A 68926-nucleotide genomic window follows, 5' to 3' on the forward strand; every position below is an offset into this window, starting at 1 on the left:
AGGGCACCATACAGACTTTATTAAAGAGTTTGGTGATTTTACATCTGAGTTAGTTCTGGCTGCAGATAAAGTTTTAATAGTTGGTGATTTTAATATCCATGTCGATAATGAAAAAGATGTATTGGGATCAGCATTTATAGACATTCTGAACTCTATTGGTGTTAGACAACACGTTTCAGGACCTACTCATTGTCGAAATCATACTCTAGATTTAATACTGTCACATGGAATTGATGTTGATAGTGTTGAAATTATTCAGCCAAGTGATGATATCTCAGATCATTATTTAGTTCTGTGTAAACTTCATATAGCCAAAATTGTAAATTCTACTTCTTGTTACAAGTATCGAAGAACCATCACTTCTACCACAAAAGACTGCTTTTTAAGTTATCTTCCAGATGTATCCGAATTCCTTAGCATATCCAAAACCTCAGAACAACTTGATGATGTAACAGAAACTATGGACTCTCTCTTTTCTAGCACTTTAAATACAGTTGCTCCTTTACGCTTAAGAAAGGTTAAGGAAAACAGTTTGACACCATGGTATAATGAGCATACTCGCACCCTAAAGAGAGCAGCCCGAAAAATGGAGCGCAGCTGGAGGAAAACAAAACTAGAGGTATTTCGTATTGCTTGGCGGGAAAGTAGCATATCCTACCGAAAAGCATTAAAAACTGCTAGATCTGATTACTTTTCTTCTCTTTTAGAAGAAAACAAACATAACCCCAGGTATTTATTCAATACAGTGGCTAAATTAACGAAAAATAAAGCCTCAACAAGTGTTGACATTTCCCAACACCACAGCAGTAATGACTTTATGAACTACTTTACTTCTAAAATCGATACTATTAGAGATAAAATTGCAGCCATTCAGCCGTCAGCTACAGTTTCGCATCAGACAGTGCACTATAGACCCCCTGAGGAACAGTTCCACTCATTCTCTACTATAGGAGAGGAAGAATTGTATAAACTTGTTAAATCATCTAAACTTACAACATGTATGTTAGACCCTATACCATCTAAGCTCTTAAAAGAGGTGCTTCCAGAAGTCATAGGTCCTCTTCTGACTATTATTAATTCCTCATTGTTATTAGGACATGTCCCCAAAACCTTCAAACTGGCTGTTATTAAGCCTCTCATAAAAAAGCCACAACTTGACCCCAGAGAACTAGTTAATTATAGACCAATCTCGAATCTACTTGTAATAACCTAGAACACTGTCTAAGACTTGATGGTTGCTCTGTCAATTCTTCGTCATCAGTTAGGAACCTAGGTGTGCTACTTGATCGCAATCTTTCCTTAGAAAGCCACGTTTCTAGCATTTGTAAAACTGCATTTTTCCATCTCAAAAATATATCTAAATTACGGCCTATGCTCTCAATGTCAAATGCAGAAATGTTAATCCATGCATTTATGACTTCAAGGTTAGACTACTGTAATGCTTTATTGGGTGGTTGTTCTGCACGCTTGGTAAACAAACTACAGCTAGTCCAAAATGCAGTAGAACCAGGAAGTATGACCATATTAGCCCGGTCCTGTCCACACTGCACTGGCTCCCTATCAAACATCGTATAGATTTTAAAATATTGCTTATTACTTATAAAGCCCTGAATGGTTTAGCACCTCAGTATTTGAATGAGCTCCTTTTACATTATACTCCGTTACGTCCGCTACGTTCTCAAAACTCAGGCAATTTGATAATACCTAGAATATCAAAATCAACTGCGGGCGGCAGATCCTTTTCCTATTTGGCGCCTAAACTCTGGAATAACCTACCTAACATTGTTCGGGAGGCAGACACACTCTTGCAGTTTAAATCTAGATTAAAGACCCATCTCTTTAACCTGGCATACACATAACATACTAATATGCTTTTAATATCCAAATCCGTTAAAGGATTTTTAGGCTGCATTAATTAGGTAAACTGGAACCGGAACACTTCACATAACACCGTACTTTCTACATCATTAGAAGAATGGCATCTACGCTAATATTTGTCTGTTTCTCTCTTGTTCCGAGGTCACCGTGGCCACCAGATCCAGTCTGTGTCCAGATCAGAGGGTCACTGCAGTCACCCGGATCCAGTACGTATCCAGACCAGATGGTGGATCAGCACCTAGAAAGGACCTCTACTGCCCTGAAAGACAGCGGAGACCAGGACAACTAGAGCCCCAGATACAGATCCCCTGTAAAGACCTTGTCTCAGAGGAGCACCAGGACAAGACCACAGGAAACAGATGATTCTTCTGCACAATCTGACTTTGCTGCAGCCTGGAATTGAACTACTGGTTTTCGTCTGGTCAGAGGAGAACTGGCCCCCCAACTGAGCCTGGTTTCTCCCAAGGTTTTTTTCTCCATTCTGTCACCGATGGAGTTTCGGTTCCTTGCCGCTGTCGCCTCTGGCTTGCTTAGTTGGGGTCACTTCATCTACAGCGATATCGTTGACTTGATTGCAAATTAAAACAGACACTATTTCAACTGAACAGAGATGACATCAATGAATTCAATGATGAACTGCCTTTAACTATCATTTTGCATTATTGAGACACTGTTTTCCAAATGAATGTTGTTCAGTGCTTTGGCGCAATGTATTTTGTTTAAAGCACTATATAAATAAAGGTGATTGATTGATTGATTGATTGATCAAAATATTGCCAAAATGGATGCATCTTCTCATTTTTTTTTTTTTTTTTTGGCCTTGAGTGAAAAAATGGACAAAGGAGACTTATGCACTCTCTGCTGTCTAGTACTGGACAATTGCTGCAGGAGTCTGTGGACGTCCGTAAATCTGTAGTTGATTTTTATGAGAAGCTCTTCAAGAGTGAGTTCCAAGAGAGACCAGAGGTGGTGCAGTCCTTCTGTGAGGGCTTACCAAAGGTTTCCGAAGAGGCCAACATGGAGTTAGATGCACCGATCTCTGCTGATGAATTATATTCTGCGTTGCAGAGTCTAGAAAGCGGTAAATCTCCAGGCATTGATGGCCTTCCCGATTGGTGAAGATTTGTTGCTTGTTCTCAGAGACAGTTTAAGAAAAGGACATTTGCTGTTGAGTTGCAGGAGAGCAATCTTCACTCTTCTCCTCGTAAAAGGGGATTTACAAGAGATAAAGAACTGGAGGCCGGTTGCTCTGCTTTGCACTGATTACAAACTTTTTGTACTCCTTGGCCATAGAGACTCTCCTGCACAAATTAAGAAAATCTCTTGTAGGTGTAAATACTGACACCCTTGTAGAAAATATTAAAGGTTTTGGCATATTGTCCCCTGTCAAAATTTACTGGGGGAAAAGTGAAGCTGTAACGATTAGTAACAATTAATTCTTTGGTCAATTTTTGTATAGCTTTTATTTGCATGATTGTTAAAGTTACATTTGGCGGTATGGCTCTGTTCTAAGTTACCCATACTTTTCATGAGCTCCATGAAAGCTAGTCAGGTAACAGCAGCAGCTTCTGGGGACAATCTCCCATTTAAAACTGGGAGAGCAGCAAACAAAATTCCCCCCAAACAGACCATACCAGGCTAATCGAAGAGCCAGCAGAGGATCAAAATGAGCGTTTTTAAAGAAGCCAAATCTTATTGAGTAAAGATAAAGCCAACAGATTAACGTGAAGCAAGCAGATGAAGGAAGCTGAGCTAACGAAGCCGTAATTAAATAAGCCCATTAGTTAGTGAAGCAATATTTATTTCACTATAGATCATAAGCATCACTCATAGCTTTTTGAGCATCAAGGATGGCTCGAGTATCTGGCCGGAGGTACCGTTCATAAGCTGCCGAAGACCATCTTCCCATAGATTTAAGGGTAGAAACAGGAGTTGAAGAAGCTGCAGTTGTAGCAGTCCCTATGCGCATTGAATGAGCCGAATAATATTCGGGGGGGGGGGGGGTATACCAGGGCCAGAGCCTGGTTTGCATCCCGTCTCCGCTTGCTTTGTCAATACTCCCCCAGTATTGACAAAGCAAGTGGAGACGGGGTGCAAACCAGGCTCTGGCCATAGGATTTCCCTCCTCCGTTATAAATAATGGGTCCTCCAGACGAGCTTGTGGACGGCTCCTCAGATAAGCCAACATAGACGACAGAGGACAAAAAGCAGAGTTAGTTTCTGAAATGTACACAACAGAACCTTCTCTGTTCCAGTCAGTTTTTTAGTGCTTTAGCAATATGGTGAAGTGGTGAGAAAAAATTGAAACGTCTGATATTGTTAGGTCATGTGACGGATTGAAGGAATTTGTGCGTGTTGAAAACTCGCCACCTCTAAGAAAGCCATAGAAAGCCATAAGCAAAACAGATTCTAACATTATATCTGATTAAGTCGCAAAGCATCCCCCTCTCAGACGTGATATTAACTTTTTCAGAAGCAGAAGTGTGAGAAGGAGACGTTGATCATTGCCTTTAGGTTTCTCTTTCTTAAGTCCATTGAGCAGGAGCGAATTGATGGATTTTCGAGCAAGCTGAGAGTCGATGGATCCAGGCAACGCAGGTGGAATTGGATGCCGGCGATCATACTTTTGATGGACGAAGGCTGCATTTTTTGGGACTCAAAACAGTGGACTATAAATGCACTAACAAATGATACATTGACAGGCAATACATTTACAGAGAAAGTGGCACAGAAAGAACTAAAATGAGAACAAGCAGTGTCGTACATTTTTAATGTTGAAATTGCTAGACCACTGCGCATGTACTTGGCTGCTGAATGTAAATAAGATTGAAAGGTCAGGTCTAATCTATTACGGTTTGGCTGAAAGGAGGGCAGACCAAGCTGGCTGACGCTGAACCTGGACACAGGAGGTGGAATTTCTGAAATTCAAATCGAGAAAGAGAGTAAGCAATTTGATTATTTAAGCCTGGAATGTGAGCAGCTCTAAAAATGAAGTTATCCATGACAGATAACCAAGTAAGGCGCCTGACGAATCGGTTAATAAACGGAACTGATGAGCGACCTTTGTCAATAATATTAACTGTTGCCTCGTTGTCACAAAAAAACTAAATTTGTTTTCTAGACCATTGTTTGCTCCACATAATACCAGCTATCACTATGGGATATAATTCCAACAGAACGGTGGACATGTTATTATCAGGCACAGATAGCAGCTCCTTTGGCCATTTACTAGCAAACCACTGACCATTAAAACCCCCCCCAAAACCAACAGAAGGCGCAGCGTCTGTATACAAATTAAGGGCTGCAGAAGACTCCATATCATCATAGTGAAAAAAGGAAATGCCATTCCAATTTTCAAGGAGCAAAGACCAGAACTTGAGATGTGATCTGCAGCCTGGATCTAAGTTAACTATGTCTTTAAGATCTTTAACGGATTTGGAAAGATCGAGGACATGTTATTATCAGGCACAGATAGCAGCTCCTTTGGCCATTTACTAGCAAACCACTGACCATTAAACCCCCCCCCCCCAAAACCAACAGAAGGCGCAGCGTCTGTATACAAATTAAGGGCTGCAGAAGACTCCATATCATCATAGTGAAAAAAGGAAATGCCATTCCAATTTTCAAGGAGCAAAGACCAGAACTTGAGATGTGATCTGCAGCCTGGATCTAAGTTAACTATGTCTTTAAGATCTTTAACGGATTTGGAAAGATCGAGGAGTCTAGCAATAAAAGACCTGCCTTGGGGAATTATACGCATCGTGAAATTAAGATGGCCTAGTAGAGAGAGCAAATCTCGTTTTGAAAAAGATATGGACATTTGAGCATTTCTCATGATTTCTCTGATGCGATTTAATTTCTCAAGGGGCAACGAAGCTTGCATTAGATTGGAATCTAATGTAATGCCTAAAAACTCGATAACTTGAAGAGGACCTAAAGTTTTTTCCTCAGAAAGGGGGACACCTAAATCAGCGAAAGTGTGTTTTAAATCCGAGATGCATCTTTCTGGCTTTGCATTTTTATAATCCACTAGCAGAAAATCGTCTAAAAGATGGAGCACATATGGTAATTTGTAGTTATTAAGGAGAATCCAACATAGCGCCACTGATAGTGTATCAAATATTTTTGGACTACTGCGACAGCCGAAAGTGAGCCTGACTGAAAAGTATAATTTTTCCCTCCATTTGATGCCAAATAAATGCCACTGCGATGGATGTAAAGGCATAACTTTAACTTTGCAAGCCATGCACCCCTACCTGCAATTTTAATGAACATAATTGCATCGTCAATAGTTTTTCCAACAATGTATCGACAATTTCAGGTCCTTTACAGCAGAAAGCAAATTATTACAGGAAAAAGAAAAATTAGGCAACCATATCAGTCCTGCAAAAAAAACCTTGAATAAGTCCAGTTATTAAATACTTGACCAAGCAGCGGTTAGGATGATTTCTCAATGCCTGTCAGAGTTTTGGAACATTGACTGGGGTTGATGGCTTTATTTCTTTTTCTCCTTTTTCATAAAGTGAGTTCGTCTTGGGCATACATATTTTGGGTGGCCATCCCCACAGTAACTACAAGCATGAACATATTTACAATTATAGAATTTGCAAACATTTTCATAAAAATTATAGCACAACGGAGTAGCAAACGGTGTTACCTTAGAGTCAACAGTTTGAAAGCCAGACTTAGAAGGTTGAGGAGACACAGATTTTGGGCATAGATTGAGAGTGTGAGAATGAGAGCCACAGATCGAGCAGGAGAGAGCTTGATGACCAGTGAAATGTCTGCTTATGAGGGTCAAGTCGACAACTGATCAGTCCAATCTCTGATTGAAACATTGAATAAACATAGCAGCTTTTGAAGAGAATGACTTATGATAGTCATAAAAGAGAGTTCCTCCATAAGTCAAAGGCAAGTCAGAAATGATTGCTAAATAGGTGTCCAGCTTGGCTCTACGAGACAGAAAGTTTTCGCATATAACATCTCTGAAAACACCAAATGCCACGTTAAACTCAGCTAGTGTTAACATTTTAGAAAGCCGGGGATCACTTTTTTTAAGCATAACAGATACATCGCCGCAGTCAACGACACGTTTCTCACTCATTTCGGAGCACAGCAATATTTTCACAAGATTAACATCATTACCTTCAACGGTTTGGCTTCTCAACTGAGGAGAAATCGCAGCAGCCGGCGGAAAGAATGGAGAGCCTGTAGACACTGGAACTGCACTTCCCATCGTTCTTTGGGGTAAAGTCCCGGAATTGATGACGTCATCGTCCTGCACCATGGACAGCCGCGCTGAAGCCGTAGCCGATGAGGAGTTCTCAGAAGACGGGTGAGAGGAGAGAGGATTTGCCGAGGACTTTGATGTTGAACCGGACTCCAAAGCCTGAATTCTGGAGTTCATGTCGGAGAGCGAAAACTGAATGCTGGACAATGCGGACAATACTGGGTCATTGCTTTGAACTGAAGAAGAGTTGACTGCTCGGTTGGTGACCGCTGAACCACTTACCCGCTTGGGTGCAACATCAGTCGGAGTGGAAGCTGGGTCAATATTCTTTCTCTTCTGCGCCTGTTTCCTGCCGGAGAAAGGAGGAGGAGGAAATCTGCTGCTGGGACGTAAACTTTTTCACAAAGCAAAGCAAACAGTTCTTTATGCGTAGCTCCGGTCGGTGCCGGGATATCGTGTCTATACAAGGTTTCCAGTAACTTCGGCAGTGGCCAGTCAATGATGCTGAGAGAACTATATGATTTACTCGCCAGAAAAGAGCTTCGACGGATAGAAGCGTTGCTTTCGTCTTGAATGACTTCTGCTTGACTTATTTGTTGCTGGGATTCTTTGATGGATTCAATTTGCCATTGGTCTTCATCATTTGCGCCGGTGGTAGACATGGTCAGCAGTTGGGTGAGTACAGCAAAATATAATAATAATAATAATAATAATAATAATAATAATAATACATTTTATTTATATTGCGCTTTTCTTATACCCAAAGCGCTACAGTGCTAAGTACAGTACAAAAATAAATACATTAAAAATACATAAAAAAAAAGAAAAAGAAAACAACAACAAGTATAATAGAATATACATCGAGTGTCACCAATTAGGACACAGACATCTTAAAAAGATGGGTTTTTAACTGTTTCTTGAAACTTGTTAGTGTTGGTGCATTCCTAATAGTTGAAGGAAGTGCATTCCACAATCTGGGGGCGGACACAGAGAAGGCTCTTTCACCCATCGTTTTCAGTCTACAAGAAGGCTGTTTAAGTAGAAGAGAGTTGGCAGAACGGAGAGATCGAGAGGGCATATATAATCTAATTAAATCACATATATATGATGGTGCAATTCCATGTAAAGCTTTATACGTTAAGATAAGAGTTTTAAAATCAATACGGTCATGGACCGGGAGCCAATGCAGGTTCCTAAGCACCCCAGAGATATGCTGACGAAAAGGAGTATGTGTAAGAACACGAGCAGCTGAATTCTGTATATGTTGGAGGCGCTTAATAGATTTTGCTGGTAGTCCAAGATAAAGGGCATTACAATAATCAAGCCTAGAGGTCACAAGTGCATGGACAAGCCTTTCTGCATCAGGCAATGAAAGAAAGGACCTGATCCTAGCAATATTCCTTAGATGGAAAAATGCAGATTTTGAAATGCTCTTGATATGTGCTTCAAGTGTCAAGTGAGAATCAAAAATTACTCCAAGGTTGCGTACTTGTGGTGATGCAGACAGTAGATTGTTTTCAATCTCCAAATTAAAATTTTTACCATTACAGGTAGCTGCAGGGGTACCAACTAAAAGAACCTCGGACTTTGTACCATTTAATTTAAGAAAATTTTGGTACATCCATAATTTAATTTCCTGGAGACAGTCAGAAAGGGTTTCTGATACACCTGTGATAGTTTTTGTGCTAATATAAATCTGTGTATCATCAGCATAGAAGTGGTACCCGAGACCATACTTTCTGATAATCTGCCCCAAAGGAAGCATGTAAATATTAAAAAGTATCGGGCCAAGGACAGACCCCTGAGGAACACCATGACACACCTGTCCAACGTTAGATTTATTATTTTCTAAAATAACAAACTGGGTACGATCAGTCAAGTAAGATTTAAACCACTCCAACACTGTTCCAGAAATACCAAGCCAGGTCTCGAGTCTCTCAAGCAGTATAGAGTGACACACCGTGTCGAAGGCTGCACTCAAATCTAAGAGCACCAAGATAGTAAGGGCACCAGAGTTAGCTGTTTGCAAACAAAAGCTGCGCTTTGCAAGCAATGCAGTGGAAGCAGCCAAGCAGCAGACTGAAAATGCACTTAAATAGGGTGCCCTGTTTGAACGGACCAATTGAGTGCTTTAGCGATCAGATGAGCTGTTAGATCTGGGTATCAGCTGACAGCAGAGCTTGACTACGTGGCCTGCCTGAACTGACGCTGAAACGCTACATTAATGAATTAAGCAGAAAACTTTTTACCTGCCAGGTTAATTTGGAAGAAGGGTGGTTTTAAATACCTTGGTCTTTATCTTGTAGATGATGCTTTTCTGTGTAAAAATTGGGACAATGTTTTAGAAAAAGTTGAAGCACGCCTCAAAAAATGGAAATGGATCTTGCCACACATGTCTTTTGGGGGTCGAACACTAGTGATCAACAGTTTAGTGTCATCAATGTTGTGGCACCGATTATCATGTGTAGACCCTGCACAACTGCTGGCTAAGATACAGGCAGTGTTGGTGGACTTTTTCTGGGACCGGCTGCACTGGGTCCCACAGAGTGTACTGTTTGTGCCAAAAGAGGAAGGAGGGCAGGGGCTCATTCATCTCGCCAGTAGGGCAATGTGGGAATCATGCATGTGCAGTATTATCAGCTCCTCGGTTCTCGAATCGGACGCGTCCAAAATAAAAGGTTTTAGGTTCAGTGTACTGATGATCCAAAAACCAATGCAACCAGTTCTTGACTCGAGAACGAGAACCGCTCTAACCGGCACGTTGCAGTTCAGTATCATCAGCTGCTCTAATCATGTTCATGTTCTGTTTACTACAAACTCAATTTGTGAATGTCATCATTAACTATAAATACAGTACAGATATTTCATAAATCATCCCTTATTCCTATTAAACATAGAGTCTTTAGAGTCTTAATTAGAATGAGAACTGCTCCAGCAGTGGGCGTGTTCGTTCGTTATCTGGCTCGGCTCGGTGTTCATCTTCAATTCGGTCTTCACAGCAGTTCAGTCAGTGTACTGTTTGAATTTACTCAGGGATATTGCTTTATTCTGACTCAGAGGGAGTGTCAGTCATGTTAAAAAAGTTAACAGCTTAAGTAATTTGTGGATTAATGCTTATTGGAGACGCGAACCATTTCAAACGATTCAGTTCGATTTGGTGAACTGGTTCAACCGGTTCACTAAGAAGAACCAGTTAAATTGAACGATTCATTTGCGAATCACTAATGGCAAGCTGTGAGACCCTGTCATGGCTGTTGAAAGAGCCAGTGGTGAATGGCACTCATTTCAACGTAAAACACATAACAGGACCCTTTGTGATGCAGTTAACGGCTGGGATTGTTACACTGAGACATGTAGTTGATCTGTGCGGACCTAATTTGATCAGCATTGCAGGTCTATCTTCTCATGTTGAAGTTAGATCGATCAGGATCATAAATCAAATCCTCAGCACTTGGAAGTGTGAACTCAAAAAGACTGAATTATCCTTGCTAAAAGACTACTGTAATGGACAATGTCAACTAGCTGTTGATGATTATTTTCCAGCATTGACTCTATTTCCTGATTTTAAAGCGTGTACTGGTCAACTATTAGAGTCAAGTCAAGTCAAGTCACCTTTATTTATATAGCGCTTTAAACAAAATACATTGCGTCAAATCAACTTTCATTAGGAAAACAGTGTGTCACTAATGCAAAATGATAGTTAAAGGCAGTTCATCATTGAATTCAGTGATGTCATCTCTGTTCAGTTTAAATAGTGTCTGTGCATTTATTTGTAATCAAGTCAACGATATCGCTGTAGATGAAGTGACCCCAACTAAGCAAGCCAGAGGTGACAGCGGCAAGGAACCGAAACTCCATCGCTGACAGAATGGAGAAAAAAACCTTGGGAGAAACCAGGCTCAGTTGGGGGGTCAGTTCTCCTCTGACCAGACGAAACCAGTAGTTCAATTCCAGGCTGCAGCAAAGTCAGATTGTGCAGAAGAATCATCTGTTTCCTGTGGTCTTGTCCTGGTGCTCCTCTGAGACAAGGTCTTTACAGGGGATCTGTATCTGGGGCTCTAGTTGTCCTGGTCTCCGCTGTCTTTCAGGGATGTAGAGGTCCTTTCTAGGTGCTGATCCACCATCTGGTCTGGATATGTACTGGATCCGGGTGACTGCAGTGACCCTCTGATCTTGATACAGACTGGATCTGGTGGCCACGGTGACCTCAGAACAAGAGAGAAACAGACAAATATTAGCGTAGATGCCATTCTTCTAATGATGTAGCAAGTACATAGGGTGTTATGTGAAGTGTTTCCGGTTCCGGTTTACCTAATTAAAGGCACAATATGTAATTTTTCTTCTTTAAAAATAGCAGAAATCACTATATGTTATATATATTTTTTAGTTGTGTACTTACATTATATCGACAGTTTCCACGAACTTTCAAATCCGGAGAAAATTATAGTTTAATTAGAAGACACGGCACATTTCTTTATTACCGTTTTGTCGCCCGTCTATGGCATCATATAACCTTTGACCTCTCTAGTTTCTCTAACTTCCTGCGGAACACGGCGGAACCTCCAAATACAAAGGTGAACACAGAGCCAACAGAAGCAAAGAACAGACGAAGAAGAAAAAGTAATAGCTAGCCTTGATCGAGATTATTATATTTTATATCTATATTGTTTATATTATTATTTATACCTCAATCAATCACTTACGTTAGTTATGGATCATGATTATGCTTTGCCTGCACGTTCTGTGAAGCGCAAACGAACGGGTGAAGTAAATGACCGAGAAGGTTTTGGGACAAGAGAATAAATAGGACAAAGGTAAATATTGGAGTTGCGTTTCCAAGATGGAGAGAGCTTCGTGACAAGCTGAATCTACAAAGAGATGGCAAACTCGCTTGCATTCTAATAAACAGGTATGCATCCATTCAGCTAACTATTGTGAAACGATGATGTCTTGTGTAAAACACAGATGGACTAGCTCTCATGTGTAGTATAATTTAAATCCACATTTGTTCTATATCTAGCTGGATAAAGTAGCTTCAAATGCAGTTCACTATCTTGTTTGATATCATAGTATAAACGTAATTATAATTATTAACGAAAGGCGACCGTGTTTTAACATATATTACTACTAGCTAGATGGAATATTGATTTGATAGGGGTCTCATAATTCATATATCTCTCAGTTCGAAAAGACGTGATTGTCAAAATACTAAGTTAGAATGAGTGAGGAATGTGGGGAGCGACAGAGCGCGTGTTCCAATGAACATCGTATTGCTGGTTCACTCGTTTACTCTGTATTATGGGTTTGGGATGGTAAACTAAATTTCAATTTATTTCCTTCTTAAACAGTTATGAAAAGGGAGGCCCATCTACATCAACTCCTTCAAAGAGACATGGAATGCCAATTCAAACTCTCTCAACCATTGCACCATCCAGTGAGTCATCATCACATAGGTAAGGTATACACAAGTTTTATATAATATTAATTCTCCAATTACCTACGTATGATAAGTACACCAAACGAATAACTGTTTTTTTTTTTTTTTTTTTTTTTTTTTACAGAGAACACTGCTTTCTGGAGTCTGATATTGAAGTCCTTTCCATGGCTGAACTAGAAAAACAGGCACTAGATGACAGGTGATTTTAAACTCATATTATAAGTAATAAACTGTTATTTGTTGAAATTAACAATGGGCAACTAAATAAAGTCCTTTCACTTAGAATAATTTATTATATTTAAACCAGCTATGCACAAATGACACAAAGTGCTGTTGTGGTGCAGACTTGGTTTACAACAATTCCACCACATTTTAAAACACTGTTTTAATTCTTTATTTTAATTTTCTATAAGTTTTTCTAAGATGAGTATTCATGATGAGTCCACCGTTAGCATAACAGAAGACGCTAACGATCTTCAAAACACAGTGTAAGTATTATTCTATTCCATAGTTTTATACTTTCCCTGTTTTATACCCATGATGTGAGCTCTCAAGATCTGAAACTGAATCCTCCCAAAAAAGTAACACCCCCTTTGTGTAATATTCTGTGTAATCTTGTCTGTGGAATAAAAACAATTGAGATGATGGAAAAGCTTCCGTTGATCGGCCTGGAAGAGACTGTACATCTTTCAACAGAAAATGAAGTACCGCCACAACAAGAAGATTCAGTCACGTCTTGTACTAGCTTCCAGGTTTTATGTGAGGATGATTTAATTGGAAAACGAGCATCGATAGTGTATGAATCCAACTTGAAACAGCTGGTTACATATCTAAAGCTGCCTATTTTGAAATGCAATTTCACAAACAAAGTGACAAATCAGGCTTGCCAGGCTTCAGCACCATTTGAAGTAAATCTGACTTCAAGAGGCACAGGAACAATCATTGAATGGGTGAGTCAAAAAGTATCTTTATACCACAAGATCATATAAATGTAAACTATTCACTTACTTTTCATTTAGTTTTTGTTTCATAAGAAACATCCATCTTGTGGTGGGAATGTGAAATTTTGCACACATTACCATGTTCCACTTAGTCACTTATATATTTATTTTTGTACATATTGTATTTTAATTTCTCCCACACACCATGTGCTATTAGACGTGTGTGTCTGTTTGTGTGTGTGTGTGTGTACACACACACACACTCCTTCAGTAACTGCCTTCCAGTTTTAATAAGCATATTGTTGATCATGCAATGTTGTCCCTGACAAACACATTTATGTTTTTTTTTTTTTTTTTTTGATATATACAATAACACATCTATACAAATGAAAAACTACGGTGGGGACAAATGTTGACCAATCTAAATAGATTTTTGGTATCTTACAGATATGTTCCAATGGTCACCAAATATGGAGGTGGAACTCACAGCCCACACTAAAATATGGGATTCAGGCAGGAGACTTTATGATGGCTACAAACATACTCCTGTCTGGGAATAACTACTATAAAGTCTCCCACTTGTTCAATTATATGAATATGGGCTTTGTTGGGAAGGACTTTTTCTTTAACATTCAAGACACCTAATGCCTAGGAGCAATCAAGGAATTTTGGGAAGGGAAGAGATCTACAGCGATCCAACGGCTGCAGGATAAGGACATTGTTGTGCTAGGTAAGTCCCCTGGCTTCTTCAAATAATGGAAATTCAAAACTTAAATTCTGTGTGCAGAATCCTCGCATCATAATGTAGTTTATTTGGTAATTTTTTTTATTTATTTATTTTTTAGATTTTTAAAAATTACAAGGTTTCTTATCCATTTTTATCTTGCTTTTCTTTCATCTTTTATTGTACTTTTCAAGTTTGTCATTTCAGTTCTTGTTTTGAAATCATTGTTGTGTTTGACTTTTACAGCAGATGGAAGAATGGATAGTCCAGGACACTGTGCACAGTATTGCACCTACACCACGATGGAGAACGAATCAAAGGAAATCATATCTGTTGTGACTGTTGACAAAAGGCAGACCCAGCGAAACTCTGTCTAAATGGAAAGAGAGGCTTTTGTAAAAACCATGGACAAGCTTCTAACTGAAATAAAGCTCACAGAAATATGTACGGATGCTCACACTCAGATTTCTTCTCTTATGAGTAAGTTGGTATTATTTACAGTACAACTGTAAAATCCTTTTTTATGTTAAGTAGATGTGTATGATTTATCTGTTGCATGTATTAACTTCTAAATGTCTCGTTTTTCTTTTGTTTAAAAGATCCTAACTCTGGTCACTCAAGGGATATGTGGCATGTAGCGAAGAATCTGGCCAAGAAGATCACTACAGTGGGTTTTCCTATTTTTGAAGTTTCAGATGTATGGACATTTAAACATATTTCTCAATCGTATTCTAAATATGTTGTTTTTGCATTGTAAGGCAGGACAGCTGTCAGGACAAAAGATACTACTGAAGTGGACAAAAGACATTGTTAACCACTTCTGGTACTGTTGTAAGACGGCAGAGACGGATGGGCATTTCCGGGTAAGTAATACCACCGAATTCGTATTATGAAATCTTGTAAATAACTACATTGTAAATCTTGTAAATAACTACATTACTTGGTTTTGTATATTGTTTTTTTGTTGTAAATGATGCATCTGGGACAACATGTTACCACTAGCAGCCGCTTGAGGGCGCTAGAGGTAATTGATTACCGGATATAAGCCCCGATCATACACGAGCAAGTCAGATTCTTTGGTAGAGGGAAACCTCATGGTTGAGCTCATGGCTGGCTACCTTCTTTCTCACAAGTCCTGTTTGAGAACTGTTTAAGTTTACGCTCAAACGTGAGTATATGCTGACTTTCAAATGTGTGATTGCTGACTTCCAAATGTGATATATGGTTTATTTGAAATTCCAAAGGCTGATGTGCACTATTTGTTTTCTTTTATAGAAGGACTTTTTTTTTGGACCTTAGTGGACTCTTTGGACATTTGATACCTTTATTGTTCCATGCTGCACGTGTTCTCCTCATTTGAGCACTATTTACCACACGATCTTCTATAAGCAACCTTGGTTTGTTACTACAGATCTACAGTGCTGCTTATCTCCATTCCATTCTCACTGGTCTCACTGGATTATAACATTGCATCGTCCTCAAATAACAGTTTGGATCTTAATCATCTCATCAGCATCATCATCTGATTCATCTAACATTGAACTAACAAGTTTCATTTATTATTGACTTTCCTTAAATGCTCATAAAAATGCTCAGTTATTCATGTTGATTATCTATCGTGCACTTGGGAATAAAACCAAAAAGAGAAACGTATTTGTTTGGTGAAGTGGTTTTATTATTAGTACCAGTCGAATTCTGTTGGACCCCTCAGATTGTATCATCTTACATTAAGGGAGGTGTTACAGAATGGCGCCCAAACAGGGACCCGCTTAAGCCCGCTATTTGATAGATACTTTTAGCGAATTGTACTTAGATTCTGAGGAAGAAAAGGAAGGTAGAGTTGAGCCATCAGACTATAGAGTGAAACAAGATGATTTACCCTTACCCTTACCTCCTCCGCCTCATGATTTTCAAGAAGAGGAGTTACAATTCGGCAGTGATGAAAAAGTGCAACGAATGAGTTGTATTGAAGAGCACCTTGTGGATCTGGAACACAGAATCAGTGACTTTGTTACCTCAGAGGCTTTGAGTATGAAACTAAAAGCTTATGAAGACAGAATGAATTATCATCTTCAAAGAGAGATAGATCGAGTTCACCAACAGTGCTATGCCAAAATTGATGATCTACCAAAGAGCATGGTGGATTGTTTGAAACGACATGATAAACAGCTGGAGAAGCAGTTCAAGGATATCCAACCGGTCACATCAACTCCTGTTTATTTCAGCACAGATGCATCTCACAGAAAATCCCACGCACCTTCTAAGATTACCTCAATAACACAAGACGCGATGAGGCAAGTAACACATCATTCTTCAGCATCTCATCCGCCTTCTGTTAAAATGGATTTACCTACCTTTAGTAATTTGATTTCAGAAGACCCCATTGAATTTACAGATCGCTTTGAAGAATATAATGAATTGAGACCCATGTCCCACGAAGAGGTGTTGGCAGCATTATCCGTGAGTCTTAAGGGAACCGCTAAGAGCTGGTGGAGAGCGGAGAAACAGTATATTCGAGATTGGAATTCATTCAAAGAAAAATTCCTGTTCTCATTTTTGAATGAAGACCACAAGGAAGTTGCTGCACAGAAATTGGCAAATTACCGACAGAGGGTCAACGAATCGGTGAGAGACTTTGCTTTCAACTATAGAGCGATGGCACTAAAAATTAACCCTTTGTTGCTTGAAGCCGAATTAGTGCAGGCAACATTAAGAAGCTGCAATCCGCGGTTGGCGTCACTGTTGAGAGGAACGGTGAAAACCATTGATGAGCTGGTTCGTCTCGGTACCCAAATAGAGAGGGACTGGACTGAGAATAAGAGAAGGTGGAATCAAGAGAAAAGTGAGGAACAGAAGAAGAGCTCTACTGGTGAGAAAAGTCAGTCTAATCGCGTGATGCTGATTGATCCTGCTGTTGGCTCTCAGTGTGATAATGTACTGCAAGCACCCTTGATTTTAAATCACTCATTCTTCAATGCTGTCATTGATACGGGAAGCACTTTTTCTTTGATGCAGCAGAAAGTATGGCAGAGACTAAAGAGAAAGGATGAGCTCTTGACCAGAAGTGATCCGAAATTCATGCTTGCTAATGGCCAGAGTCAAAAAACCCAAGGTAAAATACTCTGGGAATGTGAGATGTACGGATCAAAACATGAGGTCACATTCTATGTGATGAAGGATGAGGATTTGGCAGTACCTATCATCTTAGGTTTGAATTTCCTTAAAGAAGTCAAGGTCACCATCGATTTTAATACTTCATGTATATCTCTGCCTGATACTAACTCTAGTCATCCCATGAGTTTTAATAAGACGATCAAGCACCCTGCTGTACGATTTTATGCTGCCCAAGGAGAAGTTGAGTTGATGTGCAATGAGAAGTTGAAGTTAATCGACCAAGTCGTGGAAAACTCTCATGCTGCATTCGAGGTAAAGAGTCAATTGAAAGCTCTCCTGTATGATTGGCCTTCGGTATGCACCACAAATCTAGGACGTACAAGCCTGATCAAGCATGAGATTAAAACTATTGACGAACTTCCTATAAGAAAGAGACCGTACAGAGTCTCGAAAGTCAAGAATGATTTTATTGAAGCGCAAATTAAGGAGTTACTTCAATTAAAAATCATCAAACCTTCTACGTCTCCATGGGCCTCCCCGGTGGTAGTCGTAGATAAAAAAGATAAGGGATCTAGGTTATGCATTGATTACCGAGGTCTGAATGCTAAAACACACCTTGATGCATACCCCATGCCTCAAATCACAGACATTCTGGATTCTCTCCAAGGAGCCAAAGTGTTTACCACGTTAGATTTAAAAAGTGGTTACTGGCAAGTCGAAATGGATCCTGCAAGTGTACAAAAGACTGCTTTCGTCACAGCTTCAGGTCTATATGAATTTCTATGTCTTCCTTTTGGCCTGAAAAATGCCGCTGCGTCATTCCAACGACTTATGGAACAAGTCTTAAGGGAGCATAAGAACATATGTTGCATGGTCTATATCAACGACATCATTATATACTCTCCAGACATCCAGTCTCACATGCACCATCTCAAGCAAGTGATCCAGAGTTTACACACCGCCAGTCTCACTCTTAACCTCACAAAATGTAAGTTCATTTGTCCTTCACTGGACTACCTGGGACACACCATCACTATAGACGGAGTTAAGATGAATGCAGACAAAGTGGATGCGATCAAGACATTTCCTACACCTAAGAACTTAAAGGAGGTTCAGCGATTTCTGGGTCTTGCAGCTTGGTACCATCGTTTTATCCCTGATTTTTCTAGTAAAACGGCACCCTTGCATGCACTGAAGAAGAAAGAGGCAAAGTGGAATTGGACTGAAGAGTCCCAACGTTCATTTGAGCTGATTAAAGATGAACTTACTAAGGCACCGGTTTTAAACACACCTAACTTTGAATCTTCTTTTAAAGTACAGACTGACGCAAGCGATGTGGGTCTAGGAGCCGTGTTAACGCAGGAGGTGGATGGCCAGGAGAAAGTAATTGCCTACGCGTCACGATTGCTCAGAGGTGCTGAGAAAACGTATTCAACATCGGAAAAAGAGTGTCTTGCAGTAGTGTCTGTAGAGAAGTGGCACCATTACCTGGAGGGTAGAGCTTTCGAAGTGATCACAGATCATGCTTCCCTAGTCTGGCTATTCCAGCATCCAAAACCAACATCTAGCCTGGAAAGATGGACTATAAGGCTACAGGGGTATCATTTTACTGTAAGGTACAGAAGAGGTCAATGTAATGTAGTGCCTGACGTATTGTCCAGGAGGTATGCAGTGGAGTCACCAGCGGTGGTGTTACATACACCAGCTAAGTGCAGTTTTAATCCCGTCACGTGTGATCTACCAGTGGATTTGTCACAAATTGCAACAGAACAAAAACTAGACCCAGAGTGCCAAGAGTTGATGGTTAAAGCAGAGAACCAGAAATCCACTGATTTGAAGAGAACGCACTATGTTTTCAAGAACGCAGTTTTATTTAGGAGTGTACCAGACTCCAAAGAAGGCCAGAGATTCCAAGTTGTCATCCCGGCAAAGTTGAAGGAAGCAATTTTAACTTATGCACATGACAATCCTCTGAGTGGACACTTGGGCAAATTTAAGATACTGATGAGACTTTTAGAGTTCGCCTATTGGCCTTCAATTCGCACAGATGTATGGCAGCACTGCCGGAATTGTCAGAAATGTCAGCAACATAAGCCGACCAACATAAAACCAGCTGGAGCCCTACAAAGTGTTCCCCTAGTCGAGCCCGGTTATATGCTGGGAATGGACATCATGGGACCATTTCCCCGAAGCACCCGACAGAACGAATATCTGCTGGTTAGAGTGGACTACTTCTCAAAATGGGTAGAAGTATTTCCCATGAGAGCTGCCAAATCTGCTACCATTGTGCGAATATTAAGAGAGGAAATTTTCACAAGATGGGGAACACCAGCTTTTATTGTGTCTGACAGAGGTACGCAATTCACTTCCAACATTCTTGACCAAGTATGTAAGCAATGGCACGTAACACAAAAACTCACCACGGCATATCATCCTCAGTCCAATCTCACGGAAAGAGTCAACCGGAACCTAAAAACGATGATTGCCACATATGTTGAACAAAACCACCGTACCTGGGATCAGTGGATTTATGAGTTCAGATTCGTTCTAAATACTGCATGGCACGAAAGCACAGATTATTCCCCTGCAGAGGTAGCTTTAGGCCGACAACTGAAAGGTCCTCTGCAGAGAGCCTTACAGATTCCTCCAGACCCTGATCAACCGTCATATAGTACCCTTGAACGCCAAAAAAGTTTGTATGAGTCAGTAAGGGAGAATGTTGAGAAAGCTCAAACTAAACAAAGAAGGTATTATGACTTGAGAAGAAGGACTCAGAACTTTGATGAGGGAGATTTAGTTTGGGTAAAAACTCATCCCCTTTCTCGAGCAGATGATGCCTTTATGGCAAAAATTTCTCCTAAATGGAAGGGCCCAGCCAGAGTGGAAAAAAAGCTAGGACCTGTTAATTACAAGGTGGCTATGTTGTCTGATCCGACTCAGATAGATACTTACCATACTCAGAATTTAAAAAATTTCCATGGGAAATTTTAAGGTCACGGGAGGGGTATGTAATGGTGTAGAACGTTACTTGGTTTTGTATATTGTTTTTTTGTTGTAAATGATGCATCTGGGACAACATGTTACCACTAGCAGCCGCTTGAGGGCGCTAGAGGTAATTGATTACCGGATATAAGCCCCGATCATAGACGAGCAAGTCAGATTTTTTGGTAGAGGGAAACCTCATGGTTGAGCTCATGGCTGGCTACCTTCTTTCTCACAAGTCCTGTTTGAGAACTGTTTAAGTTTACGCTCAAACGTGAGTATATGCTGACTTTCAAATGTGTGATTGCTGACTTCCAAATGTGATATATGGTTTATTTGAAATTCCAAAGGCTGATGTGCACTATTTGTTTTCTTTTATAGAAGGACTTTTTTTTTTGGACCTTAGTGGACTCTTTGGACATTTGATACCTTTATTGTTCCATGCTGCACGTGTTCTCCTCATTTGAGCACTATTTACCACATGATATTCTATAAGCAACCTTGGTTTGTTACTACAGATCTACAGTGCTGCTTATCTCCATTCCATTCTCACTGGTCTCACTGGATTATAACATTGCATCGTCCTCAAATAACAGTTTGGATCTTAATCATCTCATCAGCATCATCATCTGATTCATCTAACATTGAACTAACATGATAAGTTTCATTTATTATTGACTTTCCTTAAATGCTCATAAAAATGCTCAGTTATTCATGTTGATTATCTATCGTGCACTTGGGAATAAAACCAAAAAGAGAAACGTATTTGTTTGGTGAAGTGGTTTTATTATTAGTACCAGTCGAATTCTGTTGGACCCCTCAGATTGTATCATCTTACATTAAGGGAGGTGTTACAACATATATGTTTATATTTAGTACAGTATTGTTAACTGTCTTGAGGAAGCCTTGAGAAACAAGCATTTCATCATGTGGTTAGACTGACCATAAACAAACCCGAAATTGATAACGAAAAAGCCTCAAGAATCGTAATCCAAAGCACTATGCGCACACACATGGGAAGTCTAACAAAAATGTAATTTGTATTGAAACACTTTATACATACAGACTCCGAAGTCATCCTATCCAGATAACATAAATATTGGACCCAGAACCGTTCGGGTCCCGGGTCGGACCTCTGGTTTCGAGTACGGTTGGATCCATGAAGACCTACAGTATGTGGTATAATTCTTAGGGAATTATTTCCACAGATCTACCTGTCAGCTGGAGTCCTTTCACAACCACATCCTGATGTATGCAAGTAAGCGATTCAGTCTCTCGCCGTTGGTTTATGAGGCAAGGACTCAGCCCTTGACTGCAACCACCATATAAACAGACCACCACAGCTTAACAAAGATGGCAAAATGATGTAAGATTAACATTAATTTCTCAATGCACACTCTTCAGAAAAGCATATTGGTTTACAGTTAATAAATTATGTATACCACTTTTTTTTAACTTTGTAATGAATTAATAATTTTAGACCAACAGGTTGTTTTTCCATACTATTATATTTTTTTAATATTAATGTACTAAAAATATATATATATATATATATATATATATATATATATATATATATATATATATATATAAAGACTTGTATTTTAAATAAATCTTTATATATATATATATATATATATATATATATATATATATATATATATATATATATATATATATATATATAAAGACTTGTATTTTAAATAAATCTTTTATAGCTTCCATCGACAATACCAAAAGAAATCCGGGAGATGAACTGTCTACACCTTGAAAGTTGCAAAGGACTACAGCTACATCCCTGATTTTCAGGCTGCCATTTTGAGGAAACGACTGCATTCTGTGAGGGGGTTGCCAAGGCAGAGGATTCTACGTCCTGATGACCCTAGAACACTCTGCCTCCTTCCAAATGTTCCTCCTCCATCCATAGACACCATTATTGAGTCCCACGTCAGTAGAGGCCTAGGTATGACCACCTGAAAGTTTAAACTGTAAATACTTTTTCCATAAACAATTTTCCATAAACAAAAAGACTATTGTTCTGTATTTTGCAACTGATGTGAAGTTATACTGTATTCCTGTATATCTATATGCAATGTTTTTTCTCTTATAGGGACCGGCACTACACAGCAAGAGACAACGGAGTAGCAATGAATCCTTGTTCATCTGAACCCAAGGCCTTGTCAAATGAGCAATCTGGAATATATTTTTTGAGAGGAGACCTATATAGCAAAGCTGTTTATGAAAATTATCAACACATGAGAGGTGTAAATAAATAGGATGCAAGTTTAATGTTCAACTCCAGAACAATTTTTATTTTTACTTCAAAAATATATTCTTTGGAAATCTAAATGTCTTATGTCTGCTCCTCTTGCTATTACTTATGTGCAGTATGCTATTAAGAAGGCAGTAAGGAACAATATCACAATTTACATTTTGTATACAGTGTATATATCAGGCATGGCTCGTGGATTTAATTTGGGAAGCAGAGCAAATATTACTGACTGGCTTCCACCAACCTATTGTGCAAAATGTGTTATATGTGCTCAGCTTCATCAATTAAGATTCCCAACTCATGCCTGAGAGATAGATATAGAAAAATATATAGAAAGAGAGAAACTAAGTAAAAATAAAAATCAACATGAAACACAAGTGACAACAGCAGTGAGGTGGCTTTAAAAACCACAGTAGTTATAACACTGTTTCTATGAAACCAGTGTATCTGCCAAATGGGTCTGGGTATTTATCCCGTATTCTGTACACACAACAGCTGGGGATGACAACACGGTTTCCCGCACCAAGGGAACCATAATGCCACAAGACAAAATTCCTGTAAGTGGCACAGCGGTATTCCCAGTTGTCATCCCCAGGAAGCTGTGTGTCATGGAGAGCATAAATGTCGTTCCTGAGCCGCCGTGCTAAGCGCAGTACATGCTCATCTAAAATATACAATGACATGTGGGGAATCTACTGATGCAGGTGGCCTCCATCATCCCACAACATTTATTCTCCAAGTCAGTTCCCATTTCCCTGCATCTTGAACAGCTGCACCATCCAGGCACACATTGTAATGGTATTTCTGTTCCCTGAGCAGCTGGCTGGAGCACATCAAAGATGAGGCCAGGTTCTCTGTCCATGACTCTGACTAGGAGTCTACGAGCGTCATCTGGATCCATGTTCCAGATCTGCTCCTGAAAATAACAATGTTAAGAATTTAACAAATGTATTCCTAATTCTGAAATGATTTCTTCCAGTAACCATCACACTACAAATTATCCAAACTGTTTCTATCCTTCACACGGTCTTGTCTCTCACTTTGTATTTTTTGATAAAGGAAGTTTAATCTTATCCTGACACTTGCAGTATTCCCTAAGATACCTGGATCTGTGACCTTCTTTCCTCTTGCAGCCTCTCCACCCTCACTCTGTCCTCTTCAGAGATTCCAAGTGCTGCTCTAGTCCCTCTTCCTCTAGCTGCCTGTCTACCCCTGGTTGCACTGCTGGGTCCTGCAGTTCTTCCTGCTCTTGTCGCGCCTCTCCTTCCACCTGCCATCCTTCCTCTTGCTGCTTTGTTCCCAACAGCAGCTCCACTCACTTCTGCTTTACCGCTGATTTCGACTGCTACACTTGTTTCTGCTCCACTGCTTGCTGCTGTTCTGCATGCTCTGGCCATTCCCCTTCCTCTACCCACTGCTCTTCCTCTTCCACTCACTCCAGCTGATCTGCTTGCCCTTCCTGTCCCTTTCCTACTTCCTCTTGCAGTCACTCTTCCAAATAACGAGTCCTTCTCTTCATGCCGGGGACTCCATGTCTCATCACTAATTGCTAATGATGCTATTGAGGCATCCGGTGAGGAGCCATCTGTCTCTTCCTGTAATAATTCACATGTCAACAGAAACACAAACATCTTGAGATACTGAAAAGATATTAAAGACATTTATAATGTGATTTATGTTTTAAAATACACGCTGTTCTTTTTGTTACCACAATAATATTAAGCAACACAACATTAAAAATAACAATAAATGTTTTGTGAGCTGCAAATTAGCATATTAGAATGATTTGTGAAGGTGACACTGAAGAGTAATGATGCTGAAAATTCAGCTTTGACATCCTAGTAATGAATGACATTTTAAAATAAATCGTTTTAAAATAAGTCATTTTAAATTGAAATAATATTAAAAATATATATTACTGTTTTACTGTAATGTAAATGCAGCCTTGGTGAGCATAAGCAACTTCTTTCTAAAACATTTTTTAAAAAATCCTACCAACACAAACTTTTAAACAGTAGTGTATCTATTTGAGGTGCATTTTCATCTCAAAATGTATTTTTGAGCATTTGGTTCAAATACAAATTTCAAAATGATGTGCTCTTTAACAGATGAACATTATACATTTTCACTCCAAGCACACATAATTTCACCTGATTCAGCGTATCAAACAGCTAATTATTCGAATTTGGTGTGATAAAACAGGGTTGGAGTGCAAAAAGTCCGGACAGTATTTCACCAGGACCAGGGTAGGAGACGCCTGAATACATTAACGTTAGTAGACTCATCTTACATTAGCTAACGTTACTGATAACTTAGCAAGTTAACGTTTTATTAGCTAACGTTACTTTGCGGCAATTTCATTAGAATGGCATTTCATGAAGTGAATAGCCATAACTAAACGTAACAAGAATAGAAATATAATACAAATACATTACCTCGTCAGTGAACATGTTTTCCGCTGGAGATGCTAGATGGCTGGTTGTCATAAACAGTAACAACAACTCCCATGAGCCCACGCTCTTTCCTGACGTCATCAAAGTACGTCTTTTGTTATTATTTTGATTGAGTGACCCCTGGTGGCCAAAAATTCCATACTGCACGTTTAATGCAGCCTAAAAATCCTTTAACGGATTTGGATATTAAAAGCATATTAGTATGTTATGTGTAAGCCAGGTTAAAGAGATGGGTCTTTAATCTAGATTTAAACTGCAAGAGTGTGTCTGCCTCCCGAACAATGTTAGGTAGGTTATTCCAGAGTTTAGGCGCCAAGTAGGAAAAGGATCTGCCGCCCGCAGTTGATTTTGATATTCTAGGTATTATTAAATTGCCTGAGTTTTGAGAACGTAGCGGACGTAGAGGAATATAATGTAAAAGGAGCTCATTCAAATACTGAGGTGCTAAACCATTCAGGGCTTTATAAGTAAGCAATATTTTTAAATCTATACGAGTTCAGAGAAACTCTCTCAAATGAATTTGATGATATGGGAGGAAAACTATGTATAAAATGTTTGTAAACATTGTAAATAAAGGCAAATTGAGGAATCGTGCTGACACTCCTTGGAGAGCTCATCTGGGGCTTGACAATGAGGTTAGACCAGTATGGAGAGTGATTTATAAACCACCATTGACCAAAAGAGTAGGGGACCTACAGTGGAGAATCTTACACAGAAAAATCACTCACTGCTCTTGACTTCATTACTTTGTAGTTTTAACAAGAATTTATGCACAGTCAAACCAAAAATTATCCAAACTCCAGATATAATTTTTGATATACATATTTTACTAGTAGGTACAGGACACTAATACATTTATGTAAGTGAGTATAAGCAAACTGTGACATATTATACCCAAAGAATCTTCATACAGTGAACTGCTAGTGAAATAGAGAGATATAAATGTTTTATCTATATATATATATATATATATATATATATGTAACGGGGCGTGTTTTAGAACTACAAATCCCATTAGCCTCAGTTCTATAAAAGGAAGAAAGGAGATTTGTTCGCTCACTTCCGCCTTTGTTCCGTTGAAGATTTATGAATGAAAGTCGCGGCAGATCTAAGTCGCAGCTTGTCTGTGTTGCATGGTGGCAATCGACCAAATGTGTAAGGATCGTTTGTGCAGTCATACATCAAATATTGGAACATTGTTGAGTGCTGAACATATGATGCATCATTTCATAAACCAAAATAACGGATGGTAGAGGGATGCACGATTACCGTTTATTTTTAGGGTGAATTATTAAGATTGTTTGTGTTCTTTTTTTTGGTTGGATGTTGGACCGGAGTGGGCTAAGGGAGAACTGAGGTCACACTAAAGACAAAAAAAGGGATGAAGTAGAACATTGTTATTTTACAGTGTTGCCTTATTTGTCCTATTTGCATTACCCACTGTTAATACTATTGTTTGTTGTGTTTCTTTGTTGTAGATTTCTTTTGACCTGACGGTGGCTGCGGGGTTGCCTTCACTGGTGGATAGCAGTGGTGTGGTGGTTTGGTCACTTTATTTTTTCTTCCCTTTAGGCTTGCAGTATGATTGCCGTGAGCTTGATTGCAGTGGGAGCACGGTTGCCATTTCTGTTTTCTTTTCACAATCTAGGTAACCTGTGACCATCTGTAGGTCTTGTTTCTTTATTTTTGATTGTTTTTGTTTACATTTTTCCTTTGTGGGTAATTGCATTGAAGGTCTGCTATATCTGTTTAACATGTTAATGTTTGTTTTCTTTGTAATTATATTTTCTTTTGAATAAAATGTTTGTTTATTGAAACTTCACTACTGCCTTCTGCCTGCTCATTTCCCTCGTTTGGGTCATGATGTCACAGTTGGCGTAGTCGGCAGGGTCTATTTCGTGGCGAAGGTGGTTGTGAAGTTTGTTGTATATTGATTGTTTGTTTTTTTTGTGTGTGTGACTAAATAAACGGTAGTCGTGCATGAAGGCGATCATCAGATTTTGCATCGTGGGACCTCGTCACCTTTCTCTGAACTGTTTTATAAAATCTGTCAACAGATATGGAACAAGAACTACTAGACTTGCGGGAGCAGATTCGTCTCCTGCAGGCACAAAATGAGCAGCTGACAAAAGAGCATCCCCTGTCCAGTAGTACCACTTCTAACCAACCAAACCCTTCTATGACTAATGCCAATTCTTCATCTCCAGTATCTTTTAGCAGGGTACTTTATGTCCCTCGGGAGAGAAAGTGTCCACGCTTTTATGGAAATATTGACTCTGCATTAAGTGTTGAGGACTGGACTGAGGAGGCTAAGGTGTGTATTGAGGGGAGGGGTTGGCCTGATAAAGAAAAGGTGGTGTTTTTGCTTGACCATCTGGGGGATGAAGCTAGAATGGAGATAAAACTCCGTCCGCCAGCTACTAGGGAAACTCCAGAATCTGTTTTTGATATTTTACAAGACTTGTATGGGGGTAAACAGACATTTGTCCAATTACAACAAAGGTTTTATGAACGAAAACAGAAAGAAGGTGAATCATTGACTGAATTTTCCCATGCTTTAATGTCTTTAATGGACTTGATTCTTGCTGTTAATCCAGGCAGTGTTCCAAGTTCTGACAGGGTGCTTCGAGATCAGTTTGTGGAACACGTTTGAGATGTAATGCTAAAATGCGAACTAAAACGATTAGTACGGGAGAAGCCATCTTCTACTCTACTGGATGTTCGAAGTGAAGCTCTTAGGTGGGTGGAAGAGGGCAATAGAGAAGTAGCTTCTTCATATGTTCAGCCATGGTGTAATGTTACTCAAGGCAGGGTAGTTGAGCCTGAACCTAAGGTTAGATTCCAGGAATCTTCAGAGCTAAAAGAAGTTAAAGAAATGTTAAAGCAGCAACAAGTACAAATAAACAAGCTTACTCAGCGTCTTGAAAGCTTTATGTCTCAAAAGAATGAGTCCTCTGTCACGTCAACTAGGCAAAATAGTTCACGACGATGCCTTCGTTGTAATCGAGTTGGGCATATAGCTAGATATTGTCGACAACCCTGGCCTATAGATGCAAACTCTAGATCACCTCAAGTGACTGTGAATGAGACGTTGGTGGAGGAGCTTGAAATACCATATGTGGGATATTTTGAAACCGATGTGACTGTGTTGGGGCAAATTCTTCTAGGACAAGGTATTTTGGTTGTGAAGGACCCTGTTGATATTCTGTCCCATCAGAGGAAAGAGCTGACTCCTGGCCTTTTAGGCATGAATGTGATTGGACAGTGTTATAATGACTTGTTTGAAAAACATGGCCCAGCACTATTTTCAGTTTCACAGGTCAGGCAGGCAGAATTAGGCTGGAAGGATGCCCTGTCACAGTGCCATCGAGCAGATGATGCCCCCTCTCCTGGATTGATGGGTTATGTAAAGGTGCAGTCCTGCCATCCTGTTCAGATTCCAGCCGGGACCATGAGGTTAGTGCCTGCATTGTGCCCTAAGAGTATAAAAAGTTGTACTTCTGTTTTTTTAGAACCTCTGGGTCCCGATGATGGGGGTCTGCCTGCTGGGGTGTTAATTTCACCTGCTTTGTTGCAGTGTATTCAAGGAATAGTCCAAATACCAGTGGTTAATGTTAGCACAGAACCCCTATATTTACCATCAAGAATTAGATTGGGTAGTCTGGTTAGTGCTGAGGTAGTGATACAATCAGATCAAGATATTTTTTTTAAGGAAGATTTATCTTGTGACTCTAATACCATGATCGTTCAGTGTCAAACTATTACAACAGCCTCCAACATTGACATTGAAGGTTTAGAATTGCAGGGACTTTCAGAGACGTTAGGAGACTTTTAATAAAATATTTGGATGTTTTTGCTAAGAATGATAGTGACCTGGGGTGTACAACCTTAATTGATCATTAAATCCTGTTAGTAGATAATGCACCTGTACGGCAGCGACATCGTAGAATTCCTCCCAGTCAGTTTGAGGAAGTAAAGACACATATTAGACAGTTGTTGGACAGCCAAGTCATTAGGGAGAGTTGCAGCCCTTATGCATCGCCTATTGTATTGGTGAAGAAAAAGGATGGCTCCCTGAGGATGTGTGTTGATTATCGCCAGCTCAATTCTAGAACTCGCAAGGATGCCTATCCCTTACCAAGGATAGAGGAGTCACTTGATGCCTTGATGGGAGCAAAGTGGTTTTCAACATTGGACCTGGCTAGTGGATATAACCAGGTACCGGTTGCTGAAGCGGATCGTTTTAAAACTGCCTTTTGCACCCCGTTTGGGCTCTTTGAATTCAATAGGATGCTGTTTGGGCTGTGCAATGCCCCAAGTACGTTTCAAAGATTAATGGAGCGGATTTTTGGGGATCAGAGTTTCCAGTCCTTATTGCTCTATTTGGATGATGTTATTGTTTTCTCAGCTACTGTCAAACAACATCTTCATCGACTGGAGCTGGTGTTGGATCGGCTGAGACAACAGAATTTGAAGATAAAACTCAGTAAATGCTGCTTCTTCCGACCAGAGGTACGTTATTTGGGGCATGTGGTATCTTCCGCAGGAGTCAGTACAGACCCAGAGAAGATATCTACTGTAGCTAAGTGGGCTCGTCCGCAAACTCTTCAAGAACTTTGATCCTTTCTTGGATTTTCTAGTTACTATCGGCGGTTTGTTAAAAAATTTTCTTGTATTGCTGGACCCTTGAATACTTTAGTTGCAGAAGTGATCAGGGGACAAAAGAGCCGATGACCAAGGATTGATCTGGGCACTAAATGGACTGAATTATGTGAAAATGCATTTCAGATTCTTAAAACTGCTTTGACCAATTCTCCAGTCCTTGCTTATGCAGATTTCAGTAAGCCCTTTATCTTGGACATCGATGCAAGCCACCAAGGTTTGGGAGCTGTTCTATCTCAAGAACATGGAGGTAAATATCGACCAGTTGCTTTTGCCAGTCGTGGTCTGCGACCATCCGAACGCAATATGCAGAATTACAGCTCAATGAAGTTGGAATTTTTGGCTCTAAAGTGGGCTGTCTCTGAAAAGTTTAGAGAGTATTTGCTTGGTCAGAAGTGCCTGGTGTATACAGACAACAATCCACTCAGTCATTTGCAGACCGCAAAATTGGGGGCATTGGCACAACGATGGGCGAACCAGCTTGCTGACTTTGATTTGGAGATTAAGTATAAACCTGGACGTTCCAATGTTAACGCTGATGCTTTGTCTCGAAAAACTGCTGCCCCTGTAGCTGAGCTGTCTATGACCACTGCTGTACCAAGGGAATTATATCATTGTACTCATGATTGTCAACAAGTTTTAAGTGAAACCATCTCTGCTCTCCCTGAACAACCCAGAGAACATATCAGCAATTTGCAAGGATCTGATTCAGTTATTGGCCGGTTCCTTGTTTATTGGGATCGCCAAAAGCCACCAGATGCACAGGAGAGGGCATTTGAGTCATCAGAAGTACTTGAATTGGTACGGCAGTGGGGGAAGCTGGTGAAAATAGAGGGTGTTTTGCATCGGCGATTCTGGCCCCAGGATGAACATCGGGAAATTTATCAAGTTGTGTTACCGGCGGCTCTCAAGGAAAGGGTCCTTACAAGTCTGCATGATGATCATGGACATCAAGGGATTGAGCAGACGGCAAGCTTGGTGAGAACTCGGTGTTATTGGCCTGGTATGTTCAAGTTCATTGAAGAATGGTGTAAAAAATGCCAGCGTTGCACCCTAGCTAAAGTGGTACGACCAAAAGTACGTAGTTTCATGGGGCATTTGACTGCAGAGAGGCCATTGGATATATTGGCCATTGATTTAACTTTGCTGGAACCTGCATCAAATGGACTTGAAAATGTACTGGTTATGACTGATGTATTCTCAAAGTTCACACAGGCTATCCCAAATAAAGGATCAAACCGCATCAACAGTGGCACGTGTTCTAGTAGAACATTGGTTCTACTTATTTGGTGTACCATGACAAATTCACTCTGATAAGGGGCGGTGCTTTGAGAGCAGACTCATTCAAGAGTTATGTAGACTGTATGGCATTTCAAAAACTCGTACTACACCTTATCGACCACAAGGAAATGGCCAATGTGAGCGTTTTAATAGAACAATGCATGACTTGTTGCGTACTCTGCCTCCAGAGGAAAAATGCCATTGGCCAGATCATCTTGCCCAGGTAGTGTATGCATATAACACCACTGAGCACCAGGCCACTGGGTACTGTCCTTATGTTCTTATGTTCGGACAAGAGCCACATTTACCCCTGGACTTCATGTTAGGATTGGACAATCACACTCACAGTGAAGTGGACTGGGTAGTGGACCATAGAGACAATCTGGAACGGATGTTTATTAAGGCCCGAGCCCGCCTTAAGGGTGCCATAGAGCATCGTGCCTTATTAAATGACTTTAAGGTGTGCCATGAAAGGTTACAAGAAGGGCAGGTGGTGTATCAGAGAGCTCATAACATAAAAGGCAGGAATAAGATCCAAGATGCCTGGGATCCTACTCCTTATAAGGTGGTCCGGTGTCCAGATGGAAATGGAGCAGTGTTTTCTATTACCCCTGTGGATGGAGGAGGTAATCTCAGACATATTCACCATTGTGAGTTGCGTCCAGCTCATACCTCCTTGGATGATCCTGGACTTCCGGTTTTAGTGGACCATCACGAAACCTCTGAAGACAGAGATGGGGACATGGTTATTGTGTCCCTATTGCCTGAGTGTACATCTACTCATGAGAAAATTTATTGTGTCCCTATTGCCTGAGTGTACATCTACTCATGAGAAAATTATTAGACCTCAAGAAGAGAACATCTATCCAACTATAGTAGAGGACTGCACTAAAGAACATCAGCCGTCACAACCAGAAGTTGCAGTAAGGTGTACTAAGAGGTCAACAGCTGGATGCCATGCAAATCCATATCGTCTCCCTCGGCCAGCATGTTCTAGCAAAGTCCAACTAAGTGGTCAGTTTGCTCTCCCTATGATAGGGCTGTTCAACAATAGGCCCCATGAAATGTTCCGCCCATGGTTGTAGTGTGATGTGATCGACGGGACGTCGATTTAAATTTAGGGGGGTAGATTGTAACGGGGCGTGTTTTAGAACTACAAATCCCATTAGCCTCAGTTCTATAAAAGGAAGTAAGGAGATTTGTTCGTTCACTTCCGCCTTTGTTCCGTTGAAGATTTATGAATGAAAGTCGCAGCTTGTCTGTGTTGCATGGTGGCAATCGACCAAATGTGTAAGGATCGTTTGTGCAGTCATACATCAAATATTGGAACGTTGTTGAGTGCTGAACATATGATGCATCATTTAGGAGTATTTTTGCTGGATGGTTGCCCGAGTGTCATAAACCAAAATAACGGATGGTAGAGGGATGCACGATTACCGTTTATTTTTAGGGTGAATTATTAAGATTGTTTGTGTTCTTTTTTTTGGTTGGATGTTGGACCGGAGTGGGCTAAGGGAGAACTGAGGTCACACTAAAGACAAAAAAAGGGATGAAGTAGAACATTGTTATTTTACAGTGTTGCCTTATTTGTCCTATTTGCATTACCCACTGTTAATACTATTGTTTGTTGTGTTTCTTTGTTGTAGATTTCTTTTGACCTGACGGTGGCTGCGGGGTTGCCTTCACTGGTGGATAGCAGTGGTGTGGTGGTTTGGTCACTTTATTTTTTCTTCCCTTTAGGCTTGCAGTGTGATTGCCGTGAGCTTGATTGCAGTGGGAGCACGGTTGCCATTTCTGTTTTTTTCACAATCTAGGTAACCTGTGGCCATCTGTAGGTCTTGTTTCTTTATTTTTGATTGTTTTTGTTTACATTTTTCCTTTGTGGGTAATTGCATTGAAGGTCTGCTATATCTGTTTAATATGTTAATGTTTGTTTTCTTTGTAATTATATTTTCTTTTGAATAAAATGTTTTTTTATTGAAACTTCGCTACTGCCTTCTGCCTGCTCATTTCCCTCGTTTGGGTCATGATGTCACATATAAATAATTGGGAACAAAAATTATTCAGCACCTTATAAAGCACCATGTATTGCTTATGTGTTTTTTTTTCTGAATGGCTAATGCAACCTTTTCACACCACAGTCTGAACAAAATGAAGCATTGCTTGGTAATTGGTCAAGAAAGTATTGATAGTTGTGTTAATATTGTCATATTAACAGTTGTCTGTAGTTTTGGTTGATTGTAATCCATTACGTACATTTCTATCAAAGATATGACATTATCAAGACGAATTTGTTCTGACAAGAGTTTAACTCTGATAGCAAAAATAAATAAAAATGAACGAACATACAAATTAAACAATTTCAAACAGTGCCCACTGGTACAACCTTCACCGGGACCCTGCTGACCCCAGCTACGCCCTGCCTGTGGGTGTTGAATACTGTGACCAAACACCAATAACACTTGTTATTTTGGAAAGTAATGCAATAAAATAATTGTTAGTTTACAATGTTACTTTACAATGTTACAATTGTTAATAATAGAATAGAATTAATAGAATGACTCTTTCAATAATAAAACTTGTTACTTTCAATGAAAGTCAATAATAAAAAAAGACTTTTGAAAGGAATTTTAATGACTGAATGGAAATAATGGAATAATATATAAATAGCTAGATTCACATTAATTATACTCGATTAATAAACATCTTCTACAATATGAGCTAAAGATCATAACACAATATTTTACATGGTCCAGGTGATATCGATATTATATTGCAATATGAGAAAAAACAAAATACAGTAAAAATGATTTAACCTTATATAACTAGAAAAAGTGAGGGATTGCAAATAGACCTGAAAAGTATTTTTTATTGTGGCATTGTTTTTCTCAAAAAGTTCAAATGTGCATGAATGTATGAATTAAATTAAATTAAATATTGTGTGTTTGAGTTGGCCAGTGGCTCCCAAACCTTCCCTCTTTGGTAGGGAAAAATATTTTCAAGGCCCCACCCACTTTCTTTGTTGTTGTTGTTGTTTGGAAAGTCAATTATGCTCACCAAGGCTACATTTATTTATTAAAATACAGTAAACACTGTAATATTGTGAAATACTGTCAGTTTAATTAATCTATTTGATTGTTTTTTTCACATAGGCTTCTGTATTTCTGTGATACGCAGCTGAAGCATCATGACTCCAGTCTTCAGTGTCACATGATATTCAGAAATCAGTCTAATATGCTGATTTGCTGCTCATTAATAATTTCGGATTATTGGGTACTGCGAGTCATGTTGAGGTCATTAAAATATGTCAAATTAATATTTTGTATTCAATTATTTTCTTATCAGGCAAGTGGCCGCATGATAAGCGGGACAGTTATGCAGTGTAGTCTTTATCACCCTGCAGAGGTTTCTTTTGCAAAATAATCTGCTGACTGTATACTGTCCCTCAGTTTGGGAACCACTGGAGCAGGGATTTGTGCTCTATTAGTTTGATCTGTTACGATGCTCTGTATTTGATTACTAATGCCTGTGTAGTACGGCGTTGCAAAAACCGTTCAGCCTCGACTCTTTATCGTCATTTGTGTTCAAATTTGCAAAGCGTACCAAATTGAACAAACCTATATAAATACAAAATTTGAATTCATGAATATATAATGTTATTCATGGTATAGCAAAATCCATATCATGGAACAACATAATACCGGTAGTCACTTTCATACTGGGATAGCGCCCACCGCTACTTCAACAACTTTATTAGATAAGAAGAATTTTTGTTGAAGAAGCCAGATAAAGAAATCTGAGATCTATGTCTTTATTTGGCATGGTATTGAGAAGACTTTGGTTAGGCCTGACCAAAAATTCCATTTGCTGTGTAACCTAGTTATACTAGGTGGACTCCATGGATAAGACACAAAGGATGAATCACACTGTACTGAATACAGAATTTGCAAAGGTCATACATATTTTGAAATCTGCATTGTATACACAATATCCTGCAGGGCAAGAACATTTACACAGTTGACCTTTATGTTGTACCAACATGGCAGCCACCGAACAACTGTGATCCATTTTTGAGACTGCCTGTAAGTACAGTATAAGTGCTGTTCTATTCCCTGTTATGCTCACAGTTAAATGCTCACAGTTATATGTTCACTTGAACTTTCTGTATCATGTCAGGATGATGCTCACTTAAAGGGCCCATATGTCAAAACTGAAATTACCTGGCTCTTTTCACTATAACTGAGGACTAGGGGCTATTTAACTACAATATAAGTTTCAAAACCATCAGTCCACAGTAAAATGCACACAACCTGCATAAAATAGCTGTGATTTTTCATGATGCGTGGTTTCTGTAAAAAGTTGACGTCAGACCTATACAGTCACCACCCCGAGCTCCACCAACCATCCCTCTCTCCTTCAGACACCAACCCTTGTGTGTGTGTGCTTGCACAGGGTGTGTGTGATGCGTCACGTGCAGTAGTGTGTAGAAGTACTTGTAGTCAGTGCATGTTGTGTGCTGCAAGTTGCTCCTGCCTGCTACTCTCTGCTTTCAACTACTGCCACCGGCTAGCCCCCCTAGTGGAGGTGAATAAGAGGAGCCGAGTGCGGGTACACAGCCTTTCTACCACCAAGACTCCTGTAGTGCCTCCACGTGGCCACACACGGATGCCAGGCCCCGCGAGGCCCCAGGCTAATCTGCAGGGGATCTCGGAGCAGCAGTGGGCCCCAGAGGCACGACGTGCAGGCCCACCGGCGTGAGGATACGCCCTGGTGTCTGCCAACCACTGCCCCCAGCTAGGGGTCAAATAGCATGGGCAGATGGGGCTCATAGCCTTGGATGGCAACCTGTCTAAGAGAAGGTCACTCTGAAATAAAATCGGGACTGTGAGGAGTTGCACCCCACAGTCCACTATCAGCATAGTAAAGCCAACCATATACTTCCAGCGGCAGGAGTCCATAGGAACATCGCGGCTGACGGTTGTGCTGGTCCTCCTCCTGGAGGATACCATGACAACAGGACCTTAAACTCTGGGATTGTCCCGGGGAGGGTCCTGTCCGACTACATCACCCCGTCCAATGCAATCATTGCGCTGTCGGAAACCAGTTGTTATGGGAACCTTCAACGCAATGAGAGTTCGCCTGAGCCTCAGGGTTCCCAAACCAAGTCCCAAAATACAGTATAACTGGAAAGCTTTCTCAAGTGACCCTGGCCTTCTAACCAGAAACACAGAGGAAGTGAGGAGACAATTCCAGCAGCTGGACAGGGGAGCGGAGGCAAGCGGCGAATACAGGAGATTCATCACAGTAAACAAGGAGGCGACCAGACTGTGCATGCCTAAGATGGAGAAAGTCAGAACCTCCCTGCGATCAAAACATCCAGAGGTCATAGCAGCACGTGGGATGGTGGAGGAAGCCCGCCTGACCTTTGAGCGGGAACCAACTGCAGAGAGGCGCAGCGAGCTGAACGAAGCCAAACAGTTTCTTTTCTGAACCTATGATGCCATAGAACTGATGGAAAGAGTGCGGAGGGTGCAGGCGGCGCAAGGGGAACAGCAGTATGGGGAGGCCTGGAGGGTCATCAATTAAATGACGGGGCGGAAGAGGTCAAAGGAGGGACAGGTGAAGGGACACAGCCCGGAGGAGAGGGTGATGACCTGGTCAAGCCACTTCAAAAGGCTGCTGGGGGAAACAGCAGACGCAGCTGAGGAAGAGGAAATACCATCAGACCTCCCAAACCTGAACATCAACGATGGTCCCTTCACACTCTGTGAGCTCGTAAGGGCAAAAGCCACAGTAAGAGTGGGAAAAAGTGCTGGTCCGGATGGCATACCCCCAGAGGTGCTGAAGAACTGTGACTTTGATGACATCATTCTAGAGTTCTGCAACCTTGCTCTGCTGCACAATCGGCTGCCTGATATCTGGTCTCTATCAAACATCGTGCAAGTCCCCAAATCCGGAGACCTCTCAAAGCCGGACAACTACCGTGGCATCAGCCTGACCTGTAGTATTGCGAAAATCTACAACCGTGTGATTCTGAACAGGGTCCGGCAAGCAATCGACCCTCACCTGAGAGTAAATCAGAACGGCTTTCGAGAAGGGCGAACTGCTACAGCCCAGATCTTGGCACTGAGGAAGGACAACCTGACTGCAGTCCTATATTTCATAGACTTGAAAAAGGCATTTGATTCGATTCACCGAGGTACAATGGTGAAGATCCTGAAGGCATACAGAATTCCTCCGAACCTACTCCGGGCAATAGAGTCCATGTACTCAGGAACAAGGGCCAGGGTGGTGACCCCAGATGGCAACAGCAAGGAGTTTGACATCCTGGCTGGAGTTATGCAAGGGGACACACTAGCCCCCTTCCTCTTCATCATAGTCCTTGATTATGTGCTCAAGAAGGCAATCAGTGGACGAGAGCAGGAACTTAGCTTCACGCTGACACCAAGGAAGTCAAGTCGACACCCGGGAGTGATCTTGACAGACCTTGACTATGCAGATGACATCAGTCTGTTCTCCGACAACATGGAACAAGCACAGAAACTACTACAAAGGGTAGAGCTAGAGTGCACCAAGGTTGGCCTTAGGATAAATGCAAAGAAAACTGAGGTCATGACCTACAACGTTCCACCAGAACATCAGCCTCTGATAACACCAGGAGACACTGTGCTGAAAGAAGTTGAGGACTTCAAATACCTGGGCACATGGGTCAACTCAACTGAGCAAGATCTAAAAGTGAGGAAGGCACTTGCATGGAGGGCCCTGAACGGCATGAACAGTGTATGGAACTCCAACCTTTCCCGCCAAATCAAGCTCAGCTTCTTCTACGTGATGGTAGAGTCCGTTCTCCTCTATGGCAGTGAATGCTGGACCCTGAATCCAACCTTAGAGAAGTCCCTGGACGGGTGCTGCGTGCAGTGCTTAACATCAGCAAGAGTGAGCATGTAACCAATAAAATCCTGTATGAGGGAGTACCTAGAGTAAGCAATAAGATTGCTGTGAGGAGAATGAGACTTGCAGGACATTGCCGAAGGCATCGAGAGCTGCCAGCCAGCAAGCTGGTGCTATGGGAATCAACACATGGCCATCGGTCAAGAGGACGTCCCACGCTAACGTACGTGGACATACTCAAGAGGGATGCAGGAGCCCAGAGCACCAATGAACTGGCCAGATGCATGGAGAATCGGGATGACTGGAGGCAACGATGGAAGGCTCGTCTGAGGACGACCTAGAGAGAACCCGAGCTCCGCCCACCGTCCCACTCTCCTTCAGTGACCACCCCGAGCTTCGCCCACGCCCTACTCTCCTTCAGTCAACCCCCCCAAGTATCACCCACCATCCCACTCTCTTTCAGTCACCACCCCAAGCTCTGCCCACCGTCCCACTATCCTTCAGTGACCACCCCGAGCTCTGCCCACACCCTACTCTCCTTCAGTCACCACCCCGAGTATCACCCACCATTCCACTCTCATTCAGTCACCACCCAAGCTCCGCCCACCGTCCCACTCTCCTTCAGTCACCACCGGAGCTCTGCCCACCGTCCCACTCTCATTCAGGCACAACCTGAGCTCCGCCCACTGTCCTACTCTCTTTCAGTCACCACCCGAGCTCCGCCCACCGTCCCACTCTCCTTGAGACACCACCCGAGAACCATTCAACTTTCCTTCAGTCACCACCCCGAGCTCCGCCCACCGTCCCACTCTCCTTCAGTCACCACCCAAGCTCTGCCCACTGTGCCCCTCTCCTTCAGTCACCACTCGAGCACCGCCGACCGTCCCACTCTCTTTCAGTCACCACCTGAGCTCCGCCCACTGTCCCACTCTCTTTCAGTCACCACCCGAGCTCCGCCCACCGTCCCACTCTCCTTGAGACACCACCCGAGAACCATTCAACTTTCCTTCAGTCACCACCCCGAGCTCCGCCCACCGTCCCACTCTCCTTCAGTCACCACCCAAGCTCCGCCCACCGTCCCACTCTCTTTCAGTCACCACCCGAGCTCCGCCCACCATCCCACTCTCCTTCAGTCACCACCCGGAGCACCGCCCACCGGCCCACTCTCCTTCAGTCACCAGCCTGAGCACCGCCCACCGTCCCACTCTCCTTCAGTCACCACCCGGAGCACCGCCCACCGTCCCACTCTCCTTCAGTCACCAGCCTGATCACCGCCCACCATCCCACTCTCCTTCAGTCTCCACCCGAGCTCCGCCCACCGGCCCACTCTCCTTCAGTCACCACCCCGAGCACCACCCACCATCCCACTCTCCTTCAGTCACCACCCGAGCTCCGCCCACCGTCCCACTCTCCTTCAGTCACCACCCCGAGTTCCGCCCACCGTCCCACTCTCCTTCAGTCTCCACCCCGAGCTCCGCCCACCGTCCCACTCTCCTTCAGTCACCACCCTGAGCTCCGCCCACCATCCCACTCTCCTTCAGTCACCACCCCGAACACCGCCCACCATCCCACTCTCCTTCAGTCACCACCCCGAGCTCCGCCCACCGTCCCACTCTCCTTCAGTCACCACCCCGAGCTCCGCCCACCGTCCCACTCTCCTTCAGTCACCACCCCGAGCTCCGCCCATGGTCCCACTCTCTTTTTGCCAAACCCCGAGACAAAATCACGTCCATAACAATACTGAGCAACAACAACACGGAAACATGTCGAAAAGGTTCACTTTAACCACAAATCCAGATCGACCGAGCTGTAACGTTACACACTCACTCAAAGTATGGATGATCTGACAGGATTGTTACTGTGTGGTTGATCAAATCTAACGTGTTTAGTAAAGACAAACTCACCGTGTCTAGTCATGATGATGATGTATATATATTTAGAAATCTGTAGATGCATCCATAACAACAAATACTTTATTGAACCTTTGTGTGAAATGTGCGCTGCAAACGCAAGCATTTTTGATGATCGTTTCTGTCCAGTCTGCTCGTTTTATCACGTTTAACACACTTGTCAATTTCTAATTCGAGGATGTATTATGTTGATTCACAGCATGACAACAAGATGATATTTTATGCTCTTTACGTAGCTGAATCTGCGCTGGTCCGCTGACCCTAGTTACCTGTGGTTGGCCTGGCCGTGCGTCACTCAGAAAGCAACAGGCCAATCAGAAGATAGGCTCATGAATATTAATTAGACAGACCAAAATCAACCTGTTCTTGAGAAGCTCTTGAGAAAGAAGTCTCAAAAGTGTTACTTTTTGAAATATTATATTCACTCATCTTTCTTTTGTTTTATTAAAGGACTTTCCAGATCAACCTTATGGCACGGGCTGTGGTGTCTTTATGTTAATGGTAATGTGGCGGAGCGCTCGTTTTATAATGGGCATAAATTTGAGAGTTCACACCAGGGAGAGAGGGTTGCCTAACCCCCAGAATGCAGACCTAAACTCTGGCCCGCTAAGATACCCGACTACGCCACCCCAGAGGCAAATTTACCGGGGAATCGCCTGATAAGATTAACTTTAAAGCACACAGGTTCGGTTGCGGCTGAGTTAAGACCATTAATTTTTATTTGGACACTATTAATAAATGTATTCAAATATGCGAATCAAAATACACATTAACACACACACAATTCGGCCTCCACTCCAGGGCTGGGGACTACTTGCTCATTCTCTGAAAATGACACCGCAAACACTCGTGCACTCACACTTCAGACCACAAATGTGGAACACTGCAATCAGAAGAGACCACCACCACACAGAGAGAGAGAGAGAGAGAGAGAGAGAGAGACTCGTCCACACAGACACGATCACACCAACAACTGGAGAGGAAGCAGAATTACACATTAAACATACAATCAAATATACACACTCACATACATTCTTATAAAACTTGAGTACTCAATGAATTAAGAACAACTACACACACCTATGGTTACCATCAACTAATAAACCACTACAGTGAAACTGTGAATGAAAGAAAAAACAAAAACAAATTCACAACTCTAATTAAACCAAAGAAAACATTCAATTAACAACCAGTTCACAGAAACTTGGTTGACAACAAAATTATAAATTCAGAAAAGAAAAATAAATCTACGACAAAAGAATACTAAATGTTCTAAAAGGAAAGGGGCTCACATAAACAAAACAAGAAAGCAAAAATAAGCAAAAGTAGTTCAAATTATATAGCGTTTACACCACTCAAAAAGGAACCAAATTGAGATAATGACTGCTGGATGGTTAAACCATTTGATGCCTCAAAGCGAGAGTAACGTAGACCATTGTATCGAATCTGCGGCACGCCAGACTACCAGACAGCTGATGTTGCAAGTGTCCAGCTTTAAACAGTCATAAACACAATACCACAGCAGCACGTGAATACAGTTGTACGTGGTAGATTATGCATCCGTTCCGGCCGTCGAGCCAGCAAAGCACCGTGAGACAAGAGTTGGTAACATGACCATATGCAACAACACTGAGAAACAATCAGTGGTATAACGGTCACCAAAGTCCCGATGAGAAACCCACTGCAATGTTTCGCCCTCAGTCTGTAAACGGTTTAAACTGCTTGCAATGCACAGGGCATTTAAACTCCAGTATGTAAAATCAATCGGGTATCACATGCGTTATACCACAGGCTTCCCCAGTCCACACAAACAAACACTCCCGCGACACACCGGAAATGGATGAGGTCACCAGTGACGATGAGACGCACCGTACTACCATACCTAAGGCTATCTTTATAGGCCACGTAAAATAAGGCACACCCCAGAGAGAGATTATCATTGGCTACAGCAAGATTGTTTTTGTTGTTTTGCCTCAATGATTTTTCCTGTATTGTCTACATTTTACATGGTGATGGATTCCTCATATGATTACATAGTTGTGAGTACTTGTTTACAATAATGTTGAGTCTTGTGTGATTTAAATATTCAAACTTGCATGTTATGAGTAGCTGGACATGCCAGAACTGTAGAAATGGTAGTGTGTGATGTTAATGGAGAACTATGGGCTGGATAGGTACAGTATTTCTTTAAATTTTTATGGATATAAACAAATAATGGAACATTGTGTAATATTATCACTTTTTACAGCCACGGAAAGGTTTTTGCACACTTCACTGAGGAGTCTAAAGGTGCACTAAGGGGTGACTGGCAGTCTGTTTTGGTAAAGGAAGATAGAGGACACCTTTCAGGTAAAAGCATTTCCTTGAGAAAATGACACTTAAAATGTCATGGTACCTTGTGAATGTTTGCTTCTACTGTGGTGTTTGTAACAGGAGGAGCCACAACATTGGGTTCAAGAATCATCATCACAGGTATATATACTGTGTAGTGGGTCAGACAAAATGCAAATTCTCTTTAAATAGGAAGTTTTTAAATTAACACACTCAAGTGTAATATTCATCTGTTTGTATTTTATAAATTGTTAGGCAGATGATGCAAGTATAAATGTGTTGGAGGATGTACTGCTTGAATCATCACTTGAAAGAGGTACACTGTTTTGTTACGGGACTTGCAACAAAGGCAAAGTAATTGTTTCTTTTTGTTTTTTGAACAATACTGAATCAATGCTTTTGTTTTCTTACAATTGTATCTCCCTTGTTCTTTCTGTTATTTTACAGAGAGTTTTAAAGGAAGCCAGCAGCAAGCGGTGTTTGGAGCAGTCAAGTGTGCTGCTTGGTTCTGTTCAGCTGCCCAAAGTACTCTATATGGAGGATGAAGATGTTGATGAGGACTTGGACAAATTACAGAAGGCTGAATTTTCGGAGGACAGAATGGTTGCTCTGGAAACTTTCAGCTTTTTCTTCATTGAGATGAAGGACGTGAACTTGTTCCTTAAATGAAAGGGATTACTGATATAGATATCGTACCTCAAAGTGATGATATCACAGACCATTTCCTTGTATCGTGCAGTCTGTGTATCACTGATATTAACTATGTCTCAGCGTTACCATCTGGGCAGAACTATTGTTCCAGTCACCAAAGACAGATTCACAAATAACCTGCCTGATCTATCTCAACTGCTCTGTGTACCCATAAATACACATGAACTAGACGAAATTACTGACAACATGGGCACTATCTTCTCTAATACATTAGAAGCTGTTGCCCCCATCAAATTGAAAAAGGTTAGAGAAAAACGTACTGTGCCATGGTATAACAGTAATACTCTCTCTCTCAAGAAAGTAACTCGTAGTCTTGAATGCAAATGGAGAAAGTTGTGAAGTTTTTAGAATTGCATGGAAAAACAGTATGTCCAGCTATAGACAGGCTCTAAAAACTGCTAGAGCAGAGCATATACACAAACTCATAGAAAATAACCAAAACAATCCAAGGTTTTTATTTAGCACAGTGGCTAGATTAACAAATAACCAGATGCCACCCGATCGAAATATTCTCCTATTAAATTCAGATAAGACAGAGATATTACTTATTGGACCAAAAAAACACTACACAGAATCTCGTAGATTACAATCTGCAACTAGACGGATGTACTGTTACTTCCTCTACAGTCAGAAATCTGGGTGTTATATTAGACAGCAATTTGTCTTTTGAAAATCATATTTCCAATGTTACAAAAACTGCATTCTTCCATCTTAGAAACATTGCCAAGCTACGAAACATGTTATCTGTTTCTGATGCAGAAAAGCTAGTTCATGCATTCATGAGCTCTAGACTGGACTATTGTAATGCACTTCTAGGTGGTTGTCCTGCTTCTTCAATAAACAAGCTACAGGTCGTCCAAAATACAGCAGCTAGAGTCCTTACCAGGTCAAGAAAATATGATCATATTACCCCAATTTTACAGTCTCTGCACTGGCTACCTATTAAGATCCGTATCAGTTACAAATTATCATTACTTACCCATAAGGCCCTAAATGGTTTAGCTCCTGCGTACCTAACTAGTCTTCTACCACGCTACAACCCATCACGCTCCCTAAGGTCACAAAACGCTGGACTTTTGGTCGTTCCTAGGATAGCAAAGTCCACTAAAGGAGGTAGAGCTTTTTCACATTTGGCTCCCAAACTCTGGAATAGCCTTCCTGATAATGTTCGGGGTTCAGACACACTCTCTCTGTTTAAATCTAGATTAAAAACACATCTCTTTCGCCAAGCATTCAAGTAATGCATCTCATAATTTTGGACTGCAGTTATATCTGATCAATTGAACATTATTATTCATTAGCTTGGGTTAAACTAATTAATTTTACTTTGTTGGAACAGCAGCTACGCTAATGATGTCTCTATGTGTTTCTCTGTTTCTGCTGGATCTTCATCCCGTGGTAACTAGGATTTACACAAGCTCCAGTCTGGATCCAGAACACCTGAGAAGAGATGATGCCAACCCCTCATTTTGCTATAAGTTTGATTGCATCATATAATAATTGCTGTTAATAGTGTTCGTCATCTGTTTGTTTACGTCTTTTATTGATTTTTCCGAACATTTCTGCCGTATGCACATAAACTGACAGTCATTCACTGATAAGCTACTACTAAATATTGAAGAAACTTAATTTTCTGTAAAGTTGCTTTGCAATCATTTGTATCGTAAAAAGTGCTATACAAATAAACTTGAATTGAACTGAAAATATTCTGTTGAACTGAAACAGAAGAAAATACATAATGTGCTTCTTTGCATTCCTTCTTCTGTATTTATTTGTTATGGAACTGTTCTAAACTTGTATTTATTTTTATATTGTATTATTTTATAAAACTATTGTCAGTTTATCCAATAATAAAAATTGTAAATAGTTGTAAATAGTCTGTCTCCTTGAAACAGGCTTAAAATAAAAATATACAGTAAAAACCCAATATTTTTTTTTCTTTTCTTTTTTTTTTTAAATCCATAATTTGGAAGATAATTTTGTGTAGCTATTTAGACTCAATAATTATTTTGTATATTTGATAATGATTAGCTTTGCCAGTATAAATGTGAAATAGAGGTGGGTCGTCAGGGCCTTCTCTGCTGGCCCTATAAAAATAAAATTGTGTGAAAAATGTTATTATTATTATTATTATTTAGGTATAATTTTCATTTGTGTAATGTCCTCGAAATGGCCTATGATTAGTTTCGTTGAGGTTGAACTGGAATATCCTTCATAAAGTCAGATAGTGTTACCCTTTTGTTCAAAGACGTCACATCTGATTTGTAACGAGCATTAGTGACAGAATCGTCAGCCAATCACATTTTGACGTTCAATGACAGCACGCCCTCTGGCTCTAGCAGGCAGGGTTGCCAGGTCTTCTCTACAAAACCCGCCCAATCGCGTTTCGAGGGGGGTCCTCATTAAAAATCGCGTTCCAGGAGTAAAATACATGTTTTTGGCGGGGTTCCGCTAGCAAAAATCATATTCCAGGGGATAAATACCACACTGAGGTCGCTTCAACCAGCGGACATGAAAAACAACCCGCGACAACAGTGTTAAAGTAGCCGGATTTGGCAACAGCGTTTTATTTGGGAAAATGTCCAAGATTTTAAAATGAAAGTGAAAGGAGAAGAAGAAAATAAAGCCCAGTCGCCGGCGCCTTCACCAGATCTAGATGTTGATCTACAAAATGCCCTTTTCAAGGCGCTCTGTTGCAGACAAAAGAGGAATCACTGAGAAAGGATAAACTACTCAAACTGAATTCGAAAGATTGCAGCTATGAGTGGCTAACGGCTAGCACCAAGCACAAGTTATTCGGCCATGTTTACTTTTTAATAGGAGTGAAGGGACATGGAATGACAGAGGCACGGACTTTATTTACAAGTGACAGGTAAGTGCTTTATTATTTGACGAGTATTGAATCCTGCACATTGTTATGGGGTGTATGATGGTTGATAATACTGTGGTGTGTGGATGTCCAGCTTTTGTACAGCTTTGCTGTCTGTAATTTTAGAGAGACGTGAATGTTCATAGTGACCCGTGTATTGGTGGATCACTTTTACTGATCCATGTAGGGAAATTTACTCTGTATTTACCCACCACAATCTAGTCTACTGTTGAAACTGTTGATCAGCTGTGATTGAGAGTGTGTCTGTGCAGCATTATATGTGAATTAGATGCATATGGCTGCGTTAGCTGTTACAGAGATGTGTAAGATAGATGTGTAGTTTGTAGTTTACAGTTGCTTACTGAAGGCCCTGACTGAAACCCCACACTACGCTACTGTAAATAATCGTAGCCTACTTTAATGCTAAAATACAATATTTTAATCCTACGATAAACAAGCAGCAAAAAAAAAAAAAAATAGTTTTGGGAGGAAATGTTTCTGTCTCAAAATATAGTTCTAAAATATTTTAAATCGTTTAACAGCATCCTTTTTGGCAAAGCGAACGAACAACTGGAAAGTGTTATTTCCGGTCTATTTGTTGTCATTGCAAGTGACGTCACTTGCGCGCTCGACCGGTCACGTGACACGCAGTTCTATATGTGATGTGACGTCACAGAGGGCACAGAACATATAACAACACTAAATGAGTTCAGTCCAGCCACTTTCAGTTGAAGCTCATGCAGTTCCCTGAGACTGAACTTGACAGAAAGTGTTAACAAACTCACAGTCTGTAGACACAGCATTCAAATACACAGTACTATAGAGTCAAAGATGCAGAAAGCCAATATCATGTGTGCAAATAACTCTGAGACGGAGAGCAGCAGCAGCGAAGTGTTCGAAGACACCTTTGAGAACTTCTTACAAGTGCAGATGGAGAGCAGCAGAGCTCATCCGTCCAGCAGCACTGTTGTTTCAGCTGAGAAATATCCTGAACAACAAAATAATCCAACAGGTAACTGTCAATGTTAATACAAATCAAAACTGACATGGACACAGAAATAATACTAGGAGACGATTACTGTGTGACGTCTGTGTAGCACAGCATCAGCACCAGAAACATGAACTGCAGTGCAAACCTGCTAATTATTCACTTGAACAACATAAAGCAGCTCTGCATTAGGACAGTTTTACAAGTTAATGATTCAGCTGTAATCTGTGCTAATAATAACCCTGTTTCTAATCAATATTCTCTGTTTGCAGAGAAACACACAAAAGGGAGGAAAGGCTGTGGTTGTTTGAGGAGCGTGTGGAAGTCTGTAAAACATCACGTCCAAACCCTCAAAACCCGAGCATGTCCTCGTGTGCCATCGCAGGAGCCTCCACAAACATCCAGAGCAGAACCGACAGCAGACACAGATCCGCTCGAGTCCCAGACAACAGATCGTGAGTCTCCAGTTATTACTGCTCTGATTCATTCAGTCTGTTTCTGCTTTCAGTCTCATGCTGTACATTAACATGTTGTCACACTTTCCTTATGAAGCTCAACATGGAGCAGAGTACTTGCGCTCTCTCTATGAAGTGGGAGAAGAAGTGGGATCGGGTGTCTATGAAGGAATTAGAAGATCGGATGGCCAGAGGGTATGTTAATCTTTCTGCATAATCAAACTGTTTTGGTGAACTTTGAGTCCTGACAGAAACATGAGTGTTTACAGTTTAACCGACGGTACGAATTTTGACCGATTATACAATCAGTTAAATTATAAAAATGTAAAATGTGTTGTTTTTAGGGGAAAAAAAAACATAAGTCACGTATAAGTCCCATTTTATTATTTCAGAAATAGGCCTAATGCAGACGCCAAATGTTTACAAACATTATAATAAACACTGTAAACAAAGCTAGCTAGGCTAGTTTAGTTCCCCTGACTCCACAACAAATCCTTTCAATTAACAGTATTTAGAAAAGAACAAGAATGAAAAATATAAGAAGCTATAGCTATATAAACGACAAGCCAAAACCAACTCATTTAGGCTAAAACGAAACTGAAAGCAACGTTGGGTCTCTCACTCGACACAAAATCAAATGTTTCCGTATTCGCCATGTATTTGAATGGCAAAATATTATTTATTATGTACTTCACTCGCGTTCAAAGCAAAACTAAATGTTTTTCATAACATCACAGCGGTGACACTTAACAGCTTAACAGATTTTAATACATATGTTTGAACACATGTTTTTTTTCATATGTTTGACTGACTGTATTTTATTTTGATAATGAACAGGCTGCATTGTCAAGGTATAGCAAAGTTTAACTGTGCGCACATGCAGTGCAATCACTTGAATTTATTCCTTCTAACAGTGGAAGCAACTACTCCTTTCAGTCCTAAACATAATCGCAGTTGTAAAAGGTTTGCCTTTATTTGTGTACATTCACAAAAAAAAAAAAAATCATTGTGCTTTTGTAAAATAAAGCTAAAGAAAAATAGGATACCGCTTTCTGCCGTCTGTTTCCTTTCACGCAGCACAAAAATGAGCCGAAACTCTGCTTACTAGGCTACTGGTTTGTCTCTCATTTTCTTAATTTATAATTTAAGTATAAATATGTTTCTCGTTATATGTATATAGCCTAGCTTTATCATGTTTTTCTCCGCTCGCAGAAGCGCTGCAGGTGCGTGATGTGATATGAAGACCAGTGAATCCTCAGGTTCTGTTGTTTGCTGCTTTTTGCGCATGTAAAATTAGTTCTCGGGAAACAAATGTTAGTATTTCTAAGGGTCACAGACACGTATCCTTTCTAATTTAATTCACTTCTAATTTAAAATAATCTTGTTGGTTAACGGTTAGCAATCGGTTAACGAGCGTCGGTTGTCGGTTAGGAAAAATAACAGAAATGACCATCCCTAGTTTACAGTATCGATCAACACGTTTAAAAGAGACTGCAGATGATCATGGACACAAACAAAGAGAGATCAGTTTACTTACGTTTGCAAAAATGTTCTTCATTTTGTAGGTGCTCATCAGATTTGTGAAGAGGCACTTGCCCGGAAAAACATCAGAGTCGGTAAGTTGACAAGACTTTATTCTTCATGAAATTCTCTATTTAAGTTCTGTATGTAGACATTATGAGGTGTAACTGAATTAGACAATCCAAGTCTAGAATAATAGTTGATGGCCATCATCTTTAATTTCCTTCACTCTTTAGTTAGGAGATGTGAGATTGGTTAGGAGTCAGCTAAGCTTTGGTCAATCTCTTTTCTTCAGGATGAGTTTCTCAGACCTATGTGTGAAGAGGCAGCTACGATGTTGATGCTGCAAAGGCCTCCGTTCTGCCAACACGTCATACAGTTATATGACTGGTTTATCACGGAGGAGCAGAATGTCTTGATAATGGAAAATCCCCATCCCTTTGTGACCTTGCGTAAGTTCATCAAAAAAAACCCAGGTCACCTGAGTGAAGAAAAGGCGAGACTCATCATGTGGCAAGTCGCCGTTGCTCTGCGTCACTGCTGGGATCGTGGTATTTTTCATGAAACCGATCTGAGTAATATTCTCATCAACACGGACACCCTGCAGTTGAAGATAATGGACTTTAGATACGCAGAGCACATCATCAAAAAACGTAAGTTGTCTTTCTGAACACTCATTTATGACAGATCCCTGATGATGCGTTACTAAACTCTGGAAATGTGTTGTTTACAGGAAGTGAAGAAGCTTATTTAGAGGCGAGGCTCAGAGTGCCTGGTAAATTGCAAGCGGCTGAAAACCTATACTTCGTGCTGGATGCGCTCATCACAACCATAAGACATCCGTGCTGGAAAAAAGCACAGCTGTCCAGAGGTGAGACCAGTGACAAGAACATTGCTTGAAAAACACATAAAGCTCAGACACAAGGGACAGTAAAAGATCAGTGCTGAAACATTGACTAATGACATTCTCTTCTGGAAACTTTCACAGAATGCACAGATCTTCTTGAGAAACTTGGGCATGGAGGGCCATCAGCGATTGACACCTTAGAGAACATCTTAGAACATGCCTGGTTTAGAGACCGCTCCCCAGTGAATGGAGGAGAAGGAAAGTGAAAAGAGATGATTCAAACCCAAGCTTATGTTCATGCTCTCATAGTTTGTGTGTTGGGCAGCAGCTCTCAGCCACGCTTCACTCCTTTAACCCTGCAGCTGAGCCTCGGCTGAGATGTTAGTACTCCAGCACTTCTCCTCTCTCTTCATCCAGAGCTCTGTTCAGCCTCTTCAGCAGCTCTGGGCTTACATCGCTTCCTTTATTCCAGTGGTCCACCAATTCATGTGAAGAGATTCACCAACACAGCTCTGCCAGGCATTCATTTGCCAATCGCTTCTTGTGCATCTGTGCATCTCAGCATGCATCGGTGTATTTTGAAACATTTCTAGCATCAAGATGTACACACAAATCCACAGACAGGTGGACTCTACTGCCGGCCAATCATAGCACGTTCTCACTACAACCAATCAGGTGTTGCTTTACAGTCAGCGGTCTCTAACTGAAACAGCTTTGCTCATTTACACTAGCTCAGATATGAATTATAAGATCCATAAGAAGTGCTACAGTAAAAGATACCTAGCATTTAGATTTGGTTAGCCACAGTATTCTAATTTAATCGAGCTTTACGTCTCTTTATGGGAACACTGGATAGAAAGCGTCACATAATTCAGGAATAAATAACTCGATTGATTTGATAGATGAAATAACTGTCCCACAACAGCATTCCCAGTTCTTCAGTCGAGCAGATTTAATGATGGATACGAGCAACTCTGTGCATCTGACACTCTATAGTTAGCACTATAAGTAGGGTGTCACGCCACTAATTACAAATGTTTCAAACAGTAATTAAATGTAATACAGAATGATTCCCACTTTGTAGAGACGGTATACTTGGTTTATTAAGATGATACAGGCTTGTGTTATCCACAAGCGATGAGGCTTGTACTGTAAGGTCACTGATAGTCGCTCGGGCTTGTATTTGTTAAGATACATGATGTTTTGTCCTAGATAGGGTCCTTCAGAAGTTGAAGGGGTGATCTGTTCAGTGCAGTAGACAGTATCACTGATTATAATGCGTTGTGCTGCTCGTGTCGGCTGTTATCACTCAGGATCTCTGAATACACTCTTGACTTCTTCCTGATACACTGCTCTCAATGGAAATATAAAGAAGGACAGACAAAAAATGATATCTCAGTGTTTTCTGGGATTTTATCCATAACGATGATTTGAGTGTGTTATTGTGCTGATATCTTAAGGACTACCGTGGACAGCTGACTCCTAAAGTTTGGATATTCTTCATATTCTGTGGTGGTCGGTTCACAGCAGTTATAGAAATTAATCTTTCCAACAAGTTTAAATAGATTTTTACCTTTATGGGCATTTGTACCTTTATAAAGTCATTTTTCTTAACCGTGGGCATCATCTTTTTAATCAGTCAGTTAGAATAATAAGACATTTTGGCTGTTATGAACTAAATTAAATCAAAATTGATCTTTGCAGTGCAGACGAAACACAGACGCTGCATCTGAAGTGGCATGTAGATGTGTTTACACACTGTTTAATGCAGGACCCAAACGATTTAACCTGCAGTTACAAATAAAGACATGATGTTTTGATATATTAAACATAAAATGTTGACCACTGATATTGAAGATTAATTATAAATTAAAAGATACTCTGAAAGCGAAATTGAAACGGTCAAGTCACTGCGATTGAAACGATTCGTTTAAACGGGTGATTCATTCAGGAACGAAACAGTGTCATGTTGCTCAGAGACACAAAACAGTGCTTGTCCTTTGTTTGAAACTATTTTGGTTTTCTCTAAAATCACACATCGTTAAAACAACAATTAGGATGTTATCACAGACGGTATGCATCTCACACTCCTATAAAGACGCCACTTAAAAGAAGTTTTGACCACACAAACAGTACTTCAGCTCAATTTGAAGGAAGAGAATGAATCTGAATCGACATGTTCCCATCCTGACTGTAAATCAAAATGTGACGGCTGTAGCGAGAACATGCTACGATTGGCCAAGGCAATGTTTCTGTTATCTGATTGGCTTGAGATGACAGTGGGTGGAGTCCACCTCAAGGTTATTATAATTCTGCGTTTTTACCAGTGTTGGGGTAGTTACTCAAAAAATGTAATTAGTTACTAGTTACTTCTGTAAATTGTAATGCGATTACTTCACTAGTTACTGCATTTGAAAAGTAACTTCGCTACTTATTACTTTACTTCACTTTTTAACATTTTATTGGGAATTTTTTCCAAATTCCGTTTTCCGTTTTAATTTTTCTGTATTCCATTTTTTTTCCGTTTTATTTTTTTCTCAACTCCTTTTAAACCCCTTAACTGTCACTCACATTTTTGAACACTGACTTTGTAGTGCACGATCCAAGGTTACGTTTTTATAATTCATGAATGAAAATATTTTGTAACATGATATTGATGAACCATTTACATGGTAATGCAATGTCTGGTTTTAAAATGGGTTTTAAAGGATGAATTCTGAGATTTTGATAGAGAGAAAGGCAACAAAGAAGTCCTTTTTCTTTTAAACAAAGGTCAAAACTCCTGTTATAATGTAGATTTTTGAGGGTGCACTCTTGACATAAATTAATAGATTACTTTTCCTACATAATTTTCAACAAAAAACATTGGTAAAATATATATTTGGGAGACTTAGACCTTTCCAACGATATATAGTTTGTCAAGATTAGATTAGATTTAATTGTAATATAGTGAAGTAAATGTAGGTGTCCCACAGAGGGGACGGGGTGACAGTTAACAGGTTAATGGTTAAATTTAATTGTATTAATCAAAGAAGGCACTGCAGCCAGACTGATATACACAACACAGAGCGGAAGTTAATTTAGGGCCAGGCGCGTGTGCTCCATGAAACCGTCTGTAAGATGAGATTTCAGCACTTGACAAACGGAGAGCGACTCCTACGTAGCACTTGAAGCACAGCTATGTGATTGCTTTACGTGCAATGCTGGGAACAGACGTCATACAATAACGAACGATCGTAAAATTACTGGTAGAAAACACTGTTAAGCGCTAAGATCAATGGTTATCGGGAAACCTGGCCCAGAACTTTACACACAGGCAAACACGGCATGTGTAACGCAGTAAAGCGCCTCCCTATTAATCTACTGTGTAGTGTGTAGTTACCAATATTATTAGTGTAATGCCTTACTTTACTCCGTTACCCAAAACTGTAATATAGTTACTGTAATCCGTTACTTTGTTACTCGTTACCCCCAACACTGGTTTTTACATTTGGTCATATTATTTTAACATTTGCTATAAATGCATAGAATAGAGTTGAACAGAATTAACGAACACTCTCAGAGCGCAGACGTTTTGATGTAAGCTCCGTGACACAAACTTAAAGCATGTTTAGACAGATTCGATGGAGAATAGTGAAAGAAAAATCAAAATGAGTCCAGCTGATTTACATTAATGTATCCATGTGTATTTATATAGGGTTATATCCATTTAGTAGTCATATAAATTGATATTAATATACATTAATATGAATGGTCATATTTGAAAGATTTAGGTAATTTGGTAAAAATACAGCAATATTGTAGTGTAATGTAATATTAGATATGTCTCTTATCTTATTGTCGTGTCTTGCTCATAAAACACACTCCTGGGCCTCAGACCCTCGTCCTGCAGCATTTATTTTAGTCAAACTTGCAGTACTGTAATTTATGTTGTTTTATTATTATTTAGATGTACTTCATTTCCGTTAGTTGCTCGGTAATTGTCAGTTTTGCTTTTGTTGATTTTCATAACCGTTTCATTTAGTCCGTTTCTGAAAATGTTCTGTGATCAGTTGTTTTGGTCTTCGTGTCAGTTTTAGTTTCCTGTGGTCTGTGGATTTGTGTGCACGTCTCGAGGCTAGAAATGTTTCTCAATGCACAGATGTGTGCTGCGTTTCTCTAATGCACAGAAAAGCCACCCGTAACTGGACGCCAGGCAGAGTTGTGTTTGTGATGTTTTTAATTCTCTTTATTTGTGGCTCTTAATGTATTTATCTGGAGCAAAGGAGCAGTTCTAAGCCCATATTCAGGTCCTGCTGAACTTTGGGCACATCTCTGTATCAGCTGCACATGTTCTTATCAGAGAGCGAGACGTCTGCTGGACTGCTCAGCCTCAGATCAATGTCATCTACATTATACACATCCTGTCAACTCGACCAGATCTTGTTTCAGAGGCAGCAAGTTAAATCATGATGAAAAATGCAGTCTTTCTGTCACTAATGTCCTGAGAAAAACTCAACGCGCGGATGTGTTTTTTAAAGCTCTCCGTTTTATTTTCTTCAAGATTTCAAGCATCAACACAAATGTCCTGTTTGTGAAAGGTGCTTCTCTCAGCTTCTCTGTGTCACTACAAATCATCTAATAGAGCATCTCAACATTTTTAATAAAAGATTTGTTTCTCATTCATTCATTTTTTATTTTAAATATATGTATATATATATGTATATATACGGGTCAAAGACTAGACGTCACCATTTTCGGTGTCTGCATCACAGTACATTTACAAAAGTCATTTTAAATGCATTAAAAACATCTTAAATGCAAGTAAATTGTCTACTTTGATATTTCAAATTACTTTTGTGACAATAAAATGTCAACATATGGGGGAAATAATGTTCCAAAGTGTAAAACAGTTCTTCAGCATAATGGTGCGGACTTTGATTTTACCAGTTCATCTTAAATAAACATAAAATACCAAGTTAAAACATATGTGTTGTCTTGGCATTTTCAAGTAAGTACTGGCTGTGTCATATTAGAAGGACTATGTCTTCTTGTTTTGTTAAAGTATTTGTCCTGAAAATGCACTGTATCTGAGATGATTGAGTGCAACAGTAATGAGAAGTTATTCTGAAATCATTTGAGAAACTGATAGTCATTCAGCAGTCTGTGATATTATGAAATGACACCTGAAAGACTGTGTGCTGCTGCAGAAGAGTGAGTTTATCGCTCTTAAATACTTGAGCATTTCACCTTTTCATGGTGTGCTAACATAGGTTACAAAACCACACGTCATTCGGTGAAATGCCAAAAAACACTTTTGATGTTTGAAAAACAAGTAGATGTTGTGAATAGTTGTGATTGATTTTACTGGTCAAGTTCACTGTTAGAAATAGGTGGCCATTTGATTGCCTGCAATATCAGCTAATGTAGAAGTGTGATCATTCAGTGTAATGCAGACCATTGTTACACTGAATGACTATCACTGGAGAAATAACAATTCTAGTATGTTATTGATGTTACAGATAAATGAGGCATGTTTAGAGTTGAAATAATAAATATTAATATCTGAATGCATTTTGGTATTGTTTAATTTGATTATTGATTAATTATAGACACCCATGAACAGAGTGTAAAAAGCCCAAAAGCTACTAAACTAAGTGTAGCTTGGGCGGCACTCTTAAAGCCTGTTCACAGCAAGAACAATAACTCTCAAATAACTATAACAGTAACTGTTGGCCACCGCACTGATGAACAACAGCACTGTTCAAGCATGTGCTGCAGATCTGTGGTCTTTAAATGCTCCAGCTCTTTAAAGCTGAATCAATTCTAATTAGCTGTCAATGCTTTTATCAGCTGGAAAAAACAATCCATCAGTATCCTACAAAATAAAAGAGATTCCAGCAATGTTGTTTCTCTGTGCAGTTATTTGTGCTGCTATTCTTTACAGAAGGGTTTTTTCCTTTTTGTCGTTATCCTTACCGTACTTGGTGTGAACGTGCCTTTAGCCAGAAAAGAGAAGGGTGTTGAGGAATGTTCTGGGCAGAGAGAGCTCCTCACTTCAAGAGAGATCACTGAGGGGTTCTCCACCCAAATACTCATCCTGATCAGGACATTTATGTTAACGTGACAAGCTAAGCAAGCATGACGGGAGCATCAGGAAAATGCTTATTATATTTCAACATCTGTTTCTGCAGTCCTTTACTCAGGGTTATTATTAAAACTCATTTAATGACAGATTAATACTAAAAATATTTCAGTTATGGGAACATTGGCAATGTTATCTCTCTTTTTGGCAAATCGTCATTCAGTGTAACATATATTTGTGTACAAATGAAACAACTTACTTATTGTCACGATCATTAGCTGGAGTGCCCATGAACTTCAGTAGAGGGCTCCACTCAGTACCATTCCACCCATCAACCACCTGATGTCACCATATCATCACTTGGACACTAGCACCTCTCATTCAGCAGCCAATTTCCTTGCCACACCTGCACCTCATTTACACACACATATAAGCACCACAATCACTCTCACTCAGTGCAAAGTCTTGTTTAGCCTGTCTAACATTTCCGAGCTTTTCTCCCTGTGTTTGTCATTCCTGTGTTTAATCGTTGGACTGTGTACTCCGACTCTGATTCTCTGCTGCATGCCCCGATCTCTGCTTGTTTCTGGTTTCGACTCTGGTTATCCCTGACACACCTGATGCCATTCCTGATTTCTGCCTGTTTGATCATTCTTAAATAAAGTGCTGCATTTGGATCCGAACGTCTCTGGCTCATCATTACAATTATGACCTGTACTTATTCATATACAAATAAGAATATATGATCATACTACATTTTTATGTTTTAAATGATTTTCACTTCACTTTGAGAGCTGCACTGTGATGCTTAAACAGTCTTTCAACATGTTATCAAATGATTCATGTTTTAAATATGCCTTACAAGATTTTTTGGTTTATAAATATTGTTACACTGAAGGACATTTTAGTGTGTCTTCTGTCAAAAATGGTAAAAAAATGCATGATTATATATATATATTGTTCATGAAATATACATTTAAACAGGACACATTCTAATGTCAATCAATCAATCATTCAATCACCTTTATTTATATAGTGCTTTAAACAAAATACATTGCGTCAAAGCACTGAACAGCATTCATTTGGAAAACAGTGTCTCAATAATGCAAAAAAAATGTATGGGGAAAAAGCTAAACTTAAAACTGTGTTGCACTTTTATTTATTTTTTTGATGCTTGAAACACAAAGAAGAGTTTGGTGGTTTGCAAAGATGAATTGTTGATGCTGATTTCATTTATTTTTAGGGCCCGAGCACCGAGGTGCGAGGACCCTCTTGTATCTGCTTTGTTTTTTATTAGGGCTCAAGCCCAAAGGGCGAGAGGCCTATTGTTTTCCTTAGGATTATTTTTTATTATTATTATTATTATTATTATTATTATTATTATTATTATTATTATTATTATTTTTTTCCAACGTCTCGGGGGCTTTTGGGGCCCTTAACGTGCTTAAAAAGTCTTGAAAATTGGCACACAGATTGGAACCTGCGGCCATTAGGGCCGGGCAGAGACTGATACACGGGCGTGGCACAGGGGCTCTACAGCGCCCCCTGGAATATGGAGGGCCATATATCATACATTCTTGCTCGTAGACGTATGAAACTCGGTACACATATAAATCTCATCAATCCAAACAACTTTTGTATTGCATATCATAGGCTCCGCCCAACAGGAAGTTGGCTATTTAGGGTTTAGTATTCAAATTTTTCGTCAAAGTTGTGGGGGCTTTTGGGGTCCTTAACATACTCAAAAACTCTTGAAAATTTGCGCACACTTTGGAATCTGTGGCCTTTAGGAGCCTGCAGAGGCTGGGACCCGGGCGTGGCACAGGGGCTCTACGGCGCCCCCTGGAACACAGTCAGAAATGTTGATGTATAGCTCACACATACTTGCACATTTTCATATGAAACTCAGTACACATATAGATCTCATCGTGCCGAACAACTTTCGTATTGCATGTCATAGGCTCCGCCCATCAGGAAGTCAGCTATTTAGAGTTATGTAAAAAGCGCATGCTCTGGAATTTGAAATACTTGTCATAGGTTTTTTTCTCGATTGCCGCCAAACTTGGTCAACATGATCTCAAGACACTGGGGATGAAAAATTGCCAGGGGATTTTTGATATCTCGAACGGTTTGCTCGTGGCGAGGCGTGGAAATTATGGCGAGAAATGAGAAACAGGAAGTGTCTAATACCGTCCACATACATTTCCTGATTTTAATCAAACTTCATCAGATTATTCGTTGTATGATGTCGATCGCATATATGTGACTATTAGGAGTCAAAGTTATAGCGCCACCAACTGGCAGAAGGAAGTGTGTCATTTTCAAAATGATTTGAATTCAGCATCTTATTATTACTCGATTTGCTTCAAACTTCATCAGAATAATGTTAAAACACAGCCGATATAAATCTGCAAGGGGGATATTGATATCTAAAAAATTGTTGGCGTGGCAACATGTCAAACTGGAATACTTCTCAGGTGATTTTGAGGCAAATAACATACTTAGAATTTCACAAAACTCTGAACACACATCAGTATTTCTGATAGGAACTTAAATTGTGAATGGATTTTGGATAGCTTGAATGGTTTTGCCGTGGTGATTTTTTTAAATGACCTTACAAAGGGAAACATTATTGTATTTTTAAATTGCAGCTTCCAAACACGTCAAAGAATTTTTTCATACAGATGAAAAAGTCATTCTGAGGAAATATGCATAGTTTCACGACTTTACAACACTGTATGGATAACAGAAAATTAAAAAAACTGTCAGACATCTCATCTCACTCTGTCCCTCTGTTTGAGTATATGTGCTTCAGACTTCCATTGTCTGAGAGAAATAGCGCCCCTACAGGTTCAATTCCCGGACTTTTACTTTCACTTTTAAATCGGTTAAAAATACAAACAAATACTTAGATTTAATTCACACTGACAAGCTAAACCAACATATCTGATTATTACCGGTTCAGGGCTCATGGATAAATTATTTCTGGCCAGAGATACGTGAGAAATAGGAGAGATGAATCACCGCTGTGATCACGAGCGTCTGGAGTAAAGAGCTCAGAGAAAACGAATTTATTCCTGTTTTAAAGCTTTTAAAAATAAATTATTACAGCGATATCACACAATCAACCAATTAGAACACACCAAGAGCTAAATTAAGATGTTTTTGAACTGTTTGTGTGAAAATGAAATATTTGCAGCTGCCTATCTGAAATCACCGCCTCCGATCAGCGCGTACAGTGTCCAGCACAAAACAAACGAATTTATTCTTGTTTAAGAGCTTTTTCAAATAAAACATTACCACAAATGCACACAATAAACCCATTGTAACACAACAAGAGCTAAATGCAGGTGTTTGTGACCTGTTTAAGTGTGCAAGACTATTTGAAAGCGCGACTGGCAGAATAACATATCTCTCGAGCTGCAGGATTCTGGCTTTCGTCGTACGAACGAACACATCACGGACAAGATTATTTCAAAACGCATAATAGCTTGGCGACTATAAACGAAAACAGCCACGTGAACATAAACTGTTGAGAAATATATCTGAACTGGATCTACTGGATTTTAATATTAAGTGACCGCATATACCAGCTGCTTCTGTCTTCAATTTTAATCTATATAAAAAATGAAATTCATTCATCTTGGCTGCTTTTTTAATGTGTGTACGTATTTATTTATTTATTTATTATTTTGCTCTAACAAGAATTAATCTATATTTAATTAAATCAATTACATTTGATTTTACATTTGATTTGTCCATATCTGCATCTAAACGCCTAAAAACCTAAAACATGCTCTATTATACTATTGTTAGCAATTTCTTTATCGTCCAATTTATCTGGTGTACACACTTTTATTTTCATAATAAACTCGTTTGTTAGATTATACACAGTTAAAGTGGTCTATAATAAATATTAACAGGTTTTATTCAAGCTGTTTAGAATGATTGCAGTAGGCTAATTTTTTTTTAATGTAAATCCAAAAAAAAAAAAAAAACATTGGAAAACAATGACTGTTGTACTTTTTTATACATTTTGTATAATTTCATAGTTTATGCATTATAGTTATAAAACAAATAAATGTAGCCACTCACATAGAAATCTTAGGCCTTATCATTTTCTGACAGTTTTAGGGATTTTTAAAAATCCTAAAAAACCCTAATTTGTGCTGCAAATAATAATTTCAAACTCAAAAAGTAAATAGTCAGTTCATGCTTTATAAAGCCTTGTCCCAATATTAATAGTCAGTAGTAAGCAGTTTATAAATACAGCTATAAATAGCTTGTTTTTGGTTTATAAGCACATTTATTAAAAAGGAGAGTAAAGGATCAGTTATCTTCCTATGAAAACTAAAAGATAAAAATAAACAAACAACAACACAGATTGATACAGAACAGAAAAATAAATTTTATTGTGGATTTATGATAAAATCAGCCTGTAAATGAATTCATACTCCTCCTCATACTACTCCATACTCCATTTTCAACATGATACTGAGATATACTGAGATGTTAAATTGTGAATGGGTTTAGGATAGCTTAAATGGTGTTGCCATAGAGATTTATTAATGTAACATAAAAAAATACAATAGTTATTTTACTATATCTTTAAAATTTTTCATTCTAACTCTTCATAATTTTTTATATAAGTAGAAGTCCTCATTTGAAGGAAGTACAGTAAGTTTCATAGCTTTTTCATTTTCAAGAGCCAGCCTAAAATTAAAACTATCATAACTTATAAATCAAGCTTGCAATTCTTAGTACCAATAATGGTCACCAGAGGGAGCTATAGGATTACTTTTAAATAATTATTGTAGAAACGAGTATGATTTAAATAATTTATAGAAATCTTTCAAATAAAATAATATGTATTTTAGGAATTTTACTGATAAAAATGACCCTCACTTAATTAGAATAACAAGCTGAAGTATTGTGAACTGTATATTAAGAATAATTCTTTATAGGCTTTATGGACAGATACGTTTTGAGTGACTCTTGAAGGATCAGCACCACATCCTCTTTTACCACTGTTTAAAGAACTGATCTTACAGAACAGGTGTGAATGAATTTTGGATAGCTTGAATGGTTTTGTCGTGGTGATTTTTTGAAATAATAGTAAAAAAGGAACCAGTAAATGTCTTTTTATTTTTTTTAAAGTGCAGCTTCTAAACACTTAAAAAAATGTACACATAAAAGACAAGTCATTCTGAGGCATATTTCCTCAGAATGACTGGTCTCATGACAATAGTTTCATGACTATACAACACTGTATGGATGATAGAAAATAAAAAAAACTATCATACATCTAATGTCACTCAGTCCCACTGTCACTGTGGGTAGTGTGTGTGTGTGTGTGTGTGTGTTTGTGTGTGTGTTAAGTGAATTAGGTGTGAAACTATCAGGGAGCATTTAGTCTCCAGCGCCAACATTTTACAGAACTGCCACTTTCCTGGAGTCTCCAGAATTACTCGGTGTCCGGCTCTGAGAGACTTAAGATCCCAAAAAATGATTTAATTAGAATACCATGAAGTATTGTGAAATACTATATATTAAGACTTTATATATAGGCTTAATGAACAGATTAGAGTGACTCGTGAAGGACCAGCACCACCTCCTCTTGTTCGATGGTTTGAGGAATATATCTTCCAGAATCCAGGATTAAGATTTAGGAGCTCATTTTTATTCCACCTCCTTTCCTGAAAAGTCTGTCTTGCAGAATTGACTAAAAATTAATCTTCACATTAATTACTAATTATTTTGCAATTCTTTTTGTCAGTTCTTCTTGACCTGTTTTTCTCTTCCAGCTTTCCTGGACTATTGTATAGCACTCATAAATGATTAAATAAAAAATAATGGTAGTTATTAAGATTGATATGGTTTGGAATTGGTAAAATGTGCTTGGAAAAACATCACAATAAAACAATGTTTTAATGTTTAAGTTTGGAATATTAACTGACATGAATGAATGCTATATAAATATTGTTCATGTTAACATAATGTTTATGAATGGAATCTTATTGTAAAGTGTTACTTAAGTTATATATATATTGTTCTGTGAATGTGATTTTAAAGTCTAGATGATTCGGATTAACCCTTTAACTGCCATATCCTTTAAAACCTCACTGCCAGAGGGATATTGTGAATGCATGTGCCCGCTGGGCACAGTTTACCTGATGCCACCGGGGTGGCGATGGCACTGGTGGCTTGAGCCCGCCATCGCTGCTTGCAGCTATATTTATTATTCTTCTTCTTCTTCTTCTTCTTCTCCCGAATGAATCGCATTTTTGAGGGCTTTAACATGCTCAAAAAGTCATGAAACTTTGCACACTCGTCAAACCTGGTGAAAATTTTCGTCTGATATAGGATTCAGAAGAGGGTGTGGCAAAATGGCTCGACAGCGCCACCTATACCAAGAAAATCAACAGCCTTCCAGCTATGTTTCACGTACATGCACGAAAATTGGCACACATATGTAACACACCAATACCTACAAAAAAGACTCTTGGAGCGAAATTCTAAACCCAACAGGAAGTCGGTTATTTTTAATATTATGAGCATATTTTGTGTAATTTTGGTCATTTCCATGTGTTGTATTTTAACGAACTCCTCCTAGAGAGTTCTTCAAATCAACACCAAATTTGGTATGCCTAATCTAAAGGCCTTTGCGATGTTAAATTGCGAAGATCCTGACTTTTCGTTGAAGGGCGTGTCCGTGGCGGCCTGGCGAATTTCGATGATTCGCCATGAAAAATGAAGTTGCTATAACTCACACATACAATGACCAATCTGCCCCAAACTTCACATGTTTGATGAGACTCCAAACCTGAACAGATTGACATGCCCATATTCAGTTATAGTCATAGCGCCACCTATTGGCAACAGGAAGTGACATATTTTACGCTGCGACGAACTACTCCTAGAAATTTTATGACATCAATGTCTTTTTTGTGGTCAGTCTAATCTAAAGGCCTGTGCGATGTTCAGTTGTGAAGATCTTGAGTTTTCGTTAAAAGGCTTGTTCATGGCGCCGCGACGAAGTTCGATGTCTCGCCATGCGAATAAAAGATGTTATAACTCAGGCATAAGATGTCCGATCTTCCCCAAACTTCACATGTGTGATAAGAGTCCTGGCCTGAACAGATCTTCAGGCCAATATTCCACCGGGTGTGGCAGAATGGCTCTATAGCGCCACCTATACACTTTCAACGGAGTGCGCCTCGAGCTATGTTTCACATACATGTACAAAAATTGGTACACACATGTAACACTCCAATACCTACAAAAAAGTCTCTTGGTACGAAATCCGGATCCCAACAGGAAGTCGGTTATTTTGAATTTTCCCTTCAAAATTGGTGTTGTTTTTGCCATTTTCAGGGGTTGTACTTTAACGAACTCCTGCTAGAGATTTATTCAGATCAACACCAAACTTGGTCAGTGTAATCTAAAGCCCTTTGCGATAATAAATTGCGAAGGACTTGAGGTTTCGTTAAAGGGCGTGTCCATGGCGGCCTGACAAATTTTGATGTTTCGCCATGAAAAAGGAAGTTGCTGTAACTCAGACATACAATGTCCAATCTGCCCCAAACTTCACATGTTGGATAAGACTCTTGACCTGAACAGATCTACATGCCAATATTCAGTTATAGTCATAGCGCCACCTATTGGCAACAGGAAGTTACATATTTTACACTGCGACAAACTACTCCTAGAAATTTTATGACATCAATGTCTTTTTTGTGGTCAGTCTAATCTAAAGACCTGTGTGATGTTCAGTTGTGAAGATCTTGAGTTTTTGTTAAAAGGCGTGTCCATGGCGCCGTGACGAAGTTCGATGTCTCGCCATGGGAATAAAAGATGTTATAACTCAGGCATAAAATGTCCGATCTTCCCCAAACTTCACGTGTGTGATAAGGGTCCTGGCCTGAACACATATGAAGGCAAATATTCCATTGGGTGTGGCAAAATGGCTCGATAGCGCCACCTATACACTTTCAACGGAGTGCATATGCACTTTCAACGGAGTGTGCCTCGAGCTATGTTTCACGTACATGTACAAAAATCAGTACACACATGTAACACACCAATACCTACAAAAAAGTCTCTTGGTACGAAATCCGAATCCCAACAGGAAGTCAGTTATTTAGAATTTTCTCTGCAAAATTGGTGTTGTTTTTGCCATTTTCAGGGGTTGTACTTTAACTAACTCCTCCTAGATATTTATTCAGATCAACACCAAACTTGGTCAGTGTAATCTAAAGCCTTTTGCGATCTTAAATTGCGAAGATCTTGAGGTTTCGTTAAAGGGCGTGTCCATGGCGGCCTGACAAATTTCATTGTTTCGCCATGAAATAGGATGTTGTTGTAACTCAGGCATAAAGTGTCCAATCCTCCCCAAACCTCACATGTTCGATAAAAGTCCTGCCCTGAACACATCTGAAGGCCAATATTCCATTATAATGATAGCGCCACCTGCTGGCAACAGGAATATTGGCACATATATGGAATAAACATTGATATATTCTACTTATATTTATGAGTTTAAACGCATATTTCTCACCGTTCACCTATTAACTAAAGCCACTCGCTGCCGGTGAGCCCGGGTGCGAGGGCCCGTTCATCGCTGCTTGCAGCTTTAATTAGGGCTCAAGCCCGAAGGGGCGAAGAGCCCTATTGTTCCCCTAAGGATTATTCTTTTTCTTATTATTAGGGCTCAAGCCCAAAGGGCGAGAGGCCTATTGTTTTCCTTAGGATTATTTTTTATTAGGGCTCAAGCCTGGAGGGCGAGAGCCCTATTGTTTTCCTTAGGATTATTTTTTATTATTATTATTATTATTATTATTTTTTTCTAACGTTACGGGGGCTTTTGGGGTCCTTAACATGCTCGAAAACTCTTGAAAATTGGCACACAGATTGGAACCTGCGGCCATTAGGGTTGGGCAGAGACTGATACACGGGCGTGGCACAGGGGCTCTACAGCGCCCCCTGGAATACTGAGGGCCATATATCATACATACTTGCACGTAGACACATGAAACTCGGTACACATGTAGATCTCATTAAACCAAACAACTTTCGTACTGCATGTCATAGGCTCCGCCCAACAGGAAGTTGGCTATTTAGGGTTTATTATTCATATTTTTGGTCAAAGTTGTGGGGGCTTTTGGGGTCCCTAACATACTCAAAAACTCTTGGAAATATGCACACACTTTGGAACCTGTGCCCTTTAGGAGCCTGCAGAGGCTGGGACCCGGGCGTGGCACAGGGGCTCTACGGCGCCCCCTGGAACACAGTCATAAATGTTGATGTATAGCTCACACATACTTGCACATATTCATATGAAACTCAGTACACATATAGATCTCATTGTGCCGAACAATTTTCGTATTGCATGTCATAGGCTCCGCCCAACAGGAAGTCAGCTATTTAGAGTTATGTAAAAAGCGCATGCTCTGGAATTTGATATACTTGTCATAGGTTTTTTTACTCGTTTACCACCAAACTCGGTCAACATGATCTCAAGACATTGGGGATGAAAAATTGCCAGGGGATTTTTGATATCTCGAACGGTTTGCTCGTGGCGAGGTGTTGAAATTATGGCGAGAAATGAGAAACAGGAAGTGTCTAATACCATCCACATACATTTCCTGATTTTAATCAAACTTCATCAGATTATTCTTTGTATGATGTCGATCGCATATATGTGACTATTAGGAGTCAAAGTTATAGCGCCACCAACTGGCAGCAGGAAGTGTGTCATTTTCAAAATGCTTTGAATTCAGCATCTTATTATTACTCAATTTGCTTCAAACTTCATCAGAATAATGTTAAAACACAGCCTATATAAATCTGCTGGGGGGATATTGATATCTAAAAATATTGTTGCCGTGGCAACATGTTAAACTGGAATACTTCTCAGGTGATTTTGAGGCATATAACATGCTTAGAATTTCATCAAACTCAGAACACATATCAGTATTTATGATAACTAAACACTGGCAAAAGTTCATAAGAGGGCGTGGAAGAGGCACTCTATAGCGCCACCTTTTGTCAAAAGTGGGGGGGTTAGTTTTAGCTACAGACACCAAACTCGGTACAAAAATTGTTCTCATCAAGACGGACAACTTTCTAATTCACAGTCATCAGCTACGATCAACAGGAAGTCAGCTATTTTGATTTGAATGTGGATTTTTTTTTTACATTTAGCTGTGAATTAATGCATACTGCTCAGAGGAGAGTAACACTATACACACCAAACTTTGTCTACATGATGCCAAAACATTTTAAACAACTTAAATTGCCAATAGATTTTGGATAGCTTGAACGGTTTTGTCGTGGTGATTTTTTTTAAATGACATTAAAAATGGAATTATTAATTTTCCTGCATTTTTAAATTCCAAAACACTTCAAAACCTTTTTTCATACAGACAAAAAGTCATTCTGAGTAAATATGGATAGTTTCATGACTTTACAACACTGTATGGATAACAGAAAATTAAAAAACTCTCAGACATCTCATCTCACTTCTGTCCCTCTGTTTGAGTGTATGTGCTTAGACTTCCATTGTCTGAGAGAAATTGCGCCCCTACAGGTGCAATTACCGGAGTTTTAGTTTCTCTTTTAAATTGGTTAAAATACAAATAAATACTTAGATTTAATTCACACTGACAAGCTAAACCAACATATCTGATTATTACCGGGTCAGGGCTCATTAATAATTGATGTGTGGTCAGTGATACGTGAGAAACACAAGAGATGAATCACTGCTCTGAGCATGAGCGTGTGGAATGACGAGCTCAGAAAAAACGAGTTTATTCTTGTTTTATAGCTTTTACAAATAAAATATTGCAGCGATATCACACAATTCACCAATTAAAACACACCAAGAGCTAAATTCAGATGTTTTTGAACTGTTTGTGTGAAAATGAAATATTTGCGGCTGCCTATCTGAAATCACCGCTCCGATCAGCGCGTAGTGTTACGAGCTGAAAACAAACGAATTTATTCTTGTTTAAGAGCTTTTTTAAATAAAATATTGCCACCGATGCACACAATACACCAATTATAACACAACAAGAGCTAACTGCAGGTGTTTGTAACCAGTTTAAGTGTGCAAGACTATTTGAAAGTGCGACTGGCAGAATAACATATCTCTTGAGCTGCAGGTTTCTGCCTTTCGTTGTACGAACGTACTGGATTTGAATATTAAAGTGACCACATTTACCACTTGCTTCTGTCTTCAATTTTAATCTATATATATAAAAAAGGAAACTCATTCGACTTGGCTGCTTTTTTAATGTGTGCGTACTTATTTATTTACCTTTTTATACATTTTGTATAATTTCATAGTTTGTGTATTACAATTATAAAAACAAAAATAAATTTAGCCACTCACATAGAAATAGCTTAGGCCTTATCCTTTTTCTGACAGTTTTAGGGATTTTTAAAAATCCTAAAAAAAACCTTATTTGTGCTGCAAATAATAATTTCAAACTCATTTGATACTGACCTATGACATCCTGTGACATTATATTTATTTGAATTTACATAATCTCATGGATGTAACAGTAAATCTGTTCAGCTCACAGATCAATACTAAGCTGTAATGCAAGCAGAACTTTCACAAATGCTTATGAGTCATTTAAGGATTTGATAACACTGTAAAATAATGTCTAATTTGTTAACATTAGCAAATGCATTGATAACACTTTATAATAACTGCACTCATTAGTAAATAGTCAGTTCATGCTTTATAAGCCTTGTCCCAATATTAATAGTCAGGAGTAAGCAGTTCATAAATACAGCTATAAATAGCTTGTCCTTGGTTTATAAGCACATTTATTAAAAAGGAGAGTAAAGGGTCAGTTATCTTCCTATGAAAAATAAATAAATAAAAATAAACAAACAACAACACAGATTGATACAGAACTCAGAAATGTTATTGTGGATTTATGATAAAATCAGCCTGTAAATGAATTCATACTCCTCCTCATACTACTCCATACTCCTTTTTCAACATGATGCCAATATACTGAGATGTTAAATTGTGAATGGGTTAAGGATAGCTTAAATGGTGTTGCCATAGAGATTTATTAAAGTAACATAAAAAAAACAATAGTTATTTTACTATATCTTTAAAAATTTTCATTCTAACTCTTCATAATTTTTTTTATATAAGTAGAAGTCCTCATTTGAAGGAAGCACAGTAAGTTTCATAGCTTTATCATTTTCAAGAGCCAGCATAAAATTAAAACTATCATAACTTATAAATCAAGCTTGCAATTCTTAGTACCTATAATGGCCACCAGAGGGAGCTATAGGATTACTTTTAAATAATTATTGTAGAAACGAGTATGATTTAAATCATTTATAGAAATCTTTCGAAATAAAATAATATGTATTTTAGGAATTTTACTGATAAAATGACCCTCACTTAATTAGAATAACAAGCTGAAGTATTGTGAACTGTATATTAAGAATAATTCTTTATAGGCTTTATGGACAGATATGTTTTGAGTGACTCTTGAAGGATCAGCACCACATCCTCTTTTACCACTGTTTAAAGAATTAATCTTACAGAACAGGTTTGAATTAATTTTGGATAGCTTGAATGGTTTTGTCGTGGTGATTTTTTGAAATAATAGTAAAAAAAGGAACCAGTAAATGTCTTTTTATTTTTTTAAAGTGCAGCTTCTAAACACTTCAAAAAATGTACACATAGAAGACAAGTCATTCTGAAGGCATATTTCCTCAGAATGACTGGTCTCATTACAATAGTTTCATGACTAATACAACACTATATGGATGATAGAAAATTAAAAAACTATCATACATCTGATGTCACTCAGCTCCCACTGTCACATGTGGGTAATGTGTGTGTGTGTGTAGTGTATGTGTGTGTGTGTGTGTGTGTGTGTTAAGTGAATTAGGTGTGAAAACTATCAGGGAGCATTTAGTCTCCAGCGCCAACATTTCAGAACTGCCACTTTCCTGGAGTCTCCAGAATTACTCGGTGTCAGGCTCTGAGAGACTTAAAATTCCAAAAAAATGATTTAATTAGAATACCATGAAGTATTGTGAAATACTAATATATTAAGACTTTATATATAGGCTTAATAAACAGATTAGAGTGACTCGTGAAGGACCAGCACCACCTCCTCTTGTTCGATGGTTTGAGGAATATATCTTCCAGAATCCAGGATTAAGATTTAGGAGCTCATTTTTATTCCACCTCCTTTCCTGAAAGTCTGTCTTGCAGAAATTGACTAAAAATTAATCTTCACATTAATTCCTAATTATTTTGGCAATTCTTTTTGTCAGTTCTTCTTGACCTGTTTTCTCTCAGCTTTCGTGGACTATTGTATAGCA

The 68926-nt window shown here is 39.6% G+C and overlaps 1 protein-coding gene and 3 long non-coding RNA genes across 5 annotated transcripts; all 4 read left to right on the top strand.

Annotated features, from left to right (window-relative positions):
* Window positions 1-12340: 12340 nt before the first annotated feature.
* On the top strand, window positions 12341-15479 carry LOC113101092 (uncharacterized). Its single transcript, XR_003289920.1, has 8 exons — window positions 12341-12561; window positions 12670-12744; window positions 12959-13495; window positions 13934-14216; window positions 14457-14690; window positions 14810-14877; window positions 14969-15073; window positions 15213-15479. It is a non-coding gene; the product is annotated as an uncharacterized LOC113101092 (long non-coding RNA).
* Window positions 15480-20999: 5520 nt separating this feature from the next.
* LOC113101093 (uncharacterized) lies at window positions 21000-24263 on the top strand. Its single transcript, XR_003289921.1, has 3 exons — window positions 21000-21672; window positions 22025-22269; window positions 22417-24263. It is a non-coding gene; the product is annotated as an uncharacterized LOC113101093 (long non-coding RNA).
* Window positions 24264-41473: 17210 nt separating this feature from the next.
* LOC113101095 (uncharacterized) lies at window positions 41474-42869 on the top strand. 2 transcript variants are annotated; one of them, XR_003289922.1, is made up of 5 exons: window positions 41474-41949; window positions 42024-42124; window positions 42209-42247; window positions 42362-42460; window positions 42554-42869. It is a non-coding gene; the product is annotated as an uncharacterized LOC113101095 (long non-coding RNA). The 2 variants fall into 2 exon arrangements; XR_003289923.1 differs by having other exon boundaries at window positions 42362-42422.
* Window positions 42870-46242: 3373 nt separating this feature from the next.
* LOC113101094 (serine/threonine-protein kinase pim-1-like) lies at window positions 46243-51937 on the top strand. The gene is made up of 7 exons (XM_026265561.1): window positions 46243-46698; window positions 46947-47129; window positions 47227-47324; window positions 48695-48745; window positions 48946-49303; window positions 49384-49521; window positions 49639-51937. Exons 1-7 carry the CDS (start codon window positions 46518-46520, stop codon window positions 49761-49763), a joined length of 1134 nt encoding a protein of 377 aa, XP_026121346.1. The 5' UTR covers window positions 46243-46517; the 3' UTR covers window positions 49764-51937.
* Window positions 51938-68926: the final 16989 nt, after the last annotated feature.

The sequence above is a fragment of the Carassius auratus genome, unplaced genomic scaffold (assembly GCF_003368295.1).
Source record: "Carassius auratus strain Wakin unplaced genomic scaffold, ASM336829v1 scaf_tig00217506, whole genome shotgun sequence".
In the NCBI taxonomy this organism is placed as follows: Eukaryota; Metazoa; Chordata; class Actinopteri; order Cypriniformes; family Cyprinidae; genus Carassius; species Carassius auratus.

Coding starts and splice junctions, on each gene's coding strand:
- LOC113101094 (XM_026265561.1), top strand. CDS start 46,518: ATGCAGAAAGCCAATATCATGTGTGCAAATAACTCTGAGACGGAGAGC. Junction 47,325..48,694: donor GAAGATCGGATGGCCAGAGG/GTATGTTAATCT, acceptor TTCATTTTGTAG/GTGCTCATCAGATTTGTGAA. Junction 49,522..49,638: donor AAAAGCACAGCTGTCCAGAG/GTGAGACCAGTG, acceptor AAACTTTCACAG/AATGCACAGATCTTCTTGAG.